Source organism: Cupressus sempervirens, chromosome 3, assembly GCF_028749045.1.
Source record: "Cupressus sempervirens isolate cs-2001-9-10 chromosome 3, ASM2874904v1, whole genome shotgun sequence".
NCBI lineage: Eukaryota > Viridiplantae > Streptophyta > Pinopsida > Cupressales > Cupressaceae > Cupressus > Cupressus sempervirens.
Window position 1 is genome coordinate 629685421 of NC_143120.1, and position 72089 is coordinate 629757509.

Sequence of the window (72089 nt, forward strand, 5' to 3'; positions counted from 1 at the left end):
TATATATATATATATATATTTATGCAAATTAGTATTTTCAAAGAGAACATATTCATAATGTTTAAATCAAAAAGGTCTTTTTAATTTGATGAACTAAGAATTTTTTCTTTAAAGGTAATTGTTCTATAAATTATCCATTAATTTCTCTAGTAGGTTTGACTGTAGATTTTGAAACCCTTTTCAAATCTATTTAACAATTCGAATCTAATTTGAACCCAAACCTGATTTAGATCTAATTTCTTCCTTAAATTAAAACTAGGGTTTTTCTATTGTTTTCTTCTCAACCAATTAAAATTAACATACATATCTAGATTCCTATTTCAAGATTAAAGATTCAATCACAAAGAATATTCAGACACATATAACAGACACGATGAAGATAGGAAGAGAAAAAGTGCAAATAGAATATGCAAAAATCACGAGTGCACCTGGACACTGATGCTAATTTTCCATGCCTCAGAAGTCCATAGAAAATTCCTTCCTTCTCCAACATTTGCAATTCCTCCAAGATCCAAGCCAACTGAAACCCACAAGTGACTAGAAGTGTTTGTAGAAGCATATGAGCATGTAGAAGCATATGAGCTTTTAAGCTTGTCCAAACACACTAGGAGGGCCTATATTTAAAGGCCTCTAAGATGCATCTAGAATGTGTCTAGAAAAAACTAGAAGATAAGCATGACAACTATGCATGAGTCTTCTCCAACCTTCTAGATGAGTCATAAGGTTGTAGACACCATGTGCTCAAATAATATCCTAACTCCTAAGTGTAGACAACTTGTGCATTCTTAGAGTGCAAACTCCTGTGTGAACAAATATTAAAATAATGTACATTAATTAATTTAATATTCACTTTACTCTTTTCAATTTAATTTATTAATTTTTAAATCTTATGCACTAACTTTAATAACTCCACTTGTTTTATCTTAAAATATTTTAATTTTAATCACATGCACACATCATGCAACCTATAATCTTTAATAATTTTAATATCTTTTTCCACTTTTAAATTCATTTTCGAAACTTTAATTGATAAAATATTTTAACTTAAATAAATATTATCACATTCCAACTTTAAAATTATAACTTTTATCTTCAAATTTAATTATTTTATTTAATTAATTTCTCAATTAATTAAATAAAATAAATATTAAAATATCATATTAATTTTCCTTTAAATTAAACCATTAATTAAATCTTTTAATTAGGCTTAATTAATAGAAAATACATCAAAGACTCATAAAATAAAATACGACAAACCCACTATAGCAAAACACATACAAAATCAAACCAAAAGGGTTAATATCACGAATTACGTCATCTGACATATTCGTAGGGCACTCAACTTAGATACTTGTCCTAATTTCCAATTAGGACAAATGGCTTAAAGGATTAGGCTTTGGACTTGAGAATTTATCTCCCCTCTCTTACCATTGAGATAATGTGATAGGGTATGCTCATCCTAGCAATTCAGGGAAGTCGATACCCAGTACCTGCAACCTACATAAAAACTATGCATGTATATACAATATGTGTGTGTGTGTGTGTGTGTGTGTGTGTGTGTGTGTGTGTGTGTGTGTGTGTGTGTCTAAAAGCTAAACAAGCAATGGCAGGAAGTGGTGCATCGTGTAGATCCCGACTAGCAGGTGACTACGACTCCCTTCCTTAAACACATCAAAAATGCCATACATAAGACCAAACATGCACACCATACACATGCAAGTATGGGGTAAGTATCTATAAGAAAAAAACATGTGATAATAAACCATCTAACTAATGAATAACTGAAAATAATGTAATATTCACCATGCATACATGAAATATAGAGTCTAAGTAATCTCATCACATATCAACTGAATCCATAGCACAATATCTGATAGTCTCAAAACAATGTTGCTAACCATCAACATAAAACTAGCCCTAAAAGAGTTCAACAATGATAACAAAAATATGACTTAGGGGCAGGCACTACATCAATGAACAAGGAAACATACGATTCTTTGCAAAATATTACTTGCTCCCAATCAATAGAAATGGAAATAAATCACTTAAATACAGTCAGTTCAATCTAATCAAGAAACTAAACACAAAATTTCAGGAGAGTCATTCAGTTTGCTGCCCAAGTCATACCTTACACCCTAACCCCTCACACGTAGATAAAAAAATAAATCTTTACTAAAGTAAAACCAAATACAAAGTATAACACCATAGTTTCACAATTCCTTTCACAATAAATTTTTAGCTATGGAAATAAATTAGAGATTGAATATAATGAGGAACCTAGTACTCATTGTTTTAAAATCCAAGCTGTGTGATCTTCCCTCCTAGCCCATTCCCTCTCCCATTATTTATCCATCCACAGATGGTCTCCTTTTGTCCTTCCTTCTTTTTGTCTACTACTAATTTCATCTCCACAAAAATTTTGTTAGTCCTCTTCAAAAATAGCTCTCCCACTCCATTAAAAAAATTTCATAACCACTTTCCCTTTTTTGAATCCCCCTAATCATCTTTTAATAACCCAAAGATGGTGGAGAGACTAATTCATCCTCATTTTCTAATGCTCACATTTTTGAATTAGTTTCATGCAATAATTATATAAGAAGTAATTTTTTTTTATGAATCCACATGGCAATGAGGATATCGATTAAGTTGGAAATGGGAAAATAGGTTGTGACACTCGTATGCATATCCATAGACCCCAAATTCTTGATCAGAAATGTATCCTCTATTTTTTCACAACAGTATAGTTGGCATTTACTAAGCATCAATATTTTGGAAAATGATTAGTAGTTGATTTATTTATGCTTTATTATGGTCTTACTTAGTTCCTTGATTTGTTGACTATAGCATAGAGACATTTGAGCATGATGTAGATGAACTACCTCATCAATTACTCTAACCCTCCCCTAGATTGGGTCACTTGAAATAAACTTTAATCTATAAACTTGAGCCTCAATCATGAGTCTCATACAAGATCCCACATTTGGTATCTATGCCCATTTTATCTCTAAATTAAGGCACAAAACCATGTAATTCAATACATGTTCTTCTCATTCCCTCTTACATCCCAATGGAGCCCATGTTATTTCACATTCATCAGGTTGCTGACTAAACTCAAGATGTAGAGAATCATTGTCATTTCATATAGGAGCGATGGGAATGACATACCTTTATGAGTTCTTATTATGTATCAACTCCCTTAGAAAACTATTAGAAGAGTTTCAATGGGCCATTCCATCTTTTCTTGCATTACAATGGTGACACAAACTCCATTTTGTGAAACATGAGTCTTAAGTGTCATCAAGAAAACGTGTTTCAAATTCTAATTTTGGATAAATTTGATTGCCTTGTGGATCTTTCAACTAAAAACACAGAGTACTTGGATTTCAAGATTTCTCTTGAGTCTATCTTGTGAGCATTATCAACCATTTGGAAATATGTACCTTTATACTTTGGGTATGTAATGAGATGGGTTTAAAATACTTTAAGTGACCTCACTTTTTGATAGCTTCAAATCTTCATATTGATAAAACCAATGAATCGAATGTGTAATTACGCCTAAGTCTCCCCTTTTGAACCAATGGACTTGAAAACTAAAATTCAAACTTTGATTTTGAACCTCGAACCTAAAATAGAAATATGACTAGTGAATTTGCATCTGAATTCACATTCCAAGTCTAACAATGGTGTACATCTAAAATTGAAGCTTGAACTTGGGCTATGGAAACTCAAACTTTGAACCATGTGAAACTCAAATCATGGAAATTTAACCCTTAGAGAGGGAACTAGTTCTAAAATCAACCAATTTTGGACTTATTCTTGAATAGAACTTATAATTTAAAACTTCTAACATCAAATAGATTCTTGAATCAGGATCTACAAGAGTTTTTGGGACCTTAATGAATATAAAATCCAAACACAAACTTACTTCATCTTTATAGACTAATGAGCTTCTAAATATGCATCTTGAATTTGAACTGCACTTTTGCACTTATGAACTTCTAGATCACTGCACATAACCATCTAACAATGGTCTTGTACATTCTAGAAACAATCATCTAAACACACCTATTGTGCTAGATCAAACCAATGAACCTATTTAAAATGTAGATTGAACCTTCAAACTTATTGAACCTATGAATCATTGAACCTTGTTCAAATGGTACAAAGTGGTTCAGAGCCACTTCACACTAGTTCATGACTATTATAAATCTAGTGAGTTGACCCAACCTTTCAAATTAGCCCTACCTTAAACAACATAAATTTACACAACATTTTCAATATAAATTAGAGGAGAATCAGAGAAAATCAAGGAGAGGCCATTAGGAAGACTGGATCTCCAAGTTCAAAATGGGGTTGAAAACACCGACACCCTTGTCACATTTGAGCAACACAATTTGTGGCACCAATCTTTGTGGGATGACTTCCTTAAGCACTAGGTTGCAACACAAAAGAAACCTCTGGCCCAAGTATACAACGCATCCATTCTCGTGACACTCATATATTCATTTAATATATTTTTGTAGTGACCTTGATTACATGGTTTTTTAAATTCTGGTTTATGGGGTTTTGATTAATAAATCTAGGTGGGAATTGATGAGAAATAGATTATAATTTTCTAAGGTGTGTAAGAATATAAATAGTCATAAATGGTGAGGCACTAAATAGTGTAGTTCCTTGTTGTATATGGATTTGATATGGTGTTCAAACCATAGGATCTTCAAGCTCTCCTCTTTGCATACAATAGGAAATCCAAATAATCCTTTATCAATTTACACTACAGCCCCAAAAAATTATTTCTATTCCATGTGACCTAATCTTGCATTTAGTTACTTTCTACCATTGCTAACAACACACATGCATTATCTCTTTGTGACTCTTGAGATACATCATAGGAGGAGCTTATAATACCCATACCCCCCGCCCCCCAAGTATACAATGCATCCATTCCCGTGACACTTATATATTCATTTAATATATTTTTGCAGTGACCTTGATTACATGGTTTTTTAAATTCTAGTTTATGGGGTTTTGATTAATAAATCTAGGTAGGAATTGATGAGAAATAGATTATAATTTTCTAAGGTGTGTAAGAATATAAATAGTCATAAATGATGAGGCACTAAATAGTGTAGTTCTTTGTTGTATATGGATTTGATATGGTGTTCAAACCATAGGATCTTCAAGCTCTCCTCTTTGCATACAATAGGAAATCCAAATAATTCTTTATCAATTTACACTACAGCCCCAAAAAATTATTTCTATTCCCTATGACCTAATCCTGCATTCAGTTACTTTCTACCATTGCTAACAACACACATGCATTATCTCTTTGTGACTCTTGAGATACATCATAGGTGGAGCTTATAATACCCATCCCCCCCCACAAAACAAAACCCCCCCTCCCCCTTCTATAATGATAATAATATATACAAATACTCTTCTGACACCAAGCAAGCTTGTCTATGGTGATTATTTTCCTACACATGTACACACTAGGCCAACAGATTCCATTCCAGACTAGAAATATGTATGATTCACTCATATTCATCTTTGATCTGTGCCTCTTTGCAAATCCTATCCCATCCCATTTTCCCACTTCTCCTAACACCTATAAAAGAAGTCAATACAACATCTCTGTACAACTCGCATATTAGACTTTGCAAAAGGCTAAGTGGACATCTAGAAAATTGGACAAGGATACCTTAACCAATATAATGGAGGATAGTTGAATTAATCCATTTTTTTTCTTATGTTTGTGTGACCCAATTGGGAAAAGAATTCAATAATGGGGGCTCTTAACTTTGGTTACAGACATGATATGGGTGATGCACACCCACCTCCTAAATTTAAGTTTCATCCCGTTGATGAAGAGATCATAACATATTATCTCATTATATAGGTGTTGAAGTTAATAAATGATCAACCCTACAGCTCCCAAGAATCACCTACATGCAAACACCTATCACAAAAAGAGAGAAGAAAAATCTATGGAGGGTGGGATTCCTAGATCCACAAATGAGACATTCTCAATAAGCAAAATGAGACATTTCTATAATTAAAAGTGAATGAGCTATTACAAAGAGATCAATCCTTATAAAGGAGATCAAAACTCTAAAAGGTAAAACCTAGGTTGTATGATAATAATTAATTAAAAAATTAATTATTATATGCCCAAGGTTTGGCTTAAGTAAACTATAGACAATAAGTTACTTAATAATTAAATCAATATGATTTAATTAATAAGAAAAATATTTATTATTCTAATACATAGAAGTTAGGGAGTAGCTAAAAACTTAGAAACTTCTACTAAAATTAAACTTGGGTCCCAAAAAAAAAGCATGATGAGGTACCCATGCAAAAACAAATATCTCAAAAGAGGATAAATAGAGAAAACCACACAAGAAAAATCCTACTCCAAAAAGAGATGGAAATAATGCTAAAAAGAACTAGTGAAGGACTAAATAAGTCTCTAAACTAGGGAATTTCCTAGAAGATAGGAACAAAAGATTATCATGAAGAGCACCACTAAAGTGTGTAGAATTTGTAAAGCTCTGTCAAAATTAAATTCTCATCTGAGGAACCTCCACCAAAATAGAACCTAACTAGGTAGAGAAGTCTATAATCTATATGAGTGCTCTCAAAAGACACTACTTGAATCATGAGGCAAACAATAAAAACAACTTAACTCAAAGATAAAGATGGCATAAAACACCAAAGCTTGAAGAGTTGATCAATCAAACATGGAAGGTTGCATCCATAGTAGGAACAAAATGAAGAGTGTCTATAAGGTAAATGATCCATCTCACCAAAATGTATAGATACCCAACCACTACATCTTCCTAGTACATAGGAACAAGTAATGAATACTTATCTCACTCCATTAAACCAAGGAAGCATGAGAAACAACATAGGAACCCCCCTAATGTAGACAAGAGTGAGGTGACAAGAAACTGCGAAATTGGGCCAAAAGAACTACATGTCAAGGAACCATGATCATGATGCACAAAAGAATACATATGTGTGTACTACGGTGATCAATCTCAGACACATCATGTGGCTAATGTAAGAGAAGAGAAGCTCACTAGATAAAGGAAGATGGCAAAAAAGGCAAAACATCAAACCCCCCATGGTACTTTAATCAAAGTAGTGCATGTATAATAAGGCACAAGATATGGTGAATCCCAAGAATACAATAATCTACATGAGTGCCCTCAGATGACACTACTCAAATTAGAAGACAAAACAAGGGAAAACAACTACAACAAAAATATAGATGCAATATGACACTTTATCTTAGTGAGTTTGCAAGAATGCATTCAAATGATGTCTATAAAGATTGGAAGACACATAAATATGATACAATCAATAGTAAAACCCATGAAAAACCATTTAAAGAAACGAAATTGATCCACAAACCTAAAATAACCAAGATATCCACCAGAATGCAAAAATACAAAAAAAAATGTATAGAATATGCCTAGAGTAGAATTTAGAAAAACAACTAGCATCATTGGAAAGAGCTCTTAAAGACCTTTATAATGATATAAAGAATTCCCAAATCTGAGATCAATGCTCAAGATATGTCTCCTAGAGTTTAAAATAGAACCCCTAACTTTAAAAGTAGAAAAAGCTATTAAAAAATAATAAAATTGAAAAATACCTATACCACTATGACAACCTTTAAACCACCTTTTTGGAAATATCTTGTTGGTCCAAAAAAAGCCAAAAGGGGTGACAAGATGTTGATATAGTACTATCATCAACAAGTGATGAGCATAAATTTGACAGTCAAATGGCTGCCAAGGAAAAAAAAAGCCAAAAAACTGACCCCTAATGCTAGAAAAAGAACATATATTATATTGGGAAAAAATAGTTCGCTAGAAAACAAAGGGTTAGTGCTAGAAGAAAAATCTAGTGGCCAAAAAAAAACCAATAAAGTTAAGACATGTCAAATAAATACCTTGTTTTAGGAAAATACAGCTAGGTTGGTAAGGTCACCATCAATCCACTAAAGTGCAAAACAATGTTCATGTTGAGCCTTACATGGAAAAAGAGCACCAACTTGAGGTTTGACGAGGCCAATGATAGTATGCACAAGCCCAAAACTTGCAACAAAAGACCCAAGCTCCAAGGCCAAAAATCACACAAAAAAGGCTAAGCTCCACCAAAAATCACTCCCCATAATGACTCCAATGTGTGCAGAGGTGATGATACAAAAAAAATTTGCATTGACTGGCATTGTATGGGGGATGGATAAAGAGCCCAACTTAAGGCCTAAAGTTAGGAAATTTCATGAGAGTGAGGCAAATCCCGCTGAACTCCAAGTCTGAGATCCTATGATTACGTGTCCAACCAAGTTGACATAACTATTCAAAGCACTCCAATAGGTGATGAATTTTATAGGGTGTGAGCATTGGGGGTACATGATGCATGAGTTATACCTATCAATAATACATGCCCACCTAAAAAAATCTCCCTCAAATTAGATTGTGTGGGCTGAAGTAGGTCGCCTCAGGATGGAGTAGTTGTCTTTCATGGAGGGAGAGGAGTGCTAATTCGGATTAGAGGTTAAAGAGGGCAGATGTTTGAATATAGTGACATCACTAGAAAAGGATACACCTTAGACCAAGAGGGGCCTTACATCAAAAAAACTCGTGAGCACTGCCATGTGTTAATAGTGTAGTGCATGTTTTTCAAGGGTAGAGGGAAGGACTTGTGTGTGAAAAGGATAGTCTGTTGATAGTGGCAGAGGGTATTGTACCCTCACAAAGAGTCCCTTTTTTTTAATAAAAGAAAAAATGCCTCCTCCCATGTGTGCTTCAATACATGTGATCTTTTGAATTTAATTTTTCCCTTTCAAAAACTAATCTTTTAATCATTTTTTTTAATATCTATATTTTTAATATAAAAATTACCACTCCGATTTGCATGCCTAGGTCAGTATGGCTTGGGTGCACAAGAAAAATTTCCTTAGATTTCAACAATGTCCAAAATGGACATATTTTATATTGAAATAGGGGTTTTCAAGTGCTCATAGCTCAATAGTGATGTGCATTTGTGCTAAAAGTGCTCTATGAAATAGGCCTTTCCTAGATCCAATACAAAATGCTTCTAAAAATTGAAAGCCTCTAAAAGAGAAAATTCAAATCTAAAAATTTAAACCAAACCTCTCAGAAATAGAACAAAGCCATGAAGATTTGGGGATTTGATACCATGTTGAAGTTGATGAAAGATCAACCCCACAACTCCCAAGAATCACCTACATGACAACACCTATTATAAAAAGAGAGAAGACAAAGCTATGGAGGTTGGAATTCCCAGATCCATAAATGAGATATTCTTGATGAGAAAAAAGAGAAATTGCTATAATCAAAGGTGAATGAATTATTACAAAGAGATCAATCCTTATAAAAGAGATCAAAACTCTAAAAAGTAAAACCTAGGTTGCATGATAATAATTAATTATAGAATTAATTATTGTATGCCCAAAGTTTATCTTCAGTAAACTAGAGATAATAAGTGACTTAGTAATTAAATCAATGTGATTTAATTAATAAGATATAACATTCTTACTCTAACAAAAGGTTTTAGACACTAGTTTCACAATTTTTGGAGGTTCGTTTGTAATATGTATAAGTATGTGTATATGTATATGTATGAGTGACTCAATGCTACAAACTAACATAACATTGACACTACCTAGGTAAGGATGTGTACTGCTTCAAGTTTATATGATTTACAAATGAAATTGTTTGAAACTTGACTTATTTGATTTGAAGATGAAATTTTCTAGTTTGAAACCTATTTTTATTTGAAAATAAAATTTCTTGAAACCATAAGAAAACTATGCAAAAACACCATCATCGTCCCTTGAGTTCTTTTCACCTATTTTTACTTTTCAACCTTTTGAAATAAATTGCAAACATCTAAGAATGAATATACAACATAAATATGTTGGACATGATTAATGACTTTTTTATAAATTTTTCTTCTCTTATTTTGAATTTTCTATGCATTTCCTTCTACTATTCTAACTAAATTGGAACACTACAAAATTTGTGAGCCAATGATCCTAGAATCATTTATCTAAAAAGTAATGGCTCTAAACTATATTTTGTTATTATGCCTTACATCAATTCAATGGGTTGTAATTTTGATTTAATTATGGAACACCATAAAATTTGTGAGCCACTTTTCCTATGATTAATGGCTTGTAACAAATGCAGTTTTGATACTGCAGGGTTGATGGCTTTCATGAATGTGTCAAAATATCCATGTGGTGCTGGCCCATGTTTATTAAAGACCTCAAATACACAAACTAAATATGAGTTTCAATTTTCGTGTTGCCCAAATAGGAAAAGGGTTGCTGATACAATTATTGATTTTGTTGAAAAATTGGTTAATAAATAATTATTATAGTAAGAACTAATGAAGATTTGATATTGTAGGGAAATAATGGTTGTGGATTAACAACTATAGTACATGATGAAGGAACATAGTGCAAGTTTTGTAAGGCTTGAGAGGCTGAAATTTTCATTTTACAATGTCATTGTTGTGTAGTAATTGTACTTATTTATTGGGACCATATGCAAAAAAGTGCATAGCTAGAAATTCTGTAAGGATTAATTTATTTGTTTGGACCATAATTGGACCACAGTTGGATCATAATTATTTAAAATTATGTATATACATATGTTTCAATGCATATTTTGAAAAGAATCATGTCATCGTCAAGATGTATGTGTAAATAGGAACACATTATCTCATCAAAAAGGTTTTAGAAAATAGTTTCATAGGAAGGGTCATTGCTAAAGTGGACCTCAACAAGTGTGAGCCTTGGGACCTCCTTTTTATGTTCAATTCCCTCCTCTAATGTTCATTGTGTGTATAATCTGATATGTGCCCATTTGATCTCAAATGATGATTTGTGCATACTAAATACCAAGTGTATATTCATGTACCCACATATCCTTATACATAAATTATGCCTAGATAATCTCACATGCCCATTTATTCTCATAGTATCATACAAATTATGGGTATATATTACCTCCTCCACTATAAGCCATGTTTTGTTTTAAGGTAGAGTTGTCATTGCACCAAAAGATTGACCTTTCAATTCTCGATACAATAGCTAGACTTATAGAATACAAGAGGTGGTTAAGCTATGTCACAAATCTCGAAGGGGAACATTGGTAGTTATTTCAGCAATCCCTCCCTTATAATTACCCAAGGAGATTTGAACCTGTGACCGAGCTCTAATACCACTTGTTACAAGCTAGAGTTGTCATTGCACCAAAAGATTAACCTTTCAATGCCTGATACAATCTCTAAACTTATAGAACACAAGAGGCGATTAAGCCATGTCACGAATCCTAAAGGGGAATGTTGTCTGTTAGTCCAACATGTTTGATATACAAATTGTGCCAATCTAGTCTCACACATCCATTTCTTATCCTATCATCATCTATATTATATGTATATACTATAACCCTTGTTGGATGCATACATTGTGTCTTCATAATCTTTCCAACACATTTTTTTCTTCTTCATGTTATCATATGTATTGTGTGTAAATACTTATATTATATACTCTAGTATAAGCCCGGATAAACATTTTGTTCCTGCATAATATTTAATTTTCCCATTTCATTTCATATTTTTATATATATTCTGGGTATGTAGGATACTTCAACTCTTTCTTAATGTGGTACACATATTTTATTTTATTAGCTCTTGGAGTAGGTGCACTAGGTGATGGTCTTTATTAACTATGTATATCACAAAACTTATTTTCTTTGTATTTAATGTCCTTGTAGTACTAAATACTCTCAAGGAAATAGGTATGAATATTACCTTATCAACACAATATCTCCCCATAGCCCACATATCGTATTTTTAAGGCAAAGTAGAGACATAGCTTGCTTCATTCTATAGATTTTGCAAGGGTTAAGTAGAGACATACCTTGCTTACTTCTATACATACCATATTATATATTCTTCTATTTAAATATATAAATTTAGAAATTTTAATTACATAAAATTTCAAATGTGATTAAATTTATCATTAAATATTGTGTTTAAGCTTAAGGTTTTCATCATGGTTCAAAGGTTAAGCCTAGGACCCTCTAGATCTCACTAAAACACCTTGGTACCTTGTAGAAAAAATTACCTAAAGTGTGATACCTATATGATGTATACATAGTCCTAATGTATCACATGGGGTCATAATGTGTCCTAAGAATTACTACTAGCCATTCAGACCCCTTACAACCTAGTGAGAAATCTATGATAGCTAATGTGTCTGAGAGGAACCTAATGCATAATAGTGGTGTTAAGAAGCCCAATTAGGTCCTAAATGGTCCTAGGACTCATTAAGACCCATTTTTTAAAAAAATAAATCCAATGAAAAAAAAAGACCCATTAAAATCCATTGCAAGAAATTAAGAGTCATTAGGATGCATTAGGTCTAATTGGAACACCATGTGACCCCATAGAACACATTATTTGTTGTATGACATCTTTATGATGTATAAGCTATTATAACATGTCATAAGGGTATATGTATATGTATATGTGTGTATATGTATATGTATATGTGTATGTTAATGTATATATATGTGTGTATGTATTTGTATAATATTAATAGTACCTGGGTAAGGACGTGTACTACTTCAAGATTATGTTGTTTCAAGAAATTTCATTTTCAAATCACATATATTTGGTTTCAAACAATTTTATTTTTCCATCTCTCATAAAGTCCATATAAGAAGTCAACAAAACATTTCCCCCACAACCCATAAATTAGATTTTGCAAAAGGCTAAGTGGGTACCTAGAAAATTGGGTGGGGCTGCCTTAGCCTATATAGTGGAGTACAATCGAAAAAATCCTTTTATTTTCTTATATTTTTGTGAGAAATTAGGGAAGTGAATTAAATAATGGAGGCTCCTAACTTTGGGTATAGTCATGATAAGGGTGATGCATAATTGCCTCATGGATTCAAGTTTCGTCCCACTAATGAAGAGCTCATAAAATATTATCTCATAAGAAAGGTTTTAGATAACAGTTTCACTGGAAGGGCCATTGCTAAAGTGGACCACAAGAAGTGCGAGCCTTGGGACCTCCCCCTTTCATTGTTCACTATGTCTATAATTTGACACACCCATTTGATCTTGACTAATGATATATAAAAATTAAATGTTGAGTGTCTGTTATGAGTACTCCAATATCATCCATTTAATACCTTCATCTATACACAATGTCTTTCTAGATTAATTTTATTCACACACCCATTTTGTTTCATATGATGATCTAAAAATTGTGTCAATCTAAGCTCTCAATTGTTTCCTCTTGTTTGATCATCTCATAACTGCTAAATGATGATGCACTAGTAGATATGTATATACAAAATACAAAAGAATAGACAAGGCACACATTGTTTAACATAATGATTTAAAGAGATGTCATCTTGTTGAAATTCATGATTGTGGGATATGTAGTAAATAGATATATTAAATATAGGTTGTTCAAACTTTTAAACAAATGGAATTGTGCATTTATAGATGCACAATTTTAGTTTTGATAGAATTATGTTATTTGGAGAGGAAGACTTATGCCATTAATCATTATGCATAGTTCCATTTGTTTAAAAGTTTTAACAACCTATACTTAATATATCCATGTATAGATGGTACAGTGGGCTGTGTTTGTGCTGCAACTTAGTGGTATCAAAAATTCATTCCTAAGAGATTGATGCCATAAATTGTGCTCAAGAGGAAGATGTCCACCATTTGATAGGAAAAAAATACAATATAACTTCTTAATGATAAATCTAAAAATATGCTATGATATTGGATATCAATGAATCATTTAGTGGTTGATGTTGGTGTTGGGTTATGGACTATTCTAAGTATGGTAATTATGAAGAAAGAAAAACTAGATACCCAATCACCCTCTCAAACTATGATTGTACAAAAAATCCTTCACATTCAAGAGCCCTATGAATGGTCAAACTCTACCTTGGGATCCAATACTCTTTGCATATCACTTAACTTTAGACTTCCATTTTTAATCCTTCAATTTAATGACTTTGATAAACTTTTCCATCCTTATACCATCTAGATCTATCTCTTCTCTAGGTATTTTCCTTTATCCTTCATTATCCACTTCCTCCTCTTTATCTTTACCATATTCTTCTTGATTAATCCCCTACTTATTCTTCTTCTTCTTTACTTTCTCTAATTTCCTCTCCATTCTTCTCACCTTTTGTATCACCTTCTTGTACTTCTCTACCTATTTTGCCACTAGTTTGGTAAGTTATGTTGGTCATCATTGTAAGCATATTTGGAGCCCTCCAAAGAATACCTCTTCTAACATGTATACCCTCTCCTTCTCCCCTTGTTGTTTTGGACTTAACCCCTCAAATAGGCCCTTGTACCAGTTCTTAAGTCCAAAATAGGTAAATCATGAGTTGAAATACAAACTTCTATTCAATACTTAATTTCCATTATTTTTAGTTTAAAGTATATTTTTCTCCAAATTATTGATATTTTACATCTATTTATTATTCATTTTAGACTTTCTTTGTTTATCATTTAATTAAATTAATATTTTGTATGGATGATTATCACAGAGTACTAATTTTTTTGGTTTCAATATTTTCACTATCTTAGTTAATCAACTATTTGCATCCATTGTTTTTGCACCTAGAATCATAGGTATGTAACTTTATCACTTGTAACTATAATTTGCAAACACTAAAAACCACAATAGTTTCTTCTAATTAGGTTATCTTTGTAAGTTTATCAAATTGAAGTTTAAGAATTAATTACATTTACATATATCTTTTTCAAGTTTGATATTTATCTTTTACCTGGCTCACACTCTACCAATATTTTTTTGAGACATGTGATGAACAGCTGAAAATTGAGCCAAATAATTGTAAGAACAATTGTGTAAAAGAGCATAAAAATAAATGGTGCACGATCATCATCATTTGCACTCTTTTCCATATATTTGTTCTTACATTTTATGATTTCTAGTGAGAACAAAATTCAAAACTAATTAGGTAGCTGATCCAAAGCGGATTATAATTGGTTAAGGTATGTATAGATACCTTATTTCACATGTTATTGAATGTTATGTGTTTATGTGCTACTATTATTGAATGCTAAAGAATGGATGAATGTTAGATGTTGGCTTTGGATATTATGAGATTACTTTATGAATATTAATAATATTTTTAGATCATGTGATAATGAATGAATATCATTTTTTATTAATGGTTCAAAGAATGAGTAAATATTAGATATTAAAAAGGAATTTAGAGTTATATTAGGGGTGTGTGTGTCAAAATGGGCACGAAACACACTTCAACATAATCATTACATGTTGGATTCATCTAACAATGAGCATGAGGTTTTTCATCTTGAAATATCCAAGCAAATTAACCAATTGTCTTCTATCTAGTAGTTGTTTGAGTATGTGCTCTCATAATCAAGAGTTTCAGTGACCATGTACCTAGCTAGAAAAAAGGATTTGAAAGTATAAGGTTAAATGAAAATGAAAAACTAGATCCTTATGTATTTTCTATGCAAATAGATGAAACAAATCTATACAAGAATGCATATTTAAGCTATAACAAGTAAATAGAGAGATCTAGACTAGAATGCATGCAAGATTGAACTATATTTTTGAACATTTTCAATGCATTAACAATGAGATCTAAGATATAAAATCAAATAATAACTTAATCTAAAATGTATGCAAAATCTAAAAACTATGAAACAAAGTTTGGATATAAAGAGTGGGTGGTCAATTCAACAAGGTTTTAATACTCAAAAGTGGGATCCTTTTTGAGAGATAGGAGCTCTTTATTTGTAGAGAAAGCTAGTCAAAAGTCAAAGTAAGGGAATGGTGATAATGTACCAAAAATAGGAGATTCTGCAAGAATGAGAATATGATGCACCTTCCTACTTGCAATTTGTCTTATTTTAAAGTTCCTATTTGAGAAGTGTCATTCATTGGAATATTCCATAAGGGTGTCTCAGACTTGAATATTTACATCCAAATAAATGAATATGTGGAGACACTTAATTTTTAAATGAATTAATAAATCCCATTTTCATGTATTATTGGCTAAAGTATATTAATTTGATAGAAAGTGTTAGGACTTTTATATTAAATTAATTAATCAAATGGGTTTAGCTAGCCAATTTTAATTAAATTTTTAGTGATTTATTTAAAGTTAAATGATAATTGTAATTAATGGGTTTTATGCAATTGATATTCAAATCGAGTATCATCAAGTGGACTAGAAATATCTAGTGATTTTAGGACTTTGTCAATCAATTTAGGGATTAGAGGCAAGCTAGTTTAGGAGACCAATTTTAGGATATTACATTTACCCCTCTTTGAATTGATGTGTGAATAGTGTAATGATTCAAAGAATGATCTAATTCTAAAGCGTGAAATGAGAACTGAGAGCCAGAACTAAGAGCAGGAAATGAGGTTGGTTCCAAGCATGGTTAAATGGAAGTGAATCCCTAGGAATTCACTTGATGTAGATGATGATAACCTAAACATCTATCTGTTGAAGAGAGTTTAGTATTATCTTCAAGATGAATCTTAATCCTATTTAATGATAAAATAAAAACACTTTAACAAGACATAGACTTCCACTTTACTAGGTCACTAAGCCATTCAAATATGTGTGTGAGGGAAAGAGGGGAATTTTAAAATATGGTTCCACTTATGAGCCAAATTGGATTAGCTAGGACCCAAAGGAATAAGGGAGCTAATATTGAATTTGAATGATAAAGAAGAATACAATACAAGGAAATGTACTTTCTTAGACCCTTAATAGGATAATGTGAATGTGAAATTGAATTAATTTTTTAAATAATGTAAATCTAGATTCTATATAAAGACAATTAGCCCAATTAAAATGTAAATCTATGGTAAAGATATGAAAGGAAATAAGCTATAAATGACACCTTGAAATGTGTAGAGGAAGATGTATTTTCACTCCAAAACTCATAGATCTCAAAATGAAACAAAAAAAGGAACAAAATCCAAAAATCCATCACAAATTTAAGACTAAAGGACTAGGTCAACCTAGGAGGATGTCCTAAAACCACATTGATGTAGTCTGACAATTTGCAATTGACGACACTAAAAAATATTGGAAATTGTAGGTTCTAGATGTGTAATCCTTTTTCCCCTACAAATAAACATAGAAAAGAAAGGTTTGGGGGTTTGTGTTTGATGAGGGATTTCCTTCATGAAGCCATAGGTTAAGGAATTAACCATAATTGAGAAATCTAAATGTAAATGACTAAAAGACAAGATAAATATTTAGATTCACCTTGTTTGTATGTAAATGTAGTGTAGGTCTTGAATTAGGAATGTAGGGTATCTCTACTCTTTGCAACAGATCTCATCATGGTGCCATGAATATAAAAGTGTATCAATGAAGAAGATGATGAATTCTTCAATGTAGATTTCCTCCCTTGATGACCAATAATAAGCTAGATCTTGAAGAGGAAATGCTCACAAAGGATTCTCCAATGCTAGATAGAAATATATTCCTTTTTTGAATGCTTGAAAGACTTGAATACTTGAACTCCTTGAATGCAAAAGGAAGAAGTCTAGATTTGAGAGGAAGAACTTGAGTCCACGAACAATGATTGTAATGAGATATGAAAATTAAGCCTCCAAGTATCCTTATATATGAGTTTTTGGGCGAGAAAATAATATGGCCTGACTTGATGACAATAAAAAACTAATTAAATCTTTGAGGTATTTTAGGCCCTAAGCTCCTAAACTATCAAGATATAGGTCAACCTAGGTCGATCTGGTCTAGGACTAGGTCAACCTAGTCTAGACTAGGTCAACTTGATTTGACCTAGTCCTAGGGGTCCAATCCCAAGTTCTACAAAATGAAGAGTAAGATGCCCAAAAGATAAGGTGGAAAGAGGAAGATGATAGGGAAAAAGGAGATCAAACATAGGAATATCCATGGTATAAAGAGGAAATTATGAAGAGGGATCTAAAAGATCTTGAAAGGCAAGCACATCCATTTTAAGATGGTAAAAATCCTTCAAAGTCTAGATAGAACACCCAGATACTAGTAATTTGAGAAAAGAATCAAAACTATCATGATTCATAGGATTATCCCAAGAACAAGAATTAATCCTCAGGAGTCTAGATAGAAAATTTAGATCTAAAAGAGATTTTTAGGATTATCTACAGAATGAAGCTTAATCCTCTTGAGTCCACATGGAATACCAAATTACTGGTCCATTGAGAAGATAATGAGACCTATCATAAGTCATGGGATCATCCACAGAAGGAGGCTTAATCCTTAGGAGTCTAGGTATAATACCCAAATACATGTCCATTGAATCATGATGAGGGTTGTCATGAGTTGATCAAGACAACTCACAAAAAGTTGGTAACCTAGTTGATAGATAGGATAATATTAGATTGTTATGGTTACAAGAATCCATTATGTGCATAGAGATCTGAGATAGTCGCAAGTAGATTATGGGATATCCAATTTAAATGGGATATGAGTAAGTGAATATTCTCCTAGTGATGAGATTACCCTAACGATGAGGACTTTGACGTTTGATCAGTCTAGTTTGTAGCAAAATTTGATTGATGTAAGAAATGCGCCCATTTTTTCCCCCTCAAGAGCAAAATTGAAAGATGGCACATGAGAAGGGTTATGAAGAACAAGTGACGTGATTTGAAGATTGGATTGAGAATTTAGAACAAAGTAGAACTAGTTAGAATATATTAAGATTAATTAGGAAAAAAATTTAAAGCTCTTTTATAGAGAATTTGGGTCCTAGTTGATTGAGTTTGACCAAAATTAACTGGAGTGTACTTTTCTAGAAATTTGAAGATTTTGAGTTCTCTAAATTTCTGATAGAACAAGATTCCAAGATGAACATTGCATCAAAAAGATGGATTACACAAGCAATAGATCCAAAAAATTTAACTTTCATTTTTTAGTTTCTTAGGAGTGTCAAATTTTGATTTTGATCCAAAAATTGGATATTGGATGGTTAAATCATCTAAGGGTGCATTTTTTGTATAAATCAAAGTAGTTGTGAAAATTAGTTCAAAAACCATATATGGATCAAAAGGGGTCATTTTTAAATCATTTCTTCATTTGTCTTCTTGTGATTGTCCTCTAAGGCCATGAAGAGGATTCCTATCAGAGACCACTGATTCAAGGTCTCGAGACATCACGCCTAGTTGACTAACTATCCACCACCTATGAGTCAATTGAATGCCCCTTTTTAATTAGAATTTTGGAATTTTTTGTTGACAATTTCACATTTTTAGTATGTTTCTAGTTGAGCTTGGTGGAAGCTCATATAGAATTTATTTTAAACTCATACGAGCCTTCATAATAGCTAATTGATCTATCTTTAGTCATATGGGTCAGTGGTAATACTTGTATGAGAGGCAACCACATCTTGTACAACAAAGCCCTAGTTTAGTTAGGCCTTGAATATAAGTTAGAGAATGCTCATAGGAAAGAAAAATCTCATACTATACTAAATCCTAGCTTGTACAAATGTGAGCAGTAGTTCTTGGCCGATTTTTTTCCTCTCATGAAAATAGAGAGAAGCTTTTGCTTGTTTGGATTTAGATTTTTATTGCTTTGACTCTTTGAATGGATTCATCTATTCTCATAACACTCATAAATGGCTTCATGTTGCATGTTTTGGATCATTTAGGATATTTTGTGATTGATTACTGAGGTTTTCTTGTCATTTATTATTGTTGCAGGTGGACTTGCTGATAGTTTACTTTAGATCCACTTATCTAGCCATGTAGGGCTTGGTGAGGCATTTATCATAGGTAGAGGTGGCACAACTTGATTTTTTTGGTTCTTTCTCATCTTCATGCGTTCCTCAACATTAGGGTGAACAATAGATGACAAATAGCTTTGGTCAAGCATTTCCATAGGGGAAAAAACATGTTTTATTTACATATAGGAGATGCGACCATCACCCCTGATGAAATTTATAGGATTTTGTGGGGACCACAAAATGGTGTCATAGTCTCATATGATTCACAAGGATGACCAAAGATTACAATAGTTCAACAAGACTTTGGAGACAAACATTCTTGAGGGATTCATCCCATGGGATGAGTTGGTTTGATGGTATAGTGCTACACACTATTTGGCTTATGTCTTGGTTGGTTTCATTAGTTGCATCCTTATGCTAGATAGAGGTCAATAGGTATTCTAGCGTAGATGTGGTAGACAACTAGAGGAGATACTATAGGGAATGCCTTGATCAATGTGGGGTCAGTGCATGTTGGCCCAAATGTACCATGATATGCCTAAGGTGGTCCATCATAGGGAAAAGACCATGGACACCAAGGTTATAATGTTATAGATTTGGGCTTGAGAGCTCCTTCAATAACCATGTTAGAGTTTGAGGATTAGTGACAAAATTTGGAGCCTTATATCATTAGATATAGCAGAGATATTACCTAGCCTACATTGGGTAATCTCAATCACTAGAGGAAGGAATTTTATTACTCAGTGTTAGTGATATGGATACCATAGAGGTAGACAGAGGCATGGCAAGAGGGGAGTACATAGGGTAGATTCATGTTAGTATCCCAACCATTTATAGGATGATGTTTGTGCAAGACTTGGAGAGATTTTCCATCTCTCATGTATGGTGCTGATTCGGGAGGATGCAAGACCTCTTGGAGGAGTACACATGCTATGTCTACTTTGCAGATGAGGTGAAGAAGGGATCAGGTGCATGACTAATGCCACTTTGGACGAAGATGAGTGAGGGGGGTGTTGATGAGAAGATGGTAGGATGTAATGTGGGAGGATAGTGGATAGGGTATTGAAAGGGATGTGCAAGGGTAGAAGAAAAAATGGGAAAGATCAACATACAGACACACCTTGAAGGGTAGTGAGATGATGGAGGAAATATGGATGTAAAAACTTGAGGTTTTGATGTACAAAATAGTAGGAGACTTTTAGAAGAAGATGGAGTGGAAGGTTTTGGAAGTTTTTGAGGAGGATCGTTGGAAGAAGATGGAGTGGAAGCCTTTGGAAGCTGAGAGGCCAACATTGATTTTTTTTTTATTCAAGTGTTTTAATAGATACTTGGGAATCCCCATCGCTTTTGATTTTTCTTCATTTTTTAATGCTTTATATTTCCCTTCTTTGATTAGGGATTTAGAAACCTACATTTTCTTTCATTTCTTTCTTCTTTTCTTGATGGGATTTTGTGGTCTTTTGAATAACTCTTTTTTCTTTTTTGTAACATGTCAATTAGATAAGACATGGAAGTCTTCATATATAAGTGGATTCTTATATTTCTAAGTTATATGTTGTGTGCCCAAATTTCTTCCAAAAAAATTGGTGATTTTTTATGAATAAGGTTGATATGGTTGGTTTAGATGGAAAGTTGGAAATGAAAGTTTCAAGGATGATTATCTTTGTTGATCTTAATGTATGATAGGAGAAGTCAATGATGAGATAGGATTAAAAGGTATAAGAGATGGAGGAATGTAAGGACCCAATATTGATGGAAGGTTCGAAGGCTTTATCTATGATGGATAAGGACCAAGGATAAATTCAAAAGATGCAAAGGGATAATGGATAGGGATATCAATATCTTTAGAGTAATAAATATGGACAAGGCTACCAAGAGACTCATGAATAGCTTTGATAGAAGAAACTTCTTCACTAGGCACACTTGAACACTTGAGGTTTTTATTCTTATGAAAAGTGTTAGGAAGAATGTGGGATTTTTGAGGTGGATGTGAAGAATTACTGTGAGGGAATGAGGAGAAACTTTGATTTTGACAAATGTTTTTGGATGGCCTTGGTAGAGCACTTTTCTCTTGATCTTCAATAAGATCAATGGAAGTATTGGAAGTGGTATCTTGGTCTTGATGAAGATATGGATAAGAGGTAGAACATGGAGTAATAACTTGTTCTTGCAATGGAGGAATGGAATCTTGAAATTTTATGGAGGGATCCTGATCTTGATATTTTCTTATACCTATTTCTTCATCTTTTTGATAGTCCTCTTGACATGGAGCCACTTTCAAGGATAAGGTAGTATCTTTGATTTTGCAGTATAGGATCTTTACAAGGTAATGAAGGACTGGTTTGAGTACGCATGATAGGCATGGAAACACATGAAGGTTTAGAGTCTTTGGTCTTAATGGAATTGAAAATAAGTTCAACCCAATTTTTGTTAGCTCAAGTATCTTTTAGAGGTGTCTCTTGAGGATAAACATAGTCATTGTGAGAAGAATGAAGTTCTTTGTATAATGAAGCCTTGTCGGAAAGATTCTATGTTTAAGTAGATGCATGAGGATTGGAAGAATTGAAGGCTACAGGAGATCTATTTCTAGACATAGGTTCAACAATTTGATCTTGCTCAAGAGTAGTATCATCATCACATGAGTCTATAGAATTTGCAACAAAAACTAACCCATGATAAATAAGATATTGGGTTTTATGTTTCAAATTCATAAAATTTGAAGTACTATGCTCATTATGTCTATTATAAGAAGAATAGGTTTTCAAGGATGGTATTCTATATGAGCTAGAATTAGGCAATGTGATGATCTCATTATCAAGGAGTGTTTGCAAAATTGTGTCATGAGAGTCCCCCAAAGGAGCAAGAGTCCTCTCAAAAGTATAGATAGGATCTTCTTTTTATTTTTCAAGTACATTATATGCATCCATGTCTTCATCATATGGTTCAAAGATCTAGGGGTATCATGCAATTGAGACATAGGCTCAAAGGAGGTATCACATGCTTGTTTTCTAAAGATGTCATTAGATAATTTGTGTCATGGAGAGACATGGTGTGTGATCTAGAAGAAGAGAATTACCTTAAAGAATATTTCCCATATAAATTTAATTTCCTTAAGGGTAAGTGCACCAAGTTGTGGTGCCAAAAGGGAGGTATATGTTGCCACTCTTTTTTTCTTTTTTCTTTTTCTGAAATCAACAATTTCTGAACTTCAACAAGAATTTAAAGATAGTTAAACTCAAAATTTTAAGATATGATGAAAATAAAAGTAGTAGTCCTTTGAATCTAGTTTCTAAAATACTATTTTTTTTCAAAATGGTTTAATTTTAGGTCCTCAAAAAAGGGGGCCACAGAAAGATGTACTATTTTTTTAGAAAAAAATAACATAGTGCAGAGTGTGCCCCCCCTAAAATTTTAACTTTTAAAAACAAAAATTCTTTAATCACTCTAGTCAAAAGTTACCTAACACCATGTAGTTTATCCTAGATTTTTTTGGTAATTTTATAATATATTTTCTTTTTTAATGAATTTTGCAATTGGAAACATCCCAAAAATGTGAAATATTTGTGTGCTTCCCCTAGAAATGATTGAAAACTAATCTAAAATCAAAATTTATTTTTTTCAAAGTGTGTAGAATGGAATCTAATTTCTTAAAAACTAGATGTTGTGAAACTTGATGAATGAGCTAAAATATTCACCCCAATTACTACATGTTAGTTTTTGATAGAAAATGGACATACATTCAAAAGAAATTATAGTTGAAAGGCTTAAAATAGTTCAAATTTGAAATAAATTATTTGGTTAAATAGCGAATGTAGAGATCTACAATGTCATGTAACCTAATTTTATCAATGGTCAACCACGAGGAAACTTGAAGGAGAGCACACAAGAAAAATCAATCATTTTTTGTATGTTTGTTGCAAAACACATCTCAGACTAGTTTAGAGACTCCAAACCTTTGGGTTGGACCCTCAAGGAAAATCCAATCCTTAGGCTTGGTATAATCCAAAGCTTTAAATAGTGCATGTGTTCCATAAGGCATGCATGCTATGTAAAGAATTTTTAAATTTAGGCTTACATAACACATACACACTATAGTGTGCACACACTTTGTAAGCCTAAATTTCAATCGAGAGAGAAGGAGAGAGGGATAGAGGGTAGAGAGTCAGAGAGAGTAGAGGATGGGGAGAGAGTAGGAGATGGGAGAGGGTGGGAGAGGGAGAGAGGGAGGGGAAAATGGAGAGAGAGAGAGAGAGAGAGAGAGAGAGAGAGAGAGAGAGAGAAAGAGAGAGAGAGAGTAGGGGATGGGAGAAGGTGGGATAGGGGGAAAAGGACAAAGAAATGGAGAGAGAGAGTAGGGGATAGGAGAGGAGGGGGGAGAGAGAGAGAGAGAGAGAGAGAGAGAGAGAGTAGGGTATGGGAGAGGATGGGAGAGGGTGAGAGAGAGGGAGGGAGAGAGAGAGAGAGAGAGAGAGAGAGAGAGAGAGAGAGAGAGAGAGAGAGAGAGGGACAAAGAGACTAGGGCATAGGAGAGAGAGAGTAGGGGGTGGGAGAGGGGGAGAGTAGGGGATCAAAGAGGGTGGGATATAGAGAGCATAGGGGATAGGAGAAGGTGAGATAGGTAGAGAGGGATAGAGAGATAGAGAGAGAGAGAGAGAGAGAGAGAGGGATGAGAGAGGGAGAAAGAGACTAGGGCATAGGAGAGGGTGGGATGGGGGTAGGGAGAGAGATAGAGAGAGAGAGAGAGAGAGAGAGAGTAGGAGATGGGAGAGGGTGGGATAGAGAGAGAGTAGGAGATGGGAGAGAAAGTATGGATGGGAGAGAGTGGAATAGAGAGAGAGGGGGGGGGGGATGGGAAAGGGTGGGATAGGGAAGAGAGAGAGAGAGAGCAGGAGATGGGAGAGGGTGGGATAGGGAGTGAGAGACTTTTCAAATAGTGCATACTCACTATATGTAAACACCAAAAAATAGTTATAATGAAAGTTTGACTCCATACTAACCCATGTTTTCTCATGTTTGTTATGTTGTTAAAATAGAAAACATGAGTTTCATACTATTGGAAGTTAGTAAACACTAAATTCAATCATTGGATACATGATTTGAAGGCTATTTGAGCATTATTTCATGCTATTGGAAGCTAGCAAACACCAAATTCAATCATTGGATATACTATTTGAAGGCTATTCGAACATTATTTCTATAGAAAAGGTTAGTGTAGTCCTTTTTAAATATTGTTTGTTACTATAGAGATAAATTTCATTATAATTTGACAAGTTGTTTAATATATAGTAAATTCATTAAAATTTGTATGCTTGAATGAATTTCTATTTGGAAATGGTTAGAAATTTGACAAGTTGTTTAATATATATTGTGTATTCGTTGATAACTGTAATTTATAAATGTATTTGAATGATTTGTAATTTATAGTAAGTAATTCAAATTTTTGAATAATTTGACATATAGAAATCATCATCATGCCAAGGAAGAAACAAAAAACTCAAACAAAGGAAGAGAGGGAGAGAGATTTGGAAATTAAAACAGAAAAAAATGAAACTATTATGTGAAAAAAGAAAATTACAATGCAATAATGAATAATTGTCTTTCGAAGAGAAACATGAACCACCAATAAAAAGAAACAAAGAGGAATAATTGGAAAGACAAAGAGAATGAATGAGACTCTTACGCTCAAGAAGACAATTGAAGTGTGATGCTACACCATCTTTTAATTTTGGAGTCATATCATCATCTCATGTTGAAGAGATTCTAATTTCTACATTTGATAATGTACACACTCCATCATGCCATGTTGAAGGCACAACATCAACATATCAAGTAGGTGATATTCCATCTTTTGCATCCTATTGCCAAGGCACATCATCTTTGGTTCAAGGTACATAAAACACTCAACCTTATGTTAATGTTCAAAATGTTGAGGAAATGGAAGAGATTATAACACCTTCTAGAATTAATTTTAGAAGACCAAAATATTTGATTGATATTGATACTAACATATTGAAATCAATGCCTAACAAGATTAGCAAGTGTACTTGTCAAAGAAAACTTAATTGTATGTGGAGATTACTCTTTAAAGAATTAAATATTACAGGTGAATGCCAATTATTTGTTGAAATGATGAGGAATTTGAAATTTGGGCCCATCATGATGATTACTGGTCTAAGAACGATGGATGATTCAAATGAAAAGATCATTGTAAAGAATCTAATGAGTGCATATGACAATGTGGGTTCTAAATCACGCACCAAAGATAGTAATATCAAAAGATGCATACATACATTGACAATAGTAAGTACCCAAATGAATGAATCTTGACTCATGAGAAAGACAAAGAAAACATGGAAAATTAGTAGAGGTGCTCTAAGTAGACCCATGGTAAGGCATGATAGATTGGAAGATCCAACAAAAAATGAGTTATGGACATTTAGTAGTAGAGTACTGCGAAAAGATAAAGAAATTAGGGAAGCTTTGAAATCAATGTTTGAATATTTTTGAAAAAATAACATCCATGTTTCCCCTAATCAAAGAGATGTTTTAAGAAGGAGGATTGGTAGCCAAAATCATGATCCATGTGTGAAACATTTTTTGGACTCAACTTTGACACAATTTTTTGCAAAATTTATTGGTATATATCCTAAAATTTGAATAAGTCAAAGATTTGTTGAGATGGGTAAACCTTTTTATGTGAAGATAAATCACACGCACACAACTTGTTGTAGGATACATATTGAATTTTCTAACTATTTTGATGTTTTTAGGCATATATCTGTGTTTTTGCATTCTAAGTTTATTTTGTAGGATTGTGACATGAATGAGTCACCTAGATCTTCAAAGGAACTCATATCCAACATTTTATGTGAAATATGGGATGGTCAAAAATTTTACAAGATGCCATGCTTGGTTGGTACATGCTTATTTTGTGGTTCTTTGCAACTTTTATCAACTTGTGAACATATGGATAGTACACATGCAATTGGAAATGAAATAGTAGGTTATGGAAAATATAAGAAAGTGACATATGCTCTAATGGAAAACAAGGTAAAAGATGTGATTTAGTCATTGAAAATATTCTAGTGTATGAGTTCATGAAAAAAAAATTTGAAAATATTATTTACGAGTATACAAGGCATACAGATAGAGCTCGATGGCTAAATTTGCAGTTCAAGTTGTACAAGGATATATTTCCACTAGATACCATTGTTTTGGTTGTAGACTTCACATAGAACTACACACTCCAACCATAAAATGAGGTGCAAGAAAAGTATTATACTTCTCAATAGATTTTCATATTTGTTTACATAACATTCATGCATTCACCTACAAGTACCTAGAATTATAGGAAGATATTGAGGGAGTGCCATTTTTACATCAATGATGATCAATCACATTCTACAGAGTTTGTACATGGTTGTTTTCAACTATTTTATGAAGATTTGGCTAACAGGGGCATACCATATTGTTAGTACATTATTTGGTTAGATAATTGTGCATCTTAATTCAAGAATGCATAGATGTTCTATTGGTTGAGTAGGATACACAAGTTGTCTAGAATTCGATATATGTGAAATTTCACAAATGTTGGTCATGGAAAGGGAGAGCACAATGGTGTAGGCACATGCATCAAAAGAGCCTTAGCATGTGAAGAAGTTGTAGACACCTAAAAACCTTTAGAAAATAAAGTATTTTTTATTTTCTGAAAAATTTCTGATGACATCATCATTTATTAATTAATTAATTATTTAATTAATTTATTTATTTTTATGCCATTAAACCCCTTTATCTTAATTAAAAATATTTAATTAAGGAATCCCTCCCAAAAATGTTTAAATCTTATTTAAACATTATTTTCTTATTTATTAATTATTTAATTAATAAATTGACCAAAAAACCCAAAATAAATAAAAAATTTATTTTTTGCCCAAAACTTGGCCAATTTTTTTAAGACCACTAACCTCTTCCAAAATCTTCTAATCCTTCTTTAATTTTGATTAAAGGCTAATCCCATCATTTCCTACCCCTAATCCCAACTCAAAATATTTAATCAAGATTAAATATTAATCCACATGTTTATTAAAAATATTTTAATAAATATCTCCTCAACCCAAACCCTTGAAATAAATAAAACTTTATTTATTTCATAAAATCTTATCCTAGGAAGTTCTGGACTCTTCTAGAAATTCTTCATCCTCATCCAAAGCCTAGACTCTTCTAGAAGATGTCTTTAACCCTAATCCTAATCCCCTCCTAACCTTGTCACATTCCCTAAAAATGGGTTAAGACTTACTAACCCAAGCCAAAGTTAACAAATATCTCCTCCTTCACCCACCCTCATTAAATGCCATCCACTTGCCTATCCCTAAAGCTAATCCTAAACCATCCTAATCCATCCTCTAATCATTTGCACAATCTTAAGCAAGCTTAAAACCCTCCTAATCAAGCCCAAGTCGAAATTGCTCTCATCTCCCTCAAAATATCTCAATCATAAAACTTTATGAAGTCCACTAGGCCATAAATGACTCTTCCAAACCCTTTTATTGCTCTTACAAGTCATAAATGTTCTTACAAAGAACTTATGAAGGGTCTTTATGAAGATTTTATCCCTTGAGCCTCCTTTGTTGACTCATCCTTGCCCTTTCCTCCATCCTCTCACCCTGTGACATGTGTCACTCCTTGATTGGTTGTAAGGAAGCACAATCCATGTGCTCTCCTCTCATGCAATCTAAGCCCTCCATGAGCTTTTTCCCATCCTTGCATCCTAGCCCTTGATCCCTCAAGCCCTTTGCCTATTTAAGGAATCCTCTCCCAAGCCATTTTAACACAATCCATGAAGTAAAGTCATAATGCCATTTTAAGAAGCCATTTTACATCAAAACCATACACTCACACCCAAATTCCAACTCCATTTGAAGCCATTTTTGAAGTATAAGCTTGAGCATACATCCTATCTATTTAGACAAAGCTACTCAACAAGAGAGCTTCTCATTGAGAGAGCCCATTAATGGCTCATATTCTCAATTGAGAGCTCATCTTAGTCTATCTTGAAGTTTATGAATTTTGTTTAGTTTGTAGAAGTTTTATTTAAATTTGGTTTCTATTAGCATACTAACATTGCTCATATACAGAAGTAAAGTACAAAGATGTAGAAACATTGACAGATGCAAAGTCCATCATCCAATGGTGTAACAGTGCAATGGGTCCAAGGAAGGTGATTCTATGGTTCATAGACTTTTTTGGTTGATAGATAATACTAACATTGCACCATATGAGGATTGTTGCACACTAACAGGATCAAGTGAGTAGCACTCTTTTAGAAGCTCTAATGCAAGATCATGGAGTATCCACACACATAGAATGACATGCTATTGTCCATCATGTGCAGAAGAAAATCGAGATGAGTGTGAGTCAGCTAAATGGGTAGACAATTGGGATATATGGGTTTTGGACCCAATTGACACTTATCGTCCCACACAAGCACTAGAAATGGTAGAGATGTATTCATCCATTGACTTCAACCATTTCTTTGATCTAGTGCAACCTGGTGATATGCATATCTTTGTAAATTCAATATGTAATTTTATAACTTTTACCTAAGTATTTTCTGAATTAACAACCGCATTTTGTACATTTATCACTACTGACCATGTTTTTGTTGTTATTACACCTAAACAAATTTTTTTTGCATCCACTCAGTTATAGATGGTGAAGGTTTAGAGTACCATATCGGTATGGTGGTTGTAACTGACACATGGCTTAGACAATATTCTATGAAGAACCCTAACTTGTGGTTATTTGAGGATTAGGAAATAGAGAGGAAGATTATTCATTATTTGGACCTTGTTGTCACATCAAATGTCCACTTGGTAAAATACGGTGGAAAACTACATAATAAGATTCTTTGGAAGGTTTACGAGTCAGACCATGAGGCAATACTTGAGGCATTAAAATGTAGAGAAAAACTGTTTGGTTCATTAGATTGAATAGGGAGATGGGGAGGGAGAAATGGAGAGAGAGCGAGAGAGAGAGAGAGAGAGAGAGAGAGAGAGGTAGAGACACTAATACATTAGGGGTCAATTTGCGATGTCAATTTGCAATGGCAAGAAAATGTAATGTGTTTTTAGCTTTTTTTTTCAATTTTAGCCCGATGCAATCACAATTGCAATGGAAAACGTCGCAATTGTGATGCCACCAGGATATAAAAGAAAAAAAATCAAAAAATGGTGTTCATTTGAAAGTTATCGACACAAGGTTCTTCGAAAAGGGAAGGCGAGAGACTTCAGCAGCATTGAGAGGGGCAGAGACAACTCGCATCTGGCACTAACTCAAGGCCTTGAGAGGGATAGAGACCCGCATCAGCTAACTCAATGCATTGAGAGGGGTTAACCTACTACATTCTATGGGGATCTCTACAGCGAAAGGGCCAAGGGCAACATTCAGAGGAGGATGATGGAAAGGTGCAAAACAAACAAACCCATTACACTTAGAATCCTTTTTTCTCCAATCATTATTATTATTATATATATGAAGTAGAAAATGGGAGAAGACACAACCATACTAAATGTAAATTATCTCGTGGCCACCAAAAATGTGGTGGACTCAAGCTATTTGCAATTTATCTTCCCATGTCTCATAGATGGTCATGCATTCTCATTATAACTGTAAATGTTTCTCATGAATGCCCTTTCATTTCTTGAACAAGACACTTGTTTTTAAGTGTTTCCATTGCATGCCAAGAGCTCCATGTTGATGCCTCCCATACTTCCATGGCAATGTGCTTGGATTTGTCAACAAAAAAACATGCAAAATCCATGAAAATTTGTTGTTCCTCATAGTCCAATGCATCAAAGCTTATTTTAAGGCTTTGGTGTATGTCTCGAGGCAATGTCTTGGTAACTTTATTCAATTCTAACCTCCAATAATTCTAATCTTTGTCGCGAACATGACTGCCAAGAACTTGAAGTGACAGAGGTAATCCTCTGCATACATTTAGGAAGGAGTTAACTAGATATATGGGACACGATTTATCATGGTAATATATATATTATCTATGGATGGAAAGTATATTCAGTCACCATGATATTATTGCATTTGTAGTGTATCTACAGTAATAATCCAAATTTATTGAAGGAACAATTCAGGGTATCATTAAATCACAACAATGAGAAAGTATCTATATTGAGTGTGGTCTAAGATGAATCTTTATTGGAAAGTATTGCCTTTGATAGATTCAAAGTGTCTAATCAAATATTATGATAATATCTACAATGAAAATCAGACAATCATTTTACATTTAAACCATAACCATATTAATGCAAACAACTGCAGTTCATATGTTTCAACATATTCAACCTGGTAAATAAGGGAAATAAATAACAACAGTTTCACCAAAATCTCAATGCACCAAATATTGGAGATAAATAGACATGAATTTGAGTAGCCAAAAATGGACACTGAGTTGTTATGTTGTCAGATGGAGCAATGAGGTCCCAAGTTGAAGGCAGGCATGAAGGTGCTTCCATGAAAATTAGGCATCCATATGGCTTACCCCTACAAACTGAGCTTGCCACATTGTTCACATGTACAAATCCACTGATCACATGTATTTCCATTCTTATTATTTTTAAGCTTGGTCATGCTACCCTCTAGTAAACACAAACCTCCATACCTATTTTTGAGCAAATTTCTTTTACTAAGCATCTCTATTTTATTCATAAATAAATGAATGTTGTAATTTGGTATACTAGTTAATAAGAGGAAATAGTTAGTTCAATTCAATCCCCCATTAAATTTGAAACTAAAGGCATAATTATTTAAATCTAGATTGACTTTTACAAAATAAAACAAAAACTAAAATAAACAAGATTTGAACTATAATAATATACTAATTTGTGGCATTCTAGAGTTACTCCCACACATGACAAGTAAGCTATGTGATGAATGACTATACTAGAGCTAAAAAAAACATGGGTCATCCACTGCTCTCTTCCAAATCCACTGGTACCACTGCACACTACTGATTCACTCTCTAGAAGAAATTGATATTAAAAAAACTTTTTGCAAATAATTCCAATCCATAACTTGCAAATGGATAGAATATAAATTCACATAATCATAATATAGCTTAATGGGTCAAGACTACTATCTCCAACATAAGCAACATAGCAAAATGCATGATTGCATCAAATGCATTATTTTTAAATATGTTATCAACTTGACTTTTCTATTAAAGGCTCTCATGTTGAATTGTAACAAATGGTAAGCTCAATAAACAATAATCTCTTAAATTCAAATGAATTAACATCATTTCTCAATTTAAATACAACCATTTTCTCACCCAAGTCAACATTTATGAAATGCAACTGGTTAGAGTTCAAAAATCATTGTCGTAACACACGTACAACTCCTATATTTCCCAAGATAGATTGTCCTATAATTTAGTAAATATTAAATTAACTCCTCCACCATCCTTGACTTCATTGAAAGGTAGAAGAGGATTTGTCACATAAATTTCAAATTACGTAGGGGAACATAATTTAGTTTAGGAACTTCAAATTGCCAAAAAAAATTGTTGCTTGGCTTGTTTGACGAGGGGCACTAACTATAGTATTTCTTCGTATCATCATGCTTAAAGTAGACACGTACATTGTTTTCTATTTGAGGCTATATCTAAATTATGGATGGAAAAATATTAGTATCTGAATAGGGAGATTAGAAAGCTGACCAAAATGTGTCAATCTATTTGTAATTTATCTTAATTTTTTGACTATGTTCAAGAATTATTTTGTTTTCTTGCAATTTTAGGTATGGATTTTACAATGAATGTCTGAGATAATATGGAAATGCAAATGTATGGAAGTATTTTACAGATCTCTTTGATTACTTGCCACTGACAACCCTCATTGAAAGCCAAGTAAAGAAAAAGATATTATACACTATTTTGTTGGTACCCTATGCAGCACAACAAACTTGTTCTTACTATAAGAAACTTTTCTTTTCTTTTGTTTCATTGCAAATCTTCTGCTTGCATAGAGGTCTCTCCCCATCATTGGACACACTTGATAACATATGAGCTTTGAATCGCATACAAGAAGTGCATCTATACACATAAGTATAATGTTCTATGCTGCATAGATTTGAAAAGAAGATCACAAAGATAACATTCAGTTCTATGCATGTTAGTGTCTTAGATCTGGTTCTATGTAGTGTTCTCTATTAGAAGAATTTTTTGTCCTGGTTACTAAATATTTTCTATTTGAAAGTATTTTGGTTGTACTGGCTATGTAGTGCCCTGCCAAGGAACCCTTGGAACTAAGCGTAAAACATGCAGGGGATTTTGTTAAAGCAATTGCATCATTACACACTTAAATTAGGACAACAATGATAACAACATGAACAAAAATGAACAAAAAATCACTATCACTTTGTGCTTGTGCACAAATAGTTGTAAACACCAGTGTCTACATGTGAAAATTTGTGATCTCATTTGTTGCCAGTTAGAAGAGCTTCCTATATATTCACCATACCCTTGATGGTGTGTTAAATTTTTTGCAATGATGATGAAATCACTGGAAAAAAGAAGCTAAAACAGTGGCCTAGAGATGATATGTAAATCTTTGGGTCATGCAATAATAAATGTGGCATGGATGAGCATCGATTTTTCTTCAACTTCATGCCAACCACATAAAGGAAAATTTTCTTGGAGCCTTCAAATTGAATCTAGTAGTTGTAGGGTCAAATTAAACTATCAATGAAGCTCTAAGATGTTTAAGAGGATAGGTGGAACCTGTGGTGAAAAATGTCACAATTCTGGGTACATTGGTGCATTTGGGAACTTTCTGCATGTTGAAATGAAGACTTGAGAGATTTTGGAGTGTATTTAGACCTTTGTGGGTGAACATAATACAGACATCAACACCAATCAATATAATCAAATGAAACTCAAATGCAATCGATGAATAATGTAGATGCTGAAGTTCTAAACCATCCAAATAGCCCTAATAATTGTTGGACCTAATTTATTGCCAACCACTATAGTGTTCAACATTGGAAGTATGGGGACAATATAACAGATCACACCTTAATTTCTTGCCCCATGCAGAAAAATCTAATAATGGACCCTTCTACCATCTCTTGTCTCTTGTATTCTAAGTTGCATGCCAAGGGGAGAATCTTCATGTGTGACTATGTAAATCCACTACTTATGTTCAAACAATATACTGATTAAGAGAATGTTAGAGATTCATGATTAAATATTGCTATTAATGTCAAAAGTGTGAGCCAGATCACAAGTGTCAGCATCAATGTCGAAATGAGGACTAGAAGAGATGCAATTCCTATATTACAACTAAGCATAATTAACAATGGAGGATTCATGTTAAGTTTTTCAAGGGGTGGTCTATTGAAACATATGTACCAGCATAGTATGGCAACATATTATGCAATTCTTCATACAGATCAAATTCACCAAAGGAACTATTAACACACAGTCAAATATTGGAAAGAGAGAAACTTAAGGAAGAAGATTGTGAACTTCCATTTTGGTATGGAAAAACTGGCAGCATGAAATTACATGCTCAGCATCTCTTACACTATATTCAACAAATATGGGAGTTCAGTTTGTCATTTGACTTTAATTCAATCAATTCTAAAAATTCAAGTGAACTTTTCCACAAATACACAGAAATATGAATCTCTACCTACGACAAATATTGACAAGACCAAAACAAGTATAAGATATCCATAACGATTGCTCAAATATGTAGATAGACGTGAAGTGGTGAGCAAAAGGCATTAGTTCCCACATCATCATTAGAAATAACTGCACTTGGAGAGTATGACAGAAAAGACTTTAAACACTCTAGTTTTTAGAGATTAAAATATATACATGTCATGTGTAGCTGTACATACCTTTACGCAATGATTGGAGAAGGAATAGTGACTATCAAACATAGTGGGATAAATTTGAAGATTATTATGAGAACCCCTGAATTACTACAGCAAAAATACCCAGGCATCTGACTGAATACACATAGGGACATAGTTGTTATTGATTAGTGCTAATGATTAGAATATTGCTCTTCAAAAATATCATATGAATCTATGCATCACTTCATATTGATAATAGAAGGTCATCATCTATAATGAATGTATATATAAACTTTGAGAAAGAATCTGTTGGAAGGCTACAATATAATAACATGACTCCATTGGCCAACATGCCAAGAGGGTGGATCTCAATAAGATCTCACATTACCAAGAAATATCCCAATTTATTAATATACCAAATCACAATATCCACAACATCGCATAGATCCCCTTTTACAAGCAAAGGCAATGTGCAACAAGCATACCATTATTAATAGAAAATGCTCTTTGACATTAGTGCTTGGACCCCTTAGACAAGACGGTGAATTGATGATCATTATATGGTGAATATCCTTCAAATAAAAGCTGTGAATGTATCCAAGGATAGTGAATCGCCTTGCAAACACTCTAAATACCTTTAACAAAAAGGTGAAATTATCTCTCTTTCTGCCCCTCATCATATGAGTCATGCTCTCTAATATTTACAATAGTTTTGATCTTCTTCTTCACTGAAATTAGTTGTGATCATGCTATTTTAATGTCATTAAATCTACTCATATCATTGTTGATAGCTCTTCTATAACCTCTGATGATGATGCTCCTCTAGACAATGGTAAATGTACATCTTGTCATGTCCTATCATCTCTGAGTTTCTATAACAATCCATCTCACTGTCTCATCATCACTATAATGAATTCCATTTGATGACATATCTGTTTTGTTATTTTCAAAATTTACCATTGTTCTTGATCTATGCTCACTGAACATACATGTAAAAGTGTGTAAAAGTCTTAGATGATACTCATCAATGGTAAGTTAAAGCAATGTAAAGTTCTTCTTTTCCTGCAATACATATAATAGCAATGTAAACTTATCTTGAAACTTCTTCTTTTCCTACAACACATATAACATCAATTTTAAGTGCTTGCAAGGTATATACTTATGAATAAATATTACATCCTAATTTAAATGTATGAAAACAATTTTCATTCCTTTTAAGCTTCATTCATCTCGAGGTGCAATTCACAAACTCAAGAATAGTGGCTTTTGTTCTTCAGGATACCTTTAGGGGAAGAGTATGTGAATGCCCCCACATGTCTGGAGTCCAATTTAGAGGAGATGGCTATTTACACTGCTAAGGTTTGTTGAATCTAATTCTGAATAACATTGCTTGCTATTTTTGAATCTAATCTAATGTATATTTTAACTAGACTTGTAGCTTATATGTTTTGAAATTGTTGTTAGGCCTTGTAGTTTGTATAATTCGATTGCTGGAGAGCTTCTACAGCTAAGCAAGAAGGCCGTTGCACGAGTTATAGCCACGCGCTCGGGTATGAAAATTGTATATTTTTTATTCTAATGTATATTTTAACTAGACTTTTAGCTTATATGTTTTGAAATTACTTTTAGTGGCTTAATGTTGTAAGGTCTCTTGAAATAAGACCTTCAGGCAGTTGGTCAAAGTTTTACAAATAATCTTAGGAATAAATTCAAAGAAAGTATTTTTAAAATATTAAAGTATTTAGCTATTTCTAAGAAGATTTGTGTACTTTCAACTATTTTTCTTAGTTTGTGAAAGTTGTAGACCAAAGTTTTCATAGCCTGATTTTTGCTTCCTGCAAAGAACGATCATGTCAGATAATATAAGTGAAGAACAAAACAAGGAGACAATCGCTAGATTGTGGTCTAACTTGAAAAGAAAAGGTGATGGAAAATGTTATTTTCCTTGCAATATTTGTAAGGGCTTAAACCGTTGAAGACTGCTAATCAAAACAGTTAAGAGACATTGTAGGGAGAATGGTCACATTGAAGGGGGGCATGACTATCATCCATTGGCAAGTCATTCATTATATCATTTTAACAATTTGTATACATATGAAATCACTTGATGATGAGTTGATGATCATGGTTTATTTATGTTAATCAATTTTATATAGGTTGATCTTCCTAGGGAAGTACATGATATGAACCACAACAATCTGAAGAATATGGTTTTCAAAGTGGAGGAACATGGCGATGCAAATATCCAAGGTGAAGATAATGATCCCATGTAAGATGACGATCATGCACCAGAAAACACAATTGAAGAGGATGGTATAAATACATTGATCCATGACACATCTAGTCCAAGCGTATATGATCATGATGATGATGATAACCTCGATGTACCTCTACTTTAGAAGGCATACGAGCCCCTATATAAAGACTCCCAAACAACTCTTCTCTTTGTTGTATTGTTGTTGTTGAACTTGAAGGTTATGAATGGTTTATCCAACATAACAATGTCACGTATGTTAAGGTATGTCATATATGTCTTTATAGTTAACAAAGGGTGAATAATGTACCACTAATATTTTTTATATTAACAACTTATATTTTTTGTTGTAGATTGATAGGTGATTTTCTATTACCATCATCAAATATTCTACCTCGCTCATATCGAGAATTAACTGCTGTTATGAAAGATATTGGAATGGAGTATGAAGAAATACATGCTTGTCCCAATGATCATATTATATATTATAAAAAACATGAATTTGCAACACAATGCCCTGTATGTCATACAAGTAGATATCGAACAGATCAACTAACAAAAAAGGTGCCTCAAAAGGTTCTTTGTTACATCCCCATTATTCCACGGATGCGACAATTATTCAGGTGTAGTAGCTTGGCTCAATTTATGGATTATCATGCACACAATAGAAGTCAAGATGACATTATTCAAATCCCTATGAATGGTTTAGCATTTATGCACATAGAGGAAAAGTGGCAACACTTCAAAGAAGAACCTCATAATCTCAGGCTTTCATTGGTAGAGGACGGTGTCAATCCATTTGGAGAGATGAGATCTGTTTACTTGGTGTGGCTTGTTTTTGTTATCAACAATAACATTCCTCCATGGATGTCAATAAAGAGGGAGCACATTATGTTGGCAATGATTCTTCCAGGTATCTTATCATTTGATAGTTATTAATTTACATGTACTTACAAATCTTGCAGTAAAACGGTCACAATAATTATGTAATGTTATTGTTCATTCAAGTAGGTAAATATCAAGTAAAAGATATGAATGTATATATTGAGCCTCTTATCGACGAGTTGGTGGAGTTATGGAATGGTGTCACTATGTATGATGTGTCTAGACCAATAGGACAAAGACAATTTCAATTCCATGCAATACTTGCATGGACAATACATGATGCCCCAGGGCTAACACATTTTTGTGGTATGTTATAGTGAATTCAAGTTGCGCACAATAATTCTAATTATAAAAATCAACATATTTAATAATCCAATTATATCATTATCTTGTAGGTCTTCAAACAAAGGGAAAATTTGCATGTCCAGTTTGTGGTCCAAAGATGAAATCTCATCATTCAAAAAGTTTAGGAAAGCAGGTGTTTGATGAGTGTAGACACTTCCTCCACAAGAATCATAAGTATCAAAGTACGAAAAAACATATTTTCAATGGGAAAGAAGAGACTACATCAAAGCCACAAAGAATGACACCTCACCTATGGAAGTTGAAATATAATAGAATTAATCATCGAGGTAATGCCATTCCACCTAATGGTTTATGTTTTTAATTTATATATTTTTATTGTGATTTTTGTTTACTAATTGTGTAATTGATGATCGTGAAGGTCATCAAGGCAATACTAACAACTTTCCAAAGGAACTAAAAAGCTATCCCAGACAATTTAGTACGTTGCCCTACTACGAGCACTTACAAATTGTGCATTTGTTTGATACTATGCATATTGGAAAGAATATAACAAAGACATTGTGGAAAATATTGGATGGAAGGCATGACAAAGAAAAAATTGTCAAAATTTGTAATGACATACATGAATCCAATCATGCATTGAAGAATTTCATTCACTCAAATAGCAATAGAGATCAGAATAATATAAGTTCCCTTCCATGGTTATTAACGGAGCAGCAAAGTGATGCCATAAAAGAAGTCATACAAAAAATTTGATTTCCCACAGGATTTGCTGCGAACATAAACAATCTCATATCAAAAAAAAGTGAATTTGGGCCAGGGCTCAAAACACATGATTGGCATACTTTCATCAAGGTAAGTTATGTTCTTTTGTATTTACAATATATTCATAAACTATGTGTACTGTTCGTTATGTTATGTTAGAAAACAATGAAATAATTGGTTTATAATTACTACAGTACGTGCTTCCTCTATCTCTCCCAGAGCACTTCAACAATAACATCAAACAAGTGATATACGATCTTGGAAAATATATGAGGTAAGCAGTAATATCTGTTCAATTTGTTGTATATATTTATTATATTCGCGATTTGTTTTTCTTGCTATGTAATCTATTGTATATTATTTTGTAAAGTCTCATATCTATATATTTTTTGTGACTTGAATCTCTTAATGTAGGTGGTTGTCATCTAAAGAAATCCATAAAGAAGATATAAACTATTGGAAGAGAAGAATTCCTCATTTACTATGTGAAATGCAAAAGTGTCTACCTCCAACTTTTTTCAATGCCTAGGAACACTACCTCATACACCTAGTTGAGGAGATTAAATTGTATTGACCTGTACACACTAGGTCAATGTGGATGGTTGAGAGGCATTTGAAATCTTTGAAGGCTTTGGTTCAACAAAGAGCATATCCTAAGGGTTCTATGGTAGAGGGATATATGGTATACCAAACTATGGTGTACATTACTGAATATCTTCCTAAGTTTGCATCAAATATCCATGTAGATCGCATTTGGGATCTTGAGCCTTTTAAAAAATTAGAAGGGGAGTACTTGATGGGGAATGATACATTAAGGAAAGTGAGAGGTAATAAATTATAAGATGTTATTGTAATAAATTATTTCTTAATCTTCAAAATAAATCGGTTGTAAGTTGTCTATTTTTTTTTTGTACAAGTGCTCAAGAGTGGGATGCACTACATTTGTATATTGCAAACAATTTTGATTGGATGATGGTATGGATTGAACGATGTCAATATTCTGGTTGCACATTAACATGGGAAGGTGTATCTTCATTGGTTAAAGAAGCTCATCGTAATGGAGATTCCAATGTTATGCAAAGGAAAATAGATTTAGCACGTAGTTCAAGAGATTTCTAGGTACGTACAAATTTATTAATCACCCGTATGTTTATCAACTCACGATACAATAATTTTGACATGTTTCACATATTATTACAGGTTAAACACCACAAGGTTATGTTCTATAATGGTCAGAAATTTTGCATCAAAGTGTTGGATGACATGAAGAAAACTTGTGATTCAAGAATAACTGCAGTCTTTCAAGTGACTAATATTTCATCTAGAAATGACTTACATCCTCAAGAGTTTAAAAATTGATACTGTGGCATTTTGGATGAGATACTTGAGTGTGACTTTAGTTCCTTCAAATTAGTACTCTTCATTGTCAAATGGTACAGGCTATGACTTAATCCAAATGATCCTGATAGAACTGTTATTGAACATGATATTGGATTTACAATGGTTAATACAAGGTCATTTGAGCCAGATGGGGATGAGCCTTATGTTCTTCCAAGCCAATGTGAGCTGGTATTTTACTTAGAGGTTCCACATAAATCGGGTTGGTCATTTTTTGTTAGACATGAACCGAGAGGAAGGCCAATAAAGTATAATGTGATGGAAGAAGAAGATACTAAAGAAGTCGAAGATGATGTAGATGGTGATCACGATCAATAGTTATTGGATGATGTTCTTGACACAAATTTTCATGAAGAAGAAGAAGAAGATGATGATGATGATGCTACTAATGATGATGATGATGAAGATGATGTTGATGATGTTGATGATGATGACGACGACAACGACGATGACGATGATGGCGAGGATGATGATGATGATGAAGAGGACGACGATGATGATGATGATGATGACGATGACGACGAGGATGATGATGATGGAATTTAGAGGTATACCATCAATCTGTAATCTATTTAATATTCATTTCTTGATAGAAATATATTTGTCTTATATATATGGTTACATAGTTTATTCATTATCTATTTAAAAGCTACAAGTTTCAAAGACAAATAGAATATTGCTAATCTAAATTAACTATTAATCTAAATTAATTAAATAAAACTATTTAAAACACATATTGATGTGTGAATGTATTGAGCCTTATTTTCTTTCAGGTCAAAAGAATTTGTAAGTGTTTAGTTTAGAAAAGGGAATTCATTAAATATCTATAAAAGGGAGTTGTACCTAGAATAAAATTCTTAGGGAAAAAATAATATAATTGCTTACCAAATTTTTTGGTTAATAATTCTACCTCTATAGGTGATACAAAGACCCTAGGTGGACTTGCAATCATTCATAACAAGAGGGACTTCCATAGTGTTCTCACAACACCAACCAAGCATCTTCATAAGATCCCTCTCCTTGATCCAAGCCAACTCCATAACCTATCAGAGTGCACACCAAATCCTTATGCCACCTTTGGTTCTACATCTTTGGAATAATCCCATGAATGTCCCTCAATCCATCCAATGGATTTATCCAAGCAATCTAATCAACAAACTATCAAATGCTCACAATGCCTCAATAGGCGCCAAACTTGACTTCAACTTAACTAGGTGTTTCCTCCACCTCCAAACACATCAAAAAACTTCAAATAGCATGTCCCCAAGGTGACTAAGCCCTCAACTCATTAGCTGATACAAAAACCCAGTTTTAGCCCCTCACTAGGCCTACTTCCCTAGTAGGCTTATAATGTGAGCTTGATTTAAGTGTTTTATTGTGTACCTTTTAATGTTTTTAATTTTTATGTGATGCTAAAGATGGATGTGATTATGATTATGATGTGATTATGCTCATGATAATTGAATTACATTTGCAAGAAACTGAACCCCTTTCAGGAGCATCTTTCACAGTCTCATGGATCGACAGGTATAAGTCAATACTCCTTATAGACAGTCTATTTAATAAACTTATCAATAGTAAGATTGATGTCTTCTAAGATCTCTCCCATTTGCAAGTACCAGGGAATAGGTATTTGTTCAAAGTGTCTTCCTCGAGTGAGGGAAATATAGGAATAGAAGAGGAAAGTGAGACATGTAGTTTATCTAGAATAGGGAGATTAACTAGAGGTCAAAGGACTAGAAGGAAATTCAATAAATGCATGAAATTTTTCCTTGCTCAACGGGGGTCATGTTCTTATGATGATGAGATGGAAGGCGACATCGAGGTGCCCTTGAGGTACCAACATCTACAAAAACATTGGGTACCCAAGGAACTTCCTCAAATAAACACTGATTTTTGTGTTAACGAGAGGATATATAGCATAGCACCATCATCACTACATGGTTTGGGCCTATTTTCTATGGACAGCATAAAGGTGTCTTACAACAAAGTTTTTGAATTGATGGAGTATGTTGGACCATGTTACGATTACAAAAGTTGGATTCATATTGTTCAATATAAAAAAAAGTATGCGTAGGTATGCCCTCTCAAAAAATTATATACAACAGCAAGACAATAATCAAAGTAAAAGTGTGGCTATATACATTGATGGAAGGCCAAAAGCAATAGGGAATATTGCAGGTTTTATAAATAGTACATGACTTGGGTCAACTATAAAGAAACCTAATTGCATATTTGAGGTGCGCGAGGAAAATTGTGTATTCATCTATGCGATAAAATCAATATGTACAGGGGAAGAGCTTCTTATTGATTACAATTTGAACCACATAGATACAAACAAGGCTACTATCATGGGGGTGGTACATACTATTAAACCAAATTCTAATCAATGACTCCAACATACCATTTAGTCAATAAATTTTTGGCTAACATATTTATACTTGATCATTGACATAGGGGCACAATATGGAGCAACCACCCGGAGGGGATGCTGGCGATGTTCCCAGCTCATCTACACACAAGTAGGTAAAACTCATTGTAATTGTGCAAACTAGATAGAAGCAAACTGTTATTTTTTTAATGTTGTTTTCTTCATTGTTTTGGAGTAATTTTGATAATACTAATACTATTGTTGTCATAGAGGGCCAGTGGTCAGAGGGAGGGAAACGAACCTGCAGTCCCTGATCAGTAGCCCCCCCTTGAGGAGGACCCTTTTTATATTGATTTAGCAAACACCGATGACCCGATCGGTTCGACTATAAAGTTGCTAAAGAAAATTGGTAGAGAAATTTTACGTTTGGCAACCATAAAGCCTACTACTCAAGAAATAAGAGAAAGGGGATCTGAATTGATGCACACCTCTAAAACCTTAAAAGTAAGTATTAATGAAATTTTTAATTATAACAAGAGTTCAATAATGGTTTTTATGTTATGCTCTTTTATGGCATTAATTAAAATATGGATGTGTTGTCTTTATAGAGTTTTTTGCATGATTTTGAGCCATATTCCCATGATGAGGGTGTTGCAGGTGGTTCAGGTAGATCGCATGTTCCATTCCCCACTTCTATTTTCCACTAAATATATATAGGAATAATCATAATCATTGACAATACATGCCCGAACAATCCTTTTTTTTAATGCTCTAACAATCTTGTCCATGCTAGTCCACACGTTCTATATTTATGCATGCTCTAACAATTTTATTCTTCAGCTTCACATCAATTGAATCCTATGATGATGCCACCTCCATCCAGGACAACCACAAATCTCTTTTCGACTGCTGAGTCAGCAACACGCAACTTACAAGCATCAACTATTGCACCATCTACTAGTACACAAATCCCTCTTTTTCTCTCTTATGATAGCAACAAACAGATTTTTTTTACAAATTTTTTACATCAATTATCATTTTTTCTTTTATACTTTGTGACAAAGACTTATGAAACTTATGAAACTTTTTGCAATAGGAGCTACAACATCATTTCCTAGATGTTCCTATGTTCCTAGTATGGGAACAGTGAAGGATGTCATATTGATCGTCAGTGACGATGAAGGCATTCCATTAAAAGTAGCCAAAGTTCTAGGTACTTTAAAGTTATTATTATTCTATAGTGATAAAATAGTAATTTAGTTTTTTATCACTCTTCATCGACCAATGATCCCATGATTGTTTTGTAGGCAATGATGTTTTTTGGAGAAAACTTGGTGATGAGTGTTTGCGAATATTCGGGCCCACCCTGCGTACTTGGTGGAACATCATATCCTAACTAAAACCCCAAACCACTATTTTGATTTCATATCATTGCTATAATAGTTTTCCTTTTCATCCATTTCTTGAACTATATTAAAGGTAGCTTCACTTCATTTATGATTCTAACATGTTTTTTTTTACTTAAAAGGTGGAACAACCAATGCAAACCATTGAAGGATGATCTTATAGAGAGCATGACCCAACTCTTTGGACCTCGTGCATTTGAGAGAAACAAGCTCCTTGAAAAAGCCGGTTTATGTTTGAAGTATATTAGGGACCAGTACAGAAAAAATTTACGCGATAACCCTAGGTATGAGCATCCGCCTTATGTTCATGAGGCTGAGTGGTAGGCTCTGATTTTGGATGGAAAGTATAAAGCTAACAAGAAAAATAATATTACACTAGTGGAGAGTATATCAAGGTATGTGATACTATTGAGAATCTAATTATGTACTAATTAACCTCTAAATTTATACTATCTAACATATTTCAAACTTTTCATAGATTGCTTGACACATCAAAGGCAATAAAGGCAAGACTAGAAAAGCACGGGACACACTAGCTCGGCTCTGGTGGTTTTTTGAAACTTCAAGCAAGAGTTGTAAGTATTAGTAAATGAAAAATTGTATCAAATTTTTTATATAATGCGATGGGAAATGCTAGGATAGACTAGCTTGTCTATGCTCCTGATCCTCAACTTGGATCTTAGTGTTCCTTCACACCAATATATGATGTAGAGTAACACGCTTTGAAAGCATTGGTGTAAGATAAAACTCCTAGGCTTAGTTTTCCACTTCCACCAAGAGATTTCTCTTATCTCCTAGTATCCTATGCTTCTATAGGATCTCCTAATAGGATTAGATCATTAACTAAATCTTATTCACTCTTTACTACAAGAGTCACACCTTGAAAACTCCACCTTGGATGATCCACACCTTAATTTTGGTTCTCTTTCTCACTTTCACTTAGATGGATCTAAGTGCCAAATCCACTAAAACTTAGATGGGAAGGTTCTTGGCTCTTAGTTTTATCATATTCAAGATTTCATCCAAACCCTTAACACATAACATGAAAAAGTCTTCAAAATGACCATAGAACATGTCTCAACCACTGTATCAACATGTTTTAGGCTTTAAGTATGATTGTTCCTTAAAAAACCAAAATATCACTTGAAAAATAGAGTTTTCCAGCCACTTCATTAACTCAAACTTTTTACAATATGCAACCAATGCTTGGAGATTCAAGACATCACTCCATTAGGTGTCTTCTCCACCATTCTAGGGCCTATTTGGTTGAAAATAATCTCCCACAATCAAAGGAATCCAAGGCTATCCATGTTGCATGGAATATTTTCAATAAGTGTAAAATGTTGTTATGACAATATTCTTACAACACTTGGCAACTTTGATAGATGCCTTAATCCTATATTATAGGCTTCTTATCCTCACATATTTTGAGGATCCAAGATCATTCATGATCATCATATTAATTTAATAACCATTAACCATTCTTAGGCCTAAGAACTAATCTACTATTACAATGTCTGCTCCTTTAATTCATGGACCCAACTCATCACATAAGGCTGCATACTAGTTACTTCTCCCTTGTGCCATTCAAGGCCTCATACACCCAACCTTGACACCAAGTGTTTTGGACAACTCCAACCCTCTAACATAAATGGAAACCAAAACAAACATCAACACAACCCAAAACAAATCAGGTCTAAGGAAAACTTGTTGTTACCAGTGACAGGGCAGATTGCAGCACTTGACCTTTATTCTACACACCCAACCAAGAGTGAAATTGGATCCTCTAGGACTCCCAAAGACCAAAGATAGTTTAGAACAACTCCAACATGACCAAAATAAGGTGTAACAAGGGTTGGAAACCCTGCTAACTATTTAACATTTCCTTTTGATATTTTAACTACCCTCCATTGGTTGATGAAACAATGCAAGTAAAATTCACTATACCACACAAAAATGTAGGGCTCAGAGTTCAAGAGATGCCTCACAGAAGAGGATAAGAGAATTGGCTTCCAACAAGGCTATAGAGCCATGGCTGAATGGCTACGAGTTGAAATCAGTGTGGAAGGTTCTAATAATGATGCATCTAAGCCATAGGTAAATAAGCTAAATGAAATTTATTTCAAATTGAATACTTTACCAATTAGTCTATTTGATGTTAAGTTCCAATATAAAGTGAGCATATCTGTTTTAAGCAAGCAATGATAACAATGCTTAGGATGTTGGAATGCAGCCTGACAATCCTTCTACACAATCTATGGATGCCGAAGGTTCGCATGATGTGCATCCTAGTGGTGGAGGTATACATTTGCTATTAAATTTTTTATATGTAATTGCAATTGGTGTTTGGATTAACGTAACATTTTGTATAGTAGCTGTAGAGGATCGAGGGGTCGATGTTCATGACCCTGTTGACGTTGAGTCCAGACAAAATGATGTGGTCAGATCAAGTAAAGAGTGCCACAGTTATATGGTGGGTAATTTGTTGGCTTTCTCCTTACCAATGAAAAATTTGATGTGACCCTTACTGTATGCTTTTTCCATGCATAACATGAATAAAAAACTAGCAATACTACATTGATGTGCAATGGGTACACTAAAGAGGTAGAAAATTAAATAGAAAAAATACATTGTTCTATGTTTTGCATGTATTTATGTAATACATGATTACTAGGCACCATTACGAATATCTTCCTTATTTGTCCAATGAGAAAGGACTCTAATTGAAAAATTTAGGAGCATATCTCATGATTTCTATCTTCCTCTTGCTACCTCTCCCTATCTCCATCTCTGCTTTAGCTCTCTCTACTTATTTTATAACCTATTTATCCCTCTATCCCTATCACCCTCTTTCTATATCTCCTTATATATCTCTCTCTCATTCACCATCTATATATCTCTTTATCGCCCCTTCTCCTTATTCTTCCATATCTCTTTATCTATTCCTCTCTATCTTTCCCACTTTATCTCCCTGAACATCTTAGCTTTTAGAGAAGCAAAAAGCTTCTGCTAGTCAGGATCAAGTGAATCAAAAGGCACTGTAGATTGAGAGTATGTGGGCACGAGTAGAAGAAATGGAGAAGGTTGTCAGGGGTACCAGTGGTGTTCTCAAGGAAATGCAGTAGAAGCTTGAAGATATGGAATAGGAAACATCAAGACAAAGACAACGTCCAACAGAAAATGAGCAGGAGCTCTACAAAGTTAGGCATGATTTTGAGGTTCTAAGGTCTAGTATTGATAATTTATTTGGTGCACAGGAGTCTCTCTTGTCCTCTAAGAAGTGAATCCAAGAAATGGAGAAAATTTTGGAAGGGTAAGCCTGCTCATCATTTGTTATATATGTTTTATTTGGGCCAACTATCATGCTTTTTGAAGCTGACTTTTGACTGATCTAAATTTACTAGGTACAAGTTTTCATTGAATGTTCTCATTTTTAAAGAAATCTTAATGTTTTCTCATTGTATTTCATTCACCATCATCATTTTATCAAATGTCAAATAAGCTATATCTTCGTAGGGTAGACATCATGCAATACAAATGATAATGTGTAGTAGGAATTTAGAATTTAATGATATGTATAGGCCATCAACCAATTCTAAATACCATGTTATTGCTTTTTATTTTAATATAAAATGGTATGTTCAAAAGAAATAGAATTATAGTGAGGAGCATTACTCTTGATTGATTTAAAGTAGTGTTTACAATGAATATGGTCCATATAGTTTTTTAGTCACGAAAGTTAGCCACATTTTTAAGATATCAAAATATGTAAATATAGGTTATGGAAGATATTAATTTATTAAAAGAACACTAAGCATTCATTTTTACATGTGAAACAACATTTATTTTCTCTAGATTTTCATTACCCAGATTTATCAAAAGTTCCAGGTCGAAAAAATTCATGGAGGGGAAATAGAATTTGTTGATTATTTATTTATGAAATTTAGGCATGATTGAGTGAATGATGTAAGTCTATCCATCAACACAAGAATATGAGATATTGATCTTCTACAAAATGAGATGCATGATGTAGAATTACATTTTTATACATTTGCTAAACAATTATTTACTCAGATGCCAGGTTAATTTCATTTCTCAGGTTGAACTAACATATTTTTGTTTTTATAATTTCAATTTTATGCATCTACTTATTAAAATTAGTAAAAGGCTATTGAAATATCCCAGAAATCACACTTTTTTTTTTGAATTACAGGCTTATATTATTTGTCCATTCTTTTTTCATTATGCCAGGCCGGCTCAATTCTGTATTACAACATTACATTTGTTATATGCCCAGCTAAATTTTTGAAGCAGTTGAATTTCATCTCTTTAGCCATTTTGTTTCTTAAATGATTAATCTGGATTGTTATGTATCCTAACATATTACATATGATAAGAGGAAGCTTTGTGAAAGCTTTATATACTAATAGAAGTCAAGTCACAGAGTTTTTTGTATATTCTAGTTCAACACTGGAAACAATTTTTGTGACTAGTAACAATATTCACTTTGTTTTCACCAATCAGAATCATCCACAAATAGAATGATGCACTACATGATAAACAAAATAAAAAGATGTTACAAAATGATTGATTATGGTGTTCTTGTTCATGATGGCTGGAGAACACATTTTGGTCATTATTTCTACTTTTTTGAGTCACTTAAACCTTTCAAAATTATTTTTATGCTGGGAACTCTAGGTTATAGTCTTAGAAAAATATTTTATTCATTAACAATTTCTTTAATCTTGCTTATAGGTGAAGTGCACACAATGTTCTTATTGCTCAAATAAATTTGATCCTTTCTTAGATTTGAGCCTAGAGATCATTCGAGAAAATTCCTTGTTGAAAGCTTTATCCCATTACACGGCAGTGGAGCAGTTAGATGGGGGTGTGAAAAGATATCAATGTAAATGATGCAAAGTAAAAGTGAAGGCTCTAGAACAACTCAAAATTGATAAAGCACCACATGTTCTTGCAATTCATCTCAAGTGCTTAAGTGTAGTTGGATCTGGAGGAAAAATTGACAAAAAATTAGACTTTGGTTGTACGTTGGATCTCAAACCATTTGTTAGCAGTTCGCATGTAAGTAGCCCTTACAATATTATTTGCCAGTGGATCACATTTTTAGTGGAATCTAATAATATAGTTTTTGTAATATCTACTAGTTTTATAATAAATTTTGCACATTTGAATGATATTCTAGTTTCTCTGTCTATTGATCAATCATAGGAGGGCAATTTTAAGTACACTCTTTATGGTGTTCTTGTTCATGATGGCTGGAGCACACATTCTAGTCATTATTTCTGCTCTTTTGAGTCACTTAAAACTTTCAAAATTATTTTTATGCTGGGAACTCTAGGTTATAGTCTTAGAAAAGTATTTTATTCATTAACAATTGCTTCAATCCGGCTTGTAGGTGAAGTGCACATAATGTTCTTATTGCTCAAATAAATTTGATCCTTTCTTAGATTTGAGCCTAGAGATCATTCAAGCAGATTCCTTGTTGAAGGCATTATCTCATTACACAGCAGTGGAGCAGTTAGATGGGGGTGTGAAAAGAGATCAATGTGAACGATGCAAAGTAAAAGTGAAGGCTCTAGAACAACTCAAAATTGATAAAGCACCACATGTTCTTGCAATTCATCTCAAGTGCTTAAGTGTAGTTGGATTTGGAGGAAAAATTGACAAAAAAGTAGACTTTGGTTGTACGTTGGATCTCAAACCATTTGTTAGCAGTTCACATGTAAGTAGCCCTTACAATAATATTTTCCAGTGGATCACATTTTTAGTGGAATCTAATAATATAGTTTTTGTAATATCTACTAGTTTTATAATAAATTTTGCACATTTGAATGATATTCTAGTTTCTCTGTCTATTGATCAATCATAGGAGGGAAATTTTAAGAATACTCTTTATGGTGTTCTTGTTCATGATGGTTGGAGCACACATTCTGGTCATTATTTCTACTTTATTCATTCATCCACAGGCATCTGGCATGCTTTAGATGATAATCGGGTATACATTGCTACAGTTGTGAAGATATGTTTAATTTTGTGGAGCAAGCTCATTGTAATTTGTGTATAATAGAATACACAAAAGAACTACAATTTTATGTAGAACCTTTTCTTTATATGGTAACACTAGTTATACTGAAGTTGCTTAGACTGATTGAAGTTATTCTTATGACATTTTGTACTCTAGGTCTATTTAGTCAGTGAAATAAGTGTGCTTTCCCAGAAAGCTTACATGCTATTCTATATATGAGATAAGAAAACTAGCATTCAAATAGCAGGTGGGTCTGAATCTTAGTATAATGGCTCTAAACTAAAGAAGAGGGTGTCATTGAACATTGGACATCCAAAGGAAAACCACTTACAAGATTCATATGCCCCCCAGGTGACAGAAAACATGCATTCTTTCCAAACGACAGCAATCTCTTTTAGTGTTGCAGGTGTAAACAAGATATCCCAACAGGTAGAAAATTTGTCAAATGTCAATTTCATTTCAAAAAGTCTAGAAAAGAATACAAGTTCTGGCTAATCATGCAGTAAGTCTAGATCATCAGTAGCTCATGATGCTACATTACAAATGGTGCCTCCAAGAACCAATGGTATTCAAACAAATTATGTCTTTTGGACAAGTCATACCATAAGTAATGGATGAACATCGAATGGGTCTAGTAATAATGTTAAGAAGTAGGAATCTGAAATAGAGGGAACTGATTCTGTGGGTAATTTTAATATTATGGTTATTAGACATTCTTGGAACTGTGATGTGAGCAATGATAATGAGAACTATATTGGTAGAAATTCTGAAGCTTATTCAAAAATTAATGGTAACAGATCATGAGAATGTCAAACATTCTACAAATGGTTTGACAGGTATTATTACTCGGCATCATGCTACTAAACTTCCAAAAAATGATTCAAATGGTAAACTTGTAGCTGGTGAGCATCTAGAGAATGGTAGTGTGGTCCACAATTCTATAGATAATGAGAGTGAGGTTGGTAAGCTCCTATCCCTGGAAGATGGTTACTTATTTCAGGTGCTTGTTTTTTGTATTAATGCTGCAGTGTATATGTTTGTTTTTGAGAAAATTGCTTTTAGTCCTAATGAATCTTCATATGTTCCTTTTGGCAGGGAGGCAAAAATGGTACTTTTCTCTGTAAGGGAAGGGAAATGAATGGGTCATGTGTAAAAGCTATGCATCCACATAGGTTGCAGAAATATAGTCAAGAAACTAAATGTATTTTTAGCCAAAAGTACCAAAAATAGCATTGTTGAAGGCGCAGCAGGCTGAATATGCTTGCGGCAGGGTTGCTATGGCAGTTGGCATCGCTACCACAATGGCCCCACCCTGATGGTTTTCATGGAAATCGCAATTGCGACGTCTGCACGACCATTGTGATGAAACATGCATCGTAGACATAGCGTTGCTATCGCAATTCTTGCTAGGGCACCGCAATTGTGATGTCCTAGCAAGAATTGCAATGACCAACGGTGTCGACGCCATAGCTACCCCACTGTCAATGCGGTCGTGTCCTTGTTGCAATTTTATAAGGATGTTGCAATTGCGGCATCTAGGGAAGTAATTGGACGGCTACTGCCACAGTGAGCCCATGGCCAAATGCCAACGTGACCCCATCGCAATGCATTGGTGGATGTCAAAATTGCGACATACATTGCAGGCATTGCGACGGGATTCTTGCCCGAATAAAGTGGTTAAATTGCAACAAACAAGCATAAGAATTGCAATGGCAGAGGATAGATGTCATAATTTGCGACTAAAAAACAACGACATCTACTACTGTTGCAGTGGCAACACATTTTTGTCGTAATTGTGACACTTAGCCATCACAAATCAATGCCAAATGTATTAGTGAGAGAGAGAGAGTAGGGGATGGGAGAAGGTGGGATAGGGAGAGAGGGACTGAGAAATGGAGAGAGAGAGAGAGAGAGAGTAGGGGATGGGAGACAAAGGGAGAGAGGGAGAAGGAGGGAGGGAGGGAGGAAGGGATGGAGAGAGGGGTAGAAGGAGAGGGAGAGGGGAAGGGGTGGGAGAGGGAGAGGGGGAGAGAGAGAGAGAGTAGGGGATGCATGGAAGAGAAACTACTCTTGAGGAGATATCGAAGAGACACACCCCTCCAGTAGGTAATAAACACTCATTCTGAGAATCTAAAGCAAGTACATCCAATAAAGAAAAGGCACATCATTGAAAGATATATATATATACATACATACATATATATATACATATGTATGTATGTATATATATATATACATACATACATAGATATATATATACATATGTATATCTATATACATACATATATGTATGTATGTATACATACATATATGTATATATATATACATACACACACACACATACACATATATATATACATATGTATATGTATATGTATATATGTATATGTATATATATATTATATGTATATATACATATAATATATATATACATATACATATATACATATACATATACATATACATATATATACATATACATATACATATACATATATATATATATACATATACATATATATATACATATACATATACATATATATATACATATACATATACATATACATATACATACATACATACATACATACATACATACATACATACATACATATATATATATATATATATATATATATATATATATATATATATATATATAAACCAATAAAAATAATAAAGGAATACCAATATTGAGTATTGTATACAACAAATATTTTTTCAAACCAAAGACAATAAGTCATTCATAATAGTCAGATAGTTAAGAACTAGATATATATGAACCAGATTATTCTTACATATGTATACAATATTATTGAGTAGATTTAGCAAAATGATATTGCACATAATCTTCATTACAACAACATGGAAGCTTTGTGATTTTAATAGTTATATTATTTAGTCCCAAAAAGGTACATTAAAAATATTTCTTACTAATCCTTTACAATATAAAATGTTACAAAAATTGGCATGTACTTGTATGTGGAGATTATATATTAGAGAAATCCCACATCGAAGCAACTAGCTAGCTGCTCAAAAAATAGGAACTAAATGCAAGTGGGATCATAAAGATACCTTAATAAACTAGTATCCCCTTTACTCAAGCGACATCTAGGTCAGCTAGTTGACAAGGACATTGTGAGGCCTAGCCCCTATCCATCATAACACAACTGATATATTTTTTATTTTGACACATTATGACTCGATATGTCGAGACATTACCTGATGGACTAGACATTATTATATTATTTTATGTTGTGTGATACTTTACTTTAAAATTCTTAATAATGTTATTTGATGTTTTATAAGCATGCATAAAGATAGTGTAGTATAATAAATAAATTTAGGATTAGGAATATGATTAATACTTTAATTACGCAGATATTGAAGGTTAGATATGTGAGTAGAAAAGAGATAAAGGTTATTATTTAAATGAAATTTTGATGTTTTGATCTATATGATTATCCAAATGAGTTTTAAATATATGTATGTGATTTTTTTTGAGTTACCGATGTGTGAATTGAGTGTGCATGATTATTGACCATGAAATCTAACAGGGAATCAGAAATTGACCCTATGTACAATCTATGAAACCCAGGGTTGAGTCTAATGAAAGAGATGTGGACCCCATTGTTTTGTATTTTATTTGTATCCTAATATGAATGTGTGTACCATTCTATAATGGTAAGGTGTTTAATGTTACGTAACAATGAACCTTATGGTGTCACTTAACACTCATAATTTGTATCCATGTAACAACATGATAAGTAGGTTTAGCTGAGTAACCTGATAATCTAAGATGGATTAAATTATTAACCTAATGCTAATTAGTTGGTAACCTAGATTAATTACTCTAATTAAGGTTTAGTGGTAGGTTGCATTCCTAAGGTTTTTAAAAGGTTCAAATATTTTAAGCTAATTAATAGGTACTAAAATAATTTTAGATGCCAAAATTAATGAAATCTAAGTTTCCAGGGAGTATGTGTATGGGTTGGAGACATTTTCCACCCTTCTAGATTCTTTTGTTGACTTTTACGACCTCCTAAATATCTGATTTTCCCTTTAGTGCGAAAATTGAACTTCTTCATGAGTTTGCCAAGTTTACATTCCACCAAAAAGGTTGTCTTAATGGTAGGATCAAGTTGGAATACCCTAAAAGGCCTTAGTCAAGTATGGACTTATTGCTATTTTAGGTAGGTGAGTTTGGAAGCCTATTTAGTTGCAAATTTGAGGGGTGAAGAGAGTTCACCCAATCTCTACATTTAGAGAAAGTGAAGCTAGGATTGAAGGAGGAAGAAGGATTAGCTCTTCTCAAAAATTCTATTTATTACAACCATTTGTGAAGGTAGGAATCCTTCAAGTTCTTGTTCTTCATGGTGTGTTTTCATTTCCTTAAGTAGGCCTTTTACATGTGTATTTTGTATGTGTGATAAAACATGTGCAGGATGGGTTATTGTGGGGTTCTTAATCATTTTCCTTTTGTGTTTTATAGGGTTAGAGGTTAGCAAGATTTTTTTGTGATTGATTAGTTAGTTATAGGGTTAGTTAGGGGATTGTTAGTAAGTTTTGAAGATAGGAGTTAGTAATAGTTAGTTATAGTTAATGTTTTAATGTGGGTGTGGGGTAATAGATTTATGTATTTAGTATTAGTATAGTAATTAGTAATGAAGTAAATGTTAGAAATGTTTAGAATGTGTTGCTAGTCTAAAATTAATTAGTATTATTATAGTTTAATTTAAGATTTTTTTATACATAAGGTAAGTTAGTTAAAAAAAGTTTAGGTAAATTTAATTAATTAGAGTTTAAATTTATTTTGATCAAAGTACTAGTTGTAGATTTTATTTTAAAAATTTTGCATTGTAAAGATTTGTGTTTAGGTAGAATATTTTATGAAGTATGTTGGGTCTCTTTTAAATATTTAATTTTTAAAATAATAGTGTTACATTGTCGTTTTAAATTTAATTATTCTAATGGGCATTTGAAATTTGATTTTCCTTTGATTAGATATAATGAATTTAATGAAGTTGATGGAATGTTGTGAACATTATTCTATTTGGTAGTCTTAGGGATAAATTGAAATATGGTTAAGGAATGAAAAAAAGTCTTGAATAATTTAATGGATCGATATTTAATTATTTTAATTATGGAAATAAAGTGTTAATGTAATTTTCAAATGTTCCAAAATGATGAAACCTGGTTCAACTAGGAGATTGAACTGACACACAAAATGAATTATGGAACCTTAGAAAACCTAGTGCATCTTATGTATGTCTTTTGTCAAACATGTTTTAGCATAGTGGATTAATTTACAAAAAAAAAAAATTGTGTTTTTGCCCTGAAATTTTGGGCATGACATTTTTGTATCAAAGTTGTGTTTCAACACTAGGAACCTAAAACCATTATGTTTCAACTTATCTAAACTTAATTTTTTATAGGATTCCTCCAGTTACATGAAACATCTAATGAGGTAGAGGTCGTAGAGTGGCAGGTGCTAGGGAAAAATAGGAGGATAGACCACCACCACCACCAAACCCTAATCAAAATATTTTGGATGCCCTCTAAACCTTGATTAGAGTAGGTCAATAGAGCATACCACCCATAGTACAACCCAAGCAATAAATTCTCAAAGAGGAAGCATAGGGTCCTAGAGGAGGTAGGGCAAATAGAAAAAATAGGAGTAGGAGTCCCCCACCGAGGTAGATTGAGGGACACAATGTTCATGAGGGTAAGTCAGTACATCAGTTAGGACCACCACTCGATAGACCTCCTAGACATGTAGGAGATGAGATTAGGGAGTTGATATGACTCTAGCCACCACTATTTCTTGATTCCAATGATGGTGCAGTAGGAAAGGCCTTATTACAAAGTTTGTAGTGGTGTTTTGGATTACATCTATATGGGATTAATCTAACGGCATGACTCACAGTCCATTACCTTAGGGAGAATGTCTCCATTTGGTGGAAATATAAAGAATGTATAGGATGAGTGAGGACAAATACCTTCACATGGGAGACTTTGTTGGTTAGATTCTAAGAGAGGTACCTGTCCAAGCACATCAAACAAAAGAAAATAGAGGAGTTTCATTCTCTACATTAGAGAGGCCTCACAATACCTTAGTATGAGAGTCTATTTTTCAAGCTCCTTCCTTATGTTGAATACATTAAGGATGAGAAACTATGGATCCATCGCTTCATCATGGGCCTAAATTTCACACTCTAGGGTGCAATTTGTTTGGCTTTCCCTACCACTTTTAGATGGGTAGTTGAGGTAGTACTAATTGCTGAGGAAACTTGGGGTAGACAAGAGTTTTGGGATCGGTCTCAAAACTGAAACTCTACCTAATAGTCAAGATAGTAGAAACCCCCTTGGAAGGGGAATCAGAACTATGTAGTAGGGTCCTCTAAGAGAAAATAGTCCTAGAAACAAAAACCATAGTATCAACAATAGAAACCATCATAGGGTTATCATGGCTCTAAGTCCAAGTAGTGGTAGTCACAAGGTCGTAGATAGGATTAGAAGACACAAGCCCCACAATCACAGTCAATGAAGACTCAACAGTATTCCAAGGGTTGATACAGTGGATTTAGTAGGTATGGGGTCCATAGTATTCCATATCATAGGGCATACAGGCTTATACCCAAGGACCATGCTACACTTGTGGTGGCATGGGTCATCTAGCTAAAGAGTCTCTACAGAGACAATCATCTAGTGGTCAGAGAGGGGGTATCTCAGAGCCTATAGTTGGTGACATGGATAGATCCCATAAAGTATTTGTAGTGGTTGACAACTGCTAGGCTAAGCATCAAGCCACAGTTATTGAGGCCACAAGTATAATACAGGGTAGTATGGTTTTTGTTTTATTTGATTCTAGAGCTACTGACTCTTTTATATCTCCATATGTAGTGGAGTGTTGCAAGATAGTGGAAGTTAGATAGGATGTCAGTTGGGAAGTAGAGTTAGCCTTAGGAGCTAGAGTGTTAGTTAGTTTCATGATGCATAACTGCCAAATTCAGATTGGAGACATGATGATGATGTCTAATCTACGCATTACCCCTCTAGGTTCTTATGATATTGTCCTTGGCATGGATTTGCTTTATGCCCACAGTGCCAAGATGGATTGTTGACAAAAGATAGTCAAGTGTGTGGATGATTATGGGATTTCTAGAGTGATCTTTAAAGTGAACATAGTAGTATCCCTTCGTATGATTTTTGCTATGCAGCTTAGATAGTGCATGTGAAAAGGATGTTAGTTGTTTGCTATCACCATTAGTGATAGAGAGGAAGATTTAGAAGGAGAGCCATCTCTCAATGATTTTCCTATTCCTCAGGTGTTTATAGATGTATTTCCTTTAGAGCTCCTTGGTATGCTTCCACCTAGAGTAGTGGATTATCACATAGATCTTGTGCTAGGAGTTGAGCTAGTATCAAGAGTACCTTACAGGATGACTAATCATGATCTTGGTGAGCTAAAGACTCAATTGGAGGAACTCTTAGAGAAAGGGCATATTCAACCCAGTGTGTCGCCTTAGGGTGCACCAGTGATCTTCATAAAAAAGAAGGATGGATCACTTAGGTTGTGCATTGATTATCGACAGTTGAACAAAATAACCATTAAGACCAATACCTATTTCCCAGGATTGATGATCTCTTTAATTAGTTATAGGGTACCCAATTATTATTGAAGATAGATCTAAAGTTAGGTTAGCATCAGTTGAGGATTATGGAGAATGATATCTACAAGACTGCATTTTGTACGAGTTATGGTCACTATGAGTTCATCGTAGTACCATTTGGCCTCATGAATGCTCTAGTTGTATTCATGAGCCTCATAAATGGAGTATTCTATACCTTTTTGGATAAGTTTGTGGTCATATTCCTATATGATATTTTGATATATTCTTGTAATGAGAAGGAATACAAGGAGCACCTGAGATGAGTGATGTAGAAGTTGAGAGAGAACTAGTTGCATGGCAGCTTGTTGAAGTGTGCATTCTATAGATCTGAGATACATTATTTGGGTCATGTTATATCAAGTGATGGAGTCTTAGTAGAACCATCAAAGATTAAAGCCAATATGGATTGGCCAGCACCCACTAGTGTCACTAAAGCAAGGAGTTTTATGGCACTAGTAGGATATTACTGATGCTTTATTGTGGGATTCTATAGATTGGCACACCTGATCACATCTCTTCAAAGAAAGGGGATGAAGTATGTGTGGATAGAGAAGTGTGAAAGAGCTTTCCAAGAGCTTAAGAGAGCCCTCATGAGTACACTAATACTTGAAGTGCAAGATCCTTCTGTGGATTTCTTGGTGTGCACCGGTCCATCTTGGGATGGTATAGGGGCAATCCTTATGCAAGATAGATGACTTATTTCCTATGAGTCTAGGAAGTTTAAGACTCATAAACTCAATTACCCTACTCATGACTTAGAGCTAACAATAGTTTTTCATGCTTTATTGAGGTGGTGACACTTCTTTCTAGGTCATAGGTTCAAACTTCATTCTAACCACCAGAGCTTATAGTACATATATATTTACATAGTTGAACCTTAATTCTAGGTAAAGAAAGTGGATGGAGTACCTTTGTGAGTATGATTTTGATGTTCAGTACATCAAGGGAAAGTAGATTGTGGTTATAGATGCCTTAAGTAGAAGGTGCCAAGAGCTTTCACCTATGACTACTTGCACTAATTTGAGAGAGGGGGCCCTACATCATTTACTAGAAGATGAATTTTATGCAGAAGTTAGTGTGTTAGTGCATTCTTAGAGACCCTTAGAAGGGAAGTACTCAAAGTATTCATTGGAGTCTGATGGACTTTTGTGTCATAGAGGATGTATTTATGTACCTTCCATTGGGGTTTGCATGATCTCATTGTACTTGAGGCTCACAAAGCACCTTATGTAGCAGATCCTAGTGTTAAGAAGCTACATGTAGATTTGAGGTAGTTATATCACTATCTAGGCATGAGAATGCAGATTGCTAGCATTGTTGCAAGGTGCCTCAAGTGTCAGAGGGTGAAGGTAGAGCACCATCATCTTGATGACATTCTTCAACCTCATGAGATTTCAAATTGGAAGTGGGATGCTATATCTATGGATTTTATGTTAGTCTTCCCATGTCTTCTCACCACTATGATGCCATTCTGGTGATGGTTGAGAAATTGACCAAGGTTTCCCACTTCTCACCCATGCATACTGCATACGTGACATGAAACATAGCTCAAGAATTTTTGTGGTACATTGTCAAACTTCATGGCATTCCCCATAAGATCATCTCAGATCGAGACTCACTATTCACTTCATCCTTTTGGAGAGAGTTGCATGCACCATTGGGCACTAGGCTTAATTTTACTATAACATAACATCCTCAAACCAAAATTCAAACCAAGAGAGTGAATCAGGTATTGGAGGACATGTTACATATGTATGTGATGGACCATCAGGTCAAATGGGAGGAATACTTGCATCTTGTCAAGTTTGCCTATAAAAATAGGCACCATTCCTCTATAGGTATGCCACCTTATGAGGCCTTGTATGGAAGACCTTGTAGAACACCCTTGAGTTGAGATAGGATCAAGGATAGAGTATCTATCAGTCCTTAGATAGTCAAAGATATGGAGTAGTAGGTGACCCTAATTAGAAAATGCCTTAGAGAGGAACATGATAGGAAAAAGAAGTATGCTACTGCAAAGAGGATTGATTGAGTGTATAAGGTTGGAGATAGAGTCTTCTTGAGAGTGTGACTACACAAGAGTCTGATTCAATTCAGAAAGGGCTCTAAGTTGGCACCTTGGTTTGTTGGACCATTTAAGATCCTAGATAGAATAGCACCAATTACATACCATCTAGGATTGCAACATATCTTGTCATGCATCCATGATGTGTTCCATGTTTTTGTACTTAGAGGATATATATATATGATGAGCCTCACATTATAGATTGTGAAGTCTTGCAGGTGGAGTCGGATGGGTAGTTAGTGCTAGAACCTATTTGTATTATTGCTCAACAGACACTAGCTCTTTGAGGCTAAAAACTATACCAGGTTAAGGTCCAGTGAGATTATTATGATGAGATAATAGCTTCATGGGAGGATGCATCATAGATGAGATCTCAATGCCCATATGTTTTTGATGAACTCGAAGAGAAAGTTCATGCCTAGTGAGGGAGGATGTGAGGCCTCACCCTGATCCATCATAGCACAGTTAATACATTTTTTATTTTGACACATTATGACCCGATATGTCAAGACATTACTTGATGGACTGGACATTATTATATTATTAATCTTATGTGATGCTTTACTTTAAAATACTTAATCATGTTATTTGATGTTTTATAAGCATGCATGATGATGGTGTAGTATAGTTAATGAATTAAGGATTAGGAATACGATTAATACTTTAATTATGTAATTTTTAATGGTTAAATATGTGAAAAGAGATCAAGGTTATTTAAATGGAATTTTTATGTTTTGATCTATGTGATTATCCAAATGATTTTTAAATATATGCATGTGATTTTTCTCAAGCTACTAATGTGTGAATTGAGTGTGCAGGATTATTGACCATGGAATCTAAAAGGGAAATAGAAATCAACCCTATGTACAATCTATGAAAACCAGAGTTGAGTCTAATGAAAGAGATGCATACCCCATTGTTTCATATTTTATTTGTATCATAATCTAAATGTGTGTACCATTCTATAATGGTAAGGTGTTTAATGTTACGTAATAGTGAATCTTATGGTGTCACTTGACACTCATAATTCGTATTTGTGTATTAGTATGATAATTAGGGTTGGTTGAGTAACTTAATAATCTAAGATGGATTAAGTTAGTAACCTAAAACTAATTAGTTGGTAAACTAGATTAATTTTTCTAATTAGAGTTTAGTGGTAAGTTTGCATTCCTAAGGTTTTTAGAAGGTTCAAATATTTCAAGCTAATTAATAGGTTCTAAAATGATTCTAGAGGCCAAAATTAATGAAATTCAAGTGCCTAGTGGGTATGTATATGGGTTGAGGACATCTTCCACCCTTCTAGATCTTTTTGTTGACTTTTATGACCTCCTAAATATCTCATTTTCCCTTTAGTGCGAAAATTTAACTTATCAATGAGTTTGCCATGTTTACACTCCACCAAAAAGGTTTCCTTAATGGTAGGATCAAGTTGATCCTTAGAAGGCCTTAGTCAAGTATGGAGTTATTGCAATTTTAGGTGGGTGAGTTTAGAAGCCTATTAAGTTGCAAATTTGAGGGTTGAAGAGTGTTCACCCAATCTATACATTCAAAGAAAGTAAAGCTAGGATTTAAGGAGGAAGAAGGATTAGCTCTTCTCAAAAATTCTATTTGTCATAACCATTTGTGAAGATAGGAATCCTTCAAGTTCTTGTTCTTCATGCTATGTTTTTATTTTCTTAAGGAGGCCTTTTACATATGTGCATTTAATATGTGTGATAAAACATGTAAGAGATGGGATATTGTGGGGTTCTTAATTATTTTCCTTTCATGTTTTACATTTTGTTTTGTGGGGAAAACTATAAGGGTTAGTGGTTAGCAAGATTTTTTTGTGATTGGGTGGTTAGTTATAGGGTTAGTTAGGGGATTGTTAGTAATTTTTGAAGTTAGGAGTTAGTAATAGTTAGTTGTAGTTAATTTTAGTTAATATTTTAATATGGGTGTGGGGTAATAGATTTAAGTATATAGTATTAGTATAGTAGTTTAGTAATGAAGTAAATGTTAGAAATGTTTACAATGTGTTGCTAGTCTTAAATTAATTAGTATCATTATAGTTTAATTTAAGATTTGTTTATATATAAGGTAAGTTAGTTAAAACAAGTTTAGGTAAATTTAATTAATTGGAGTTTAAATTTATTTTGAATCAAGTACTAGTTATAGATTTTAATTTAAAAGTTTTGTATTGTAAAGATTTTTGTTTAGGTAGAATGTTTTAAGAAGTATGCTAGGTCACCTTTAAATATTTAATTGTTAAACTAAAAGTGTAAGAATGTAGTTTTAAATTTAATTATTCTAATGGGCATTTGAAATTTGTTTTTCCTTTGATTGGTTATAATGAATTCAATTAAGTTAATGGAACATCGTGAACATTATTCTATTTGGTAGTATTAGGGCTAGATTGAAATATGGTTAAGGAATGAAATTATAGTCTCAAATAATTTCATGAATCAATATTTACTTATTTTAGTTATGGAAATAAAATGTTAAGGTAATTTTTGAACGTTTTTGATGGGGACACAACCCAAGAACATAATGGACACAACAGAAAAGGGAAAATTGTATTAACTAAAAAATAAGCTAGTACATTCAGTATAGAGAAAATAAACTTCAAAACATGCCCTAAGGGCTTATAATAGCATAAATGTGGAGATAATTTCTCCTTTCAATACCTCCTCTCAAACACCACTCTGAACTGCCTTTACAATGCCTGAAATCTCCATAAATAGACCTCGAAGGGTTAAGGAGTAGGAGTACATTCTAGAAAGTACTAGTAGGCATCCACTGACCAAATAGAAGGTTCTAGAAGCTACATTAGAAGTCGGCACAAATCTAGAAGAATCCAAAAACGGTAACCGAACTTCTAAGAGGCATAACTTTTGAACCGTAGCTCTGATTGATGAACTGTTTACATTTCCGAAAAGCTCTCAAAGCACTCTATAGCCCTATGGACTAGCTTTGCTCATCCCCCATTTTTTGGCCCTTTTCAAGGTCATTTAATGCCCCTAACCTGACTTTGAAGCATTCTTAGGAGGTCTCCAAAACCCAAAAAACTGTAATAACTTTCAAACTGTGGGGCCTTTTGACCTGATTCTTTTTTTAGAATGCTCTAAATTACAATTACATTCATCTAGCCAATTTACACCTCCTAGTTCACCAAAATGATGGCTCAATTACATACTCCTATTTTTTTGGGATTTACACGAACACTAATAGTGGAACTATGAGAGTTGGAACCTTTATATTTTTTGGGTGACACAGGATTGCCCTTATACCTCTGGACGCTCCTGCATCAGACACCCAGGGTAGATTGAAAAGTGACCCTGTCACTTTATGAATGGTAGAGGAAATCCCAAATGGGAAACCTTAGTTGCTGAAATCCAAGTTGAGTCCTCGATCGGTCGTCCTTTCCATTTGACCAAATACTCTTCATACTGCCTGTTTTTGGTACTCCTACCCACACGATGATCTAGAATGTCTTCTATCTCCTCTTTCTTAGAAGCAAGAATTGGACATGGCTCTAACACCAGCTCCTCATCTGCACCATCATCATCCCCTACTTGGAATTCCTTATGTCTTCTCCTTTGATCAGCCCTAGCTTTATACTCTTGATTCATCTTGGTAATGTGTGCCTGAACCTCCTCATGTAGATGCTTGATATGTTCAGCAAATTCCTCAGCTTCAGCACTTGTCCTCTCCCCTTGTTCTATCTTCCTCAATTCTAGTGCAGTCCTTGGGCTATTCCCATATCCAATTTGGAATGGTGATTTTCCAGTACTCCTATTTATAGAGTTATTGTAAGCAAACTCTTCTTGTGGTAGAATCAAATCCCATCCCTTGGGCTTATCCCCAACTAAACATCTCAGTAAATTGCCCAGACTTCTGTTTACCACTTCTGTTTGGCTGTCAGTCTGCGGGTGATGCATGGAACTGAATTTCAAGTATGTTCTCAACTTTTTCCACAATGTCCTCTAGAAATACCCCACAAATTTAGTATCTCTGTTAGAAACTATACTCCTTGGAAGACCATGTAGTCTTACCACCTCTTTGAAAAACAAGTCTACAATATGGACAACATCATGAGTTTTGTGGCATGGAATGAAATGTGCCATTTTGGAGAACCTATCAACCACCACGAATACTGAGTCATTACCCCTTTGTGTCATTGGCAATCCAAGAAAAAAATCCATACTTATGTCCTCCCATGGCCTTGATGGAACAAGCAATGGCTGATATAGGCCAGTATTGTGACTAAACCCCTTGGCAACTTGACAAACCTGGGAACTCTGTACAAACTTCTTCACATACTGTGAAATTTGAGGCCAAAAATAATGTTCTCTAAGAATGGAAATGGTCTTATCAAAATGTCCTGCCATCCCTCCACTGTGTTTCTCCTTAATCAGATTTTCCCTCATGGAACTCCTTGGAATGCACAATTGACTACCTTTGAACAACATGCCATCCTGAATCAAATAGTCTAACCACTTGGTTCTATCTACAGCAATAGGTTCTTTACAACCTTTCCATGCTTCAGCAAAATCAGGATCCTCGGGGTACAAATTCTTGAGTTCATCAAACCCAACTACTTCAACCTGCATTACTGTAAGCAACAACTATCTCCTACTTAGTGCATCTGCAACCTTGTTAGATTTTCCACTTCTATGCTTCAACACAAATGTATAACTCTGCAAGAACTCTACCCACTTCATATGCCTCTGATTCAATTTACCTTGGCTATTTAGGTATTGTAATGCATGATGATCAGTATACAAAACAAATTCCTTTGGTAATAAATAATGCCTCCATTTCTTTAAGACCTGAACTATTGCATAGAACTCTTGATCATAAACAGAATACTTCTTCTTTGCATCATTCAATTTTTCACTAAAATATGCAATAGGCTTACCTTCTTGGATTTATATAGCCCCAATAGTGCTGCCAGTGGCATCACAATCTACCTGGAAAACCTTTCTAAAATTTGGAAGTGCCAACACAGGTTGTTCTGTTACCTTCTTCTTCGGCAATTCAAAACTTCTCGCAGCTGTTGTAGTCCATTTGAACTCTTTTCTATCCCCTCTTATTGTATCAGTTAGGGGTGCACATATGCCACTGAAATTCTTGATAAAATTCCTATAAAAATTAACCAGACGATGAAATGATCTTACCTCGGTAGCAGACCTCAGAGTATGACATTCCAAGATGGCTTTTACCTTCCCTTAGCCTTTCAAGGACACTACAAATATGCAGTAAATGTTCTTCCAAAATCTTGCTGAAAATTAAAATATCATCCAAATAAACAATAACAAATTTTCCCAAAAACTTCTTAAGTACCTCATTCATGAGCCACATGAAGGTGCTTGGGGCATTCGTCAATCCAAAGGGCATGACTAACCACTCATAAAGACCCTCCTTGGTCTTGAAGGTTTTTTTCCACTCATCTCCTTCTCGAATCCATATCTGGTGATAACCACTCTTCAGCTCTATCTTTGTGAAGTACTGAGCTCCACTCAAGCAGTCCACAAGATCATCCATCCCTTGCAAAGGAAATCGGTACTTGATGGTGATCCTATTTATAGGTCGAGAATCTATACACATCCTCCACTCTCCATCCTTCTTTGGTGCAAGTACTGCAGGTACTGCACATGGACTCAGGCTCTCTAGAATCAAGCCCTTCCTCAACAACTCCTAAGCCTATCTATTTAGCTCCTCTGTTTCAGTAGGAGTCATCCTATGAGCAGCCTTGTTAGGCAAACTAGCTCCTGGAATCAGATCTATCTGATGACTGATTTTCCTTACTGGTGGCAATCCATCTGGAACATTATCAGAGATAATATCTCCAAATTCCCCTAGTAAATCTGAAACTTCAAGTGGTATTTCACTACTAACTTCTTTATCTTTCCTAGGAATCAAAGCATAGCACATATGTTGATGTTTCATGCCATCTAAAAACTTCCTTCCATCAACAAGATAAATCCTAGCACTGCTACATACCTTTTCACCTTCCTTTTTCATGGGCTTCAATTTGTGGCAAACTCCATCCTTTGTCAGAGAGTATGTGTTTGCATGTCCATCATGTACTGCATGTCTATCAAACTGCCATCGTCTACCCAACAATAGATGGCAAGCATCCATCAAAATAACATCATAGAGAACTTCATCATGTTAACTCCCAATTTTGAATTTCACTAAACATTGTTCACTTACCAAGACCTTATGATCATCTTTTACCCAAGCAATCTGATAGGGATGGGGATGTTTCTCCCTCTTGAGCTTCAACTTAGAGACCATCTCTGCTGATACCAAGTTATCAGTGCTACCACCATCAATGATCACATCACAACATTTATCCTCACACTTGCATCTGGTATGGAACAAACTCCATCATTGTCCTAGTTCAATCTCACCACTTAGTAGGACTCTTTCATTTACCAAGGTCTCTCCTCTTTCTGCATCCTCTGAATGTGATGATTGTGCATCCCTATCTACATGAGCAACCCTAGCTTGGCCCTCAGCTCTCCTATTTGTCCTTCCTTGTCGTTAAGAGAATTCAAAGGCACGATGACCTTCTTAATTGCAATGGAATAGGTACCATGAAAGCCTACTCTTCCTTGTCCATGTCCTCTACCTCTTCCTCTTTGATTTCCAAAGTCTTGATCATGGGAGCGGTTGAAACCCTCATTCCTCTGGTTCCTGCTAGTACCCACATCTTCATTTTTCTTTTGGGTTTCATTGCGGCCTCTAGATGATCTACCGCTTCCCATTCCTCCTTGACCGTGCCCTCTTTGTCTTCCTTCAAACCTTTTATTCAGATTATCTTCAACTTGTAGGGAAAACTGGTATGCCTCTTCAACACTGGTCATTCTTACCAGGCTTAATTCCTCCTGGATGCTAGGTTGCAACCCACTGATATAACGAGAAACCTTCTCCTTATTTTCTTTTTCATGCCTTGCTCTAATCAAGAGTCGGTAAAATTCCTCTGTATATTCTTGGATTGATCTTCCTGCTTGCTTTAACCCATGTATCTTCTTAAACAAATCAAGCTCGTAGTCCACAGGAATGAACTGCTTCTTCAATTTGTCCACCATGCGATCCCATCTTGTGATCTTCTCCTTTCCTCTTCTATTTCTTTCCAATTGAACCTCTTGCCACTAGATTTTGGCATGGCCTTTCAGTTTTTCCTTTGCAAACTTAACCCTATCTGGGTCCTTGATATCCTCATACTCAAAGTATTCTTCCAGTTCATTGATCCAATCGATCAACTCATCTAGTTTCAGATTTCTTGAAAATACACCCACTTCAATTGTAGGTCTTTTCCCAAACTTAGTAATGGCCCTAAAAAGCCTTTCCTCTACATGATTTAGAACTTCCTTGTCAAATTCCCCTTCTGGTCCAACTTCATCTTCTTCGTTGTCATCTTCACTTTCATCACCTACGGCCATAGTTGCTCCTTTACAGAGCTCCTCCTGCAATGCTTGTACCTACCTTTGGAGGGCTCTAACCTCCTTAGGATTAATAGCTCTGGCCCTTCTGCCATGCTCTCTTCATGGAGGCATCTTCATAACTCAAACCCACAACCACAGAGTCCTAGTGCAAACTGCCTCATAGTCGTCGCTCTATCTACACACTCAGGAAAACCAGCTCTGATACCACTTGATGGGGACACAACCCAAGAATAGAATGGACACAACAGAAAAGGGAAAATTGTATTAACTAAAAAATAAGTTAGTACATTCAGTACAGAGAAAATAAATCTCAAAACATGCCCTAAGGGCTTACAATAGCATAAATGTGGAGATAATTTCTCCTTTCAATACCTCCTCTCAAACTCCACTCCGAACTGCCTTTACAATGCCTCAAATCTTCTTAAATAGACCCCGAAGGGTTAAGGAGTAGGAGTACATTCTAGAAAGTGCTAGTATGCATCCACCGACCAAATAGAAGGTTCCAAAAGCTGCATTAGAAGTCGGCGCAAATCTAGAAGAATCCAGAAACGGTAACCGAACTTCTGGGAGGCATAACTTTTGAACCATAGCTCTGATTGACAAACCGTTTACATTTTTGGAAAGCTCTCAAAGCCCTCTATAGCCCTATCAACTAGCTTCACTCGTCCCCCATTTTTCGGCCCTTTTTGAGGTCATTTAATGCCCCTAACCTAACTTTGAAGCATTCTTAGGAGGTCTCCAAAACCCAAAAAATTGTAATAACTTTCAAACCATGGGGCCTTTTGACCTGATTTTTTTTTGGAATGCTCTAAATTACAATTACATTCATCTAGCCAATTTACACCTCCTAGTTCACCAAAATGATGGCTCAATTACATACTCCTATTTTTTCAAGATTTACACAAACACTGATAATGGAACTATGAGAGTTGGAACCTTTATTTGACCCAAATGGGTATCCAAAAATGAAAACATATAAAATAGAAACTAAGTCTAAGTATATTTTTTGGGTGACACGGGATTGCCTTTATACCTCTGGATGCTCCTAAATCAATTTTGAAAAGATGACACCTGGTTCAATTAGGAGATTGAACTGACACATAAAATGAATTATGGAACCTTACAAAACATAATGTGTCTTATGTGTGTCTTTTTTCAAACATGTTTTAGCATAGTAGATTAATTAACAAAAATAAAGTTATATGTTTGCCCTGATATTTTGGGCATGACAAACATGTTTGGGAATTAACAATGTCCATTTAAACTCAAGTATCTGGAAGCAGTTATATTTCTTAGTGAACAAGATGTACCCATTTCATTTGCAATAAATTTATACATGTTAGGATTTCCACATCTCTTTGATTGGGATACTCTTTCCAAAATTGCATCTACCCTTTTGCCAATTTGAGAAATTAGCAGGTCTATTTTCAGGCCTCCTGGCTGTTGGTCACCTAAATGAGAACCTTGAGATTTATTAGGAACTCCATGAAAGAAATCAATACTTGAGAAGCTCTCCATTTGTTAGTTGAATTAAAACCTTGGATTATAGATGGTTGGCCTTCATTGTAAAAAGAGTGAGTTTGGCTCACCAAATGTGGCAATGGGTTTTTTGTTGTTCTGTTAAGATCATCAATATTTTTTGATGAGAACTTTGAGGGATCATGCCCAACTTGAGTATCCTAGCTTCCCAAGTCCTATAAATGCAAGGCTATTGATGAATAGGTATTTCTAATTAAAACATTTGTGGTGTTCAAATGAAGTGCATGACTATATTCTTTCATACTAATGGGCCAATTTGAGGCTTCACCTCACATTGTTTCGTAGATAATTCTATAGCACTTGTTACTTCTCTAATTGAAAATTTTCTATCTATGTACATGTGCACTGAAGTGCTTCTGTCACTACCTAAGGTACTAGTAGATGGTGAGTATTCATCATTGTCATCTGACATAAGCTCACATGCATATGTTATTTCTTTCCTTATTCACTTTCCCCTTCATAGCTCTTCCTCATTATCTATAACTTCTTTCATGGGTCCAAGAAGATCTGCCCACTCTTTCCCATTAGTTGTAGGTTTTGTCTCGTCATCTTAAGTAGTTGGCATACCCTGGATGGCACCAAGATAACCATTTTCTTTTGAAATGTCCTTTTTCTCTTAGATTAATCTCTCTATTGAGAAAGTTTTGATTTAGCTACAATTCCATGCTCATTAAGAATATTCCTTGCACCATGGATTAATATATCATACAATTTCTTAATAGTTTCATTCTTATCAAAATTCATAACCAAACTCTCCATGGCCAATTTTCTTCTTGATCATTGCAATACTTAATCTCAACTGAACATTTTGTAATTAGTTGATATAAAATCATAGTTTTCTCTTGGCCAATTCTATGGGCTCATAATTGAGCCTATAGATCCATAAAAGAATTTAAATCTAGATTTGAGAGAAGAATAGTATTAGCAAGAAGTCATCCACTAACATCACATCTTGATAACAACTAAATTTGGGTGCACTATAAGCATTAGTTCTCAAAAAAATAAAATAGTACAACATACCATATATAATAACTGTGTTGGCACTCAACTACACCATCTAATAAGTTAAAATTAGATAACCTTTAAAACACTTTATGAAGTACAACCTACATATCATATGCAACCACATCAATTGAGTTCAAATTAATATACAACCACTTGTCAGGGGAATGGACAAAGTGCTCAAACTTCAAATATATAACATAAAACTACTTGGAAGGTGGTGTAAGAATTTTTCTTGCATTAATTGCAGTATCCCTACAAATGGAAGTCATTTATTTGTATAGCTATAAATTCCACCTTTGTTCATTTTAATTTAGTATGGTGTCCCAAAGTATTTGGGAAAATCTTTCATGAAAAGATATGCCTAGGTAAGTTACTGATAATTCAACATCCTTCAATAGAAAGATGCCAAGAACATATTTTTGCATCATCTACAAAATCTTTGTAATTGCTCCATTGTTGATGCCACATAGGATCTTCACTTTTACCATCTTTGATTAGTCAATTAAATTATTAACCTTTCCTTCATAGGAATGAGAAGGCATGGGGAGTCAAGCCAACTGTTACTCACTGTATTGAAAAAGTAGTTCTTGGCCATGCTACTGATGGAAATCATTTCAATCTTATTTTTAGACTCAGTACCTCATTTTTTTTAAATAATAATATATTGTTTTCAATGTCTTTGAAATATCTAGTAGCTAATTTCTTATTCACTTATTTTTTGCTTCCTCAAGTGATCAAAATTTGTATGGATACATTGCATCACATTGTCATCGTTCTTGTGTGGAAATGCAAGTCTGTGACCATGCCACATATGGTCACCGTGAAGTTGGGTGTTATGGAGCAATTCATGTTGCATCACATTTTTTAAGAGATCAATTTAAGGATGGACATTTAATGCTTTGAAAAATAGTTATATTTCTTGGCTCTTCAATGCCACAATTCTCACTCCCCTTCTTGATTTCAAGGATCCTCTAACAACACTCTTTCATTACATAAATATCAAGTGACGTTTCATATCATCATTCATTCCATAGTTACTCACAATTCATCACCTTTGAATATTTTGAGAGGTTCTAGTTAGTCCTAGATTTTTATTTATGATCATTCTTAACTCATAATGATTGTCAATAGTGATACATGATAATACCATCAGCTCGTCCAAAATGTTTCTAGGCACAAAAAATGAAGGATTTTGGTACCCCAACTAGGTTAACTTCATTTGTTTTTGTAATGCAATTCCAAATGTTATAAGACTATGTTGCTGACAACTACAATAACCTCTCTCACTTTTTGGAGATTAGATTCAATTTTGATATTGTAGCCCCATGGCGGGTGATGCTAAAACTTGTAGTGTTGACTAATACAAAGTTGCTAACTGTTGAATCTCTCTAACCATTTTTCATGGGGTCAAACTATCTATTTTGTTAGCTACCAATGGCTGAATAAATTCTAGTCCCAAGTCCATCCCATCTTGTTAACTGATCAAACATGCTTAGGCATGCTGAATCGAATTGATCCCAAGAGTCACTAAATTCCATAAGGCAACGATCTTTGATGGGTCATATCTTAGAGCTTGTGTGAGGTCTGGATGCAATTTTGGGTGCTACATGATCATGTTTTTGACACCTACAATAACTTCTCTCTCTCTCTCTTTGGAGATCAAATTCTATTTTGATTTTGCAACCCCATCTTGCGTGATGTTGAAACTTGTAGTGTTAGCCAGTACAAAGTTGCCAACTATTAAATCTCTCTAACAATTCATCATGGGATCAAATTATATGTTCCATTAGCTCTACATGGTTAGGTAAACCTTAGTGCCAAGCTTGCCCCATCCCTTTGACTACTTGAACATTCTCAGGTATGCCAAATTGAATTGACCCTAAGAGTCACTAAATGCCATAGGGCAGTGATCTTTGATAGGACATGTCTCAGAGCTTGTGCGAGGTATGGATGCAATTCGAGGTGCTCCAGGACCATGTTTTTGACACCTACAATAACCTCTCTCTCTTTTTGGAGATCAAATTCTATTTCAATTTTGTAGCCCCATCTAAGGTGATGTTGAAACTTGTAGTGTTGGCCAGAACAAAGTTGACAACATTTGAATCTCTCTAATCATTCGTCATGGTAACAAATTGCCTGGTCTGTTAACTTCAAGTAGCTAGGTAAACCCTAGTCCTAAGCTCATCTCATCATGTTGAGTGCTCAAATTTTCTCGTGCATGCAAAACTAAACT